A 72089-nucleotide genomic window follows, 5' to 3' on the forward strand; every position below is an offset into this window, starting at 1 on the left:
ATAACTGAACATTTTTGCCCAAATATTTTTACAAATAAATAGGCTATCATACATTAGTAGAATATAGAGAAAGAAGCAAAAAACCTCATCAGATTACCAGTACAAAGCAGGGTTTCAAAATTCCACCAGCGAAAAAATGTATATAGTGTATATCCTAATTCCAAATGAACTTCAGTGATAAGCTTACCGGTACCTCTGCTTGCTAATTGCATTTTTTTACATTGACACTCTGCAGATATATACTGAATCGTGAATCGAAGCTTAACATTCTGCCCAAATTGCAATATAACAAATACAAAAGTTCCAAAATTGATGACACTACATTTAACATTTAAAGAAAAATGTTAATGTATATATTACATACAAAATGCACATAAATTAATAAGCAAAAACCTCATAAGGTTATTAGCAGGCTACCCAGCAAGCTTAGAAATCTCACCTGTGAAGAAATGCAGCCTATGTACATGCTGGTGAATATCGGTACTAATAAGCTTAACTTTGCTTGCCAATTATGTTCTTTTACACTTTACTTTTTGCAGGTGGTGTTGAATCGAAACTTATCATTGTGCCCAAATTGCAATACCACATGCAACAATTTTCAAAATCGATGAAAATGCATTTTACATTGATTGGAAAATATTAATGTATATATCTCATAAATTATAACAATTACGTAAAGTTTCTAAACTGGTAAAATGTCGAAATATCATGATAAGATTGATTTGCCCAAACAAGTGCAGATTTTTGCCCAAATTCGCGGCGTTTTTTTTTTCAGCGGGGGAGCGACCGCCCCCCCTGCCCCCCCATCTCCTACGGCTATGCCCACCAGCCACTATATGATTGATTGATTGTCACCTTGCTGAACCTTTTTTTTCAGTTCACTTCAGTTTGTTTTTATTTCTGGGTGCTGGTTTAGCTTTAGCATCGGCCGCCTTGGTCAGTGACGTCTTGAAAATGTGTGACGTCATGCAAAAAAACGCAACTACGTTTAGGAAGGGTGCAAAAACGCGAAATAGAAGTAAAAGCGGAATGGCTATTGATTTTTAAATATTTGTAGTGAATAGTGCCTCCAGCTTTCTCATTTCTGCTTATAGTGCCTCCAGCTTTCTCATTTCTGCTTAGATAGTTGGAAAGCACGATGCTTCATCTACCCGAATGATTTAATTGCCAAGGCGATTCGATCATTGTTCATCACAAGCCGCCACCCGTTTGCTGTGATCGGTGAATAGTGCCTCCACCAAATATGCTGTAGCTTTCTCATTTCTGCTCGGATTTTAACAATTTTCCTATCGTTGGAAAGCATGATGCCTCATCTACCCAAATAGATTTATTGCCAGTCTAAAGTAGGCATTATATTTATGCAGCACTAACTTAAACTTTACTATTTTGTACCAATTCTCAGCAATTCAATTTTTACAATAAAAATACCAAACCAACACAAATTAAAAGAGTATATATTGCTTTATTTATCTAAAAACTTTCACGTTTATATGTTATCTAGAAAACGAGAAATCGTTGTTCAAACGTAACCGCTCGACGAAGCTTTTTTCCAATGCATTTGCAGGGGTTCTTAGGAAATTCATTCAGGTCCCTACACATTCTTCAAGGCGATTCGATCATTGTTCATTATAAGCCGCCCACAGTTTGCTGTGATCGGTGAATAGTGCCTCCACCAAATATGCTGTAGCTTTCTCATTTCTGCTCGGATTCTAACAATTTTACTATCGTTGGATGGCATTATGCTTCATCTACCCGAATGGATTAATTGCCAATCTAAAGTAGGCACTATCACTATATTTATGTAGCGCTAACTTAAACTTTACTAGTTTGTACCAATTCTCCGCAATTCAATTTTTACAATAAAAATACCAAACCAGCATAAATTAAAAGAGTATGTCTTGGTTTATTCATATGTTAACTTTCACATTTATATCTAATCCACAAAACGAGCAATCGTTGTTCAAACGTAACCGCTCGACGAAGCTTTTTACCAAAACAATGCAAACACAAAGCGATCAATTTCGAGTGTTCATTATAGGCTACGCCGCCCACAGTTTGCTGTGATCGGTGAATACTGCCTCCACCAAATGTGCTGTAGCTTTTTCATTTCTGCGCGGATTTGAGAAATTTTACCATCGTTGGAAAGCACGATACTGCATCTATCCGAATTATTTAATTGCAAGTTTAAAGTATGCATTATATTGATCTAGCGCTAACTTAAACTTTACTATTTTGTACCAATTCTCAGCAATTCAATTTTTACAATAAAAATACCAAACCAAAACAAATTAAAAGAGTATGTCTTGCTTTATTAACCTAACAACTTTCACGTTTATATGTTATCTACAAAACGAGAAATCGTTGTTCAAACGTAACCGCTCGACGAAGCTTTTTTCCAATGCATTTTTCAAGGCGATTCGATCGTGGTTCATTATAAGCCGCCTACAGTTTGATGTGATCAGTGAATAGTGCCTCCACCAAATATGCTGTAGCTTTCTCATTTCTGCTTGGATTCTAACAATTTTACTATCGTTGGAAGGCATGATACTGCATCTACCCGAATGGATTAATTGCCAGTCTAAAGTAGGCATTACATTTATGTAGCGCTAACTTAAACTTTACTATTTTGTACCAATTCTCCGCAATTCAATTTTTACAATAAAAATACCAAACCAACACAAATTAAAAGAGTATGTCTTGCTTCATTAACCTAACAACTTTCACGTTTATATGTTATCTACAAAACGAGAAATCGTTGTTCAAACGTAACCGCTCGACGAAGCTTTTTTCCAATGCATTTTTCAAGGCGATTTGATCGTGGTTCAGTATAAGCCGCCCACAGTTTGCTGTGATCGGTGAATACTGCCTCCACCAAGTATGCTGTAGCTTTCTCATTTCTGCTCGGATTCTAACGATTTTACTATCGTTGGATGGCATTATGCTTCATCTACCCGAATGGATTAATTGCCAATCTAAAGTAGGCACTATATTTATGTAGCGCTAACTTAAACTTTACTATTTTTTACCAACTCTTTTGTAGCAATACTATTTTGTACCAGTTTGAACAACGATTGCTCGTTTTGTGGATTAGATATAAATGTGAAAGTTAACATATGAATAAACCAAGACATACTCCTTTAATTTGTGTTGGTTTGGTATTTTTATTGTAAAAACTGAATTGCGGAGAATTGGTACAAATAGTAATGTTGCGGGTAGCTGGAGTCGAACATGCAGACTCTCGACTGCGAGCCCAACGCGCTAACCACTCGGCCACGGCTGCTTTTCTAGTGTCTAACCCCAACCGAAACCCTCACCTAACCTTGAAAGTTGAGGTTGAAAAATAGTGAAAAAAAGGAAAGTGGTATAATTTTGAATTCTTTTTTTGTGTGATAAAGTGTTAATCGGCCTTGCAAGTGTTAACTGCAGAACTATTTTCACACAAAAAGTTTTATTTATTCTATCTCTTTTCTTGGTTTGGTTGGTGTCTGTACAATTTTAAGATAATGGTAACACTGCTTTATCGATGTATATGTTGAATCTTTGAGTTTGGCTATCTTTTCCTTTTATTGGTGTCAAGTTTCTGTGTTTACCTACCGTTCTGTACAATATACATGTATGCGCCAGCAACTAGCAACTAGTGCTAGAAACGATAATTGTCCTGATGAACACCCAAACTTTTCAGTATTCAACAAAAAATAAGTTGAATTCGAAAAATAAATACAGTAGGTAGTATTTGGCAACTCTGCTAAGATGGTCAGCGAAACTAAGTTTACATTGAAGTAGGACAGTAAGGACACAATTATTGTGACTGTTTGGTACTTTGGTTTTCTCATGGTCTTTTTGTTTGTTTGTTTTTCATATCTTTATCCTGCATTGCGTGAAAGCGGACTTGAGCGCTATGTATCGGTGTACGCCTTCCGACGTACACCTGACCCACGCTGCAGCCGACGGCAATGTCTGTTTTCGGTTGTCTACTCTACTTCTGACTTAAATTTGGTACTACCCATTACTTGAAATTGATCACTGGGTAGAGGCAATTATCGTAAAGTTTCTTGCCCAAAGAAACAACAGCAAGTACAGGTGGTTGGAGTCGAACGCGCTAACCACTCGGCCACTGCTGCTGTCGCGCTTCTAATTTTCGGTCAGTTTGGATGAATTAACCTACTTGTCATTTATTTCAGATACTTAAGTTGGCTTAACTAGCGTATTGTTTAGTAGAAATCATAGCTTCACTGCATATTTGCATTATTAGGTTACTGTAAAATGTCTGATAAGCTACAAGAAGAAGGCATTGGTACAACCCAACCAATGCACCGCTTTCCTCCACATCGTCCGATACCACCTACTGTTGCTACTCCTCCTGTACCACCAGCTCACACATTTATTGAAGGTCAACATGAAACATCTTCTGCATCATTTCCTTCCAGACCAAAGCATCACTTTCCTGGTGCATCTGCTTTTCAGTAAGTATGACATTGACAACCAAAAGTATTTGATCATATTTTTTCGCTTTCTCTTGTTAACTAAATATTATAAATTATTTTTTTGCAGATTTGTGTTTAATTTTACAGTATAAGCTTTCCGGGCATAAGTTTAGAATCAAACATAACTAGGCTTCCATAGCTTGTAAAATATATATTATTTAGCCTATATTATATACATTATTTTTTTCATGATTGGTTTATTTTGAACACATTGTATTAGTATTTTAAAAAGCAATGTCTTACATTTCAGTTATCTAGTTTGATAGCAAAGTTAATAGCAAATATCCATTATTTGAATGCAAATTTTGTGTACACTGTACAGTTTTTCTTTTGTAAAGCATAAATTGTTTTGTTACTTTGCTATAAAACAAAAAAGAAAAATCTTATAATACTAAATATCTTTTTCGGCATTTTTACTGAAAGAAATTTACATGTTTAAAATTACTTGTTAATGCTTAAAAACTTGATGGAGCGTATTAAAAATTTGCCTTGTTTTTATGTGAAAACAATTGAGGTTTTAGTTTTACTTTGAAATGTCAATAAGCCTAATTATGCAGTTCAACTAAATCTATTTTGATGAGAATTTTGAACAATTATAAGGTAGAAAAAAGTGGTTTAAAATGAAATTTATTATGTATTGCTTTCAAAATAACATGTCATTTCATGTCTAATATTATGTATAAAATGTAATCCTGGTTGATAAAGATACATGGTACCTCAGTGATTACATTCTTGCACCACAATTTTTAATGACAATTTTTATAATGCAGTGATGCATCAATTAGTCTTGCTCCATTAAGTGCTGCTGCAGCTCAGCATTCAACTAGCAATGTCCACTCATTTCCAACTACTCTTCCATCTACAACATCTGCGCTTTCTCAGAAACAGACAGCTGGCATTTCGCAGGTAAATACACAACTTGATAATTTCCACTTAATGTTTGATGCTAAATCAACTGCTCTTGAAGACCTTAAAAGTAATTTGTTTAGGAAAGAATACTGTTAATTTATGGCACTGTCACAAAGTGATTGTGACTAATTCTGTCACATAACAAATGGTCATTTGCACATGACTAGATTGACTTGGGAACAATATTCCAAAAGCTCATAAACCACTCTTACCACAATAAACTCACACCGTTAGGCTAAAAAAAACGTTTGATCTACACTTGTGAAATAATTAACAATCATGCTGCTAAAAGCGAAACTCAGTTTATTTATATTCAATATTTGTTTGATAAATAAACCAAAACTTTGCAAGTTAAATTCAGCTTATCATTCCTTGTATTTACGAGGCTATGGTAAACAAGCAGAACATCCAACTCACTTTTTATATGAGGCATGGTGGTGAATGTCGTATTCAACAACATTTTACAAGTGTCGCGATACATTACTTTTGCCTGGTTGCAAATTCCAATATTTTAATAATTCGATAGGCATCTATCATCATATCCAAAAATCACTAAATTTATTTTGTGACTTTGTCTGTAGGTGCTAGCTGCTGGTTTGATCAGCTATGAACAGGGGGCCCATGCACAGTCTGCCAGTCAGTTGCAGACACAACAACAGCACCAGTTTCAGAAGCTCAAGGTAATTATTATGATTTGTTTAATTGGCATGATAATTGATCATATCTAGTAAATATTGGTCACGTATTGATATCATGTGAAATAAGAGAGTAGGCCATCATATTTGTGCTTGTGCACAATTCTTGTTCCGTTGTGCTATCAATTTATTTTACAGATACATGTACAGAAACTTGTTTCCTTGCTGTATTCCCACTTATTTTGATGTTTGGTATTTGCAAAATTGTAGTTTAAAAAGCAGTGTACTGACTTTAGATGTAAAAGCAGGTTCAAAATAAAATATATATTAACATGCATTTGTCTACTTTCAAAATGCAATGCAAAACAATCTAATAGAAATGAAATTAAGGGAACAATCCTGATGGAAATAATTTTTTTTTTTGTATCTGAAAAGCAGTAAATTTCATCAGGATTTTGAATATGGTAAAATTTTGACTCTAAATTCAATGTCTTTGTGTGTTAAAACTTACAGTGATAAATTTGAGTAATGTTGCTTGTGATTTAATCATTTTAATGGGTGTTTTCAAATGCTGTTTTCTTAGAAAGTCATTTTTTGATGTTTTCAACTACTCATTTATTTGTTCTCAGAATGACATGAAATTTTGCAGGCATAATCAATGCGTAGGCCTACGAGAGAAGTGATCTATTAGAGGATTTTTGCTATTTCTGGCTAGTTTCACTTAAAAATAAAAAACGATTGTAAATATATACAGTATATCAAATTTTTCTAGTAGCCTACTTTGCATAAATTCAAAATTCATCTATTTTTTAAATATACACCAGCAGGCCTCGAAATTCACGGCGGACATGTCCGCCGTCACAGCATGTAATGTCCGCGGGAAGTACCCTCTAGATCGGTCATATTTGTCCGCCGAGAAATAACACAGGAACTACCGATACAAATCGTCATTGCATAGCACAAACAATTCTTGCGAGAATATAATTTCCCGCGCATCTAGAAAATGTGAATATTGTATCTCCTAGCTTCCATTCAAGAAGGAAAACTTTCGATTTTTGCGTTGCTTCAACGATTGATGAGATTGAATCAGCGTAACAAAGGCGAATTCTTCGCTAAGAATCGATGGGAATACCAGTACTTCTACACTAATCACGCGCAACTTAGTTCAAGTCTTACGTCACAATGTCTGGCTTTGATCTAGTAATATTGATAACGCAAGGTTGGTTACAAAATTAGATTATATGTACCAGTAGGCTATTACAGCAAGATGCAGCAAAATTTGTTAAGTTTTGGTATTACAGTAAGAAAGAAAACGCCCAGAGAAAATTCACTTTTGCTCACAAGACACGCAAAAATAAACCTAAAGAAAAAGCCCAATGAAACTTTGCACAGCAGAAAATAGTGGTGTTAGTGTAGAAGTTTTCCGACTTGTGCCCAGAGCATTGTGACGCAAGAAGCCACACGACCTCTTTCGGTGGAAGTTAATCAGTTATGCGGCGTATTAAGCATTTACACGGCGATTTGACTCTTCAAGCGCACGTCGTTGGTCTGATGAAAGCCTTTCAGAGTGACTTCGCTGAAATTTTGGAAAGCCTTCTAAACAGTAGCTATAGTTTTCGAATGGCGAAGAATTATCAAGATGAAGTGATTAAACATGACAATCGACGCTAAAACTGGCGTGTCCGCCGTAAGACTTAATTTGTCCGCCGAAATAGCTGCTCAGACTGGACACGTTTGTCCGCCGTCGACAAAAACGAATTTCGAGGCCTGCACCAGGGATATCTATAACTACGGGATTGGAGGGTCTGCTACTATTCGGTGAGTCCGATTCGGTGAGTTCCTAACCTCTAACCCCTAACCCTAAAACGGCAATGATAATTAGGCTACGATACCCAATAATTAAAAAAAAATTTGAAAAAATCCCCCGTTAAGGGATCGGACTCACCGAAACGGGCCATTCCGGGATTGGAAACTCTTTTTAGTGCTATACATCAGTAGGGTCAACATATTACTATGACTACAGAAGAATTATTAAAATGAAACACTGTATCAACTAAAGAATGTATAAAATTCAATTTCGCAATAACAATATAAAATATACACTTACACCAAAACTTATTTGATGTATAAAAGTTTAAAACCACGAATCCAAAAAATGAGTAAATGCAAAGAATCCAAAAATTCCCTGTTGTTCTTCAACATTTTCATCATCATCATCATAATCCATCGTCGGTTTGTTCCCCACTAGTGGGGGTGGCCGATAATTTTGCGTATAGCAAACCGGATCAGAAGTAAACGAAGGAGTGTTCAACAATCAGGGAAATGTGTTGTCGTAGGCTTTTATGATAAACTTATTCACAGACCAACCCAGTACGAAATCAATAAGTTTAAGATGTCATAAGAACTAAAACTAATACTCGGTTTTGAAATTATATGAATTATTTAGCAGCAAACGAAATACAACAGGATTGCACAAATGGAATGCAAACACATTAAACAAACAAGGCAAGTGTATACTGTATATTTTACAGTTTACGGCAGGTGCATTGATTGTTACACTTTTCCTTGTCTGTTTACTACTTGCTATTTTTAAAGTCAACTTATATAAACCTTTATCACAGCGACGCAAAGAACAGTGACCCTACTGGTGTATAAAAGTGTTTTCAGTTCCACAGAGTTTCCAATCCCGTAGTTATAGATATCCCTGTATACACCTGTCGAAGAAAATCTCTCATCATTATATGGGTAAGGGATGGCGACAATGCCAGCAAAAAGTTAGAAATGATATAAGTTCTCTCTTGAGACTTATTGAATTTTTTATCGGTGGTAAAAATGGAAAAACTTTTGCATTTCTTTGACATTTTCTTTACAGAAACGTTTTTTATCTATTTATGTACCATATTTTGATTGCAATTTTCATACTCCTTCCAAAGGTATGATATATATATACTATATAATATGTAGGGTTTTCTACAAGTTGAGCACATTTTTTGACCAATCTATTAAGGGTGCAGTGCTAAAATTGATACTGCATCAGGATTCATGAGTGTTTCCTACTGTCCCCATAACAATTCTTATAGGAGCATAGGTTTTACATGGAAAACTCGTAAGCATTTTGAGTGAAGTTTAATCAATGTGCAATGCTACTCCAGGTAGAAGATGCTTTGTCTTATCTTGATCAAGTCAAATTTCAATTTGGCAATCAACCTCAAGTTTACAATGACTTCCTAGATATAATGAAGGAATTCAAGTCACAAAGGTAGCTTATAAAATATGTTTTAATTTTCTTGTGTTAAATATATGATAACATTACTTTATCAGCACGATGTATGCTTGACTTGCACCTTTTTGCATCAAACTCTAGTATGATCGTTGTATGGATTCAGAATGTCGAATTGTAATGACTTTTTTTAACTGTAGGCCGTTACATCTTTAAAAACCTTCTCCAAATTTCCGAGTTGCGTGGGATTATAAAAATGCAACTGAATTGTAATCAGTCTGTGCTAATATTGCTCATAACTTCCATAGCATATAAAAGTTCTGATATTTATAATGTTCTTTATCTATCAGCATTGATACTCCTGGGGTAATCGCAAGAGTGTCTCATCTCTTCAATGGCCACCCAGATCTCATCGTTGGATTCAACACCTTTCTTCCACCTGGATATAAAATAGAAGTATGTGTAGAAATCTGATATGCTCTTGCTAACAAGTTGCATGCTTTAAATTGACATGAAAGATTTTATTGTACCTTGAATAAAAAAGTACCAACTAGGATATGTGATATAATAGCATACTATTCAATGGTGTTAACAGACAGGACCTTGTTAGGCATAAACATGGATAAAAGTAGTGTGGGTGTGAAGCAAACTGTACGTTTGCAAACTAACACAACTACAAAACTCGAAAAAGAACCAATAACATTGCCAAAATTCAAATATCAGTTAGCTGTTATGGAGAAATAGTCATGTAAATCAACTAAATATACATAAACTTTCCTTAATCTATTGTTATGCTACAGAAGCTTTAGGTGAATAGAATTGATAGTTTTAGGTTAGCTGTGAGTTTCTGAATGACGTTTGCTTCTGCACTTGTACTATATACAGAGCTCTGTTTCAAAAAATACCTTGCTAGTGTCATGCATAAAATATATTTTTTCTTGGTCTACTTTCAAATATGTGCTTTGTCAGGTATCAGCGAATGATCAAGTGAGCGTGACTGGCCCTAACATGGTATCACAGACCATTCATCCGCTTGGAAACTTACGTGAACACAGCCAGCAGGCTACAACCATACAGGTAAACCAATTTAACTTGTAAAATAATAAAGTGTTTGAATACATACTTTTTTACTCATTTTGACATGTGTATAGAATACAGATATAATAATAACGGTTGTTTTTTTATATAGCGCTTTATCCATCGCAGAATGCGTTGCTCTTCAGCGCTTTGCAAAGCAGACAGTGTCATAGATATGGCTGTAAATGTAAAAGTGATGAAAGCATATCAATGTTGTAGCTTCTTGGATGTTTATTTCTTTATTTTACTATAAAGATTGGTGCAGTTTTCTGCAGTCTGTCATGTTTGACAAATATTCTAAAACACATTGCTTACGCCTCCATGCAGTTAGTTTTTTACCGCAACAGAAATTTGCCGAAAACATCCTTAAATTTTTTTGTTCAATTCCCTGTGTCATACCTAACTACATTCCTTTTTATCAGGTTCACACCCCTCACGGAAAGTTTGCAACCACCCTGCCAATTCCCCAACCAACTCATCGCTCATCTCCTGGTCCCAACCCCACATCAGGGGCGAGTCAAGCTCTTCCTGCATTGTTTCCAGCAGCGCAGACGTTGGCCAACATACCAATTACGTCAGGACCAAGTACAGCTCTTATTGTCCTTTTCAGTTTTTATTGACGTCTTTGACTCATCATTTTTAATTAACTCTATAATATAGCAGGTTTCTGATCGAAATGTTGGTTAAAATTTAACCAATTGGCTTCGTATTTAAGAATTTTTGCATATTTGTCTGAAATTTTAAGTTGATATGTTTGAAAGCGGCAAAATCAATGTAAGACGTTATGCATGTATAGAAAAGCAATTTTTATTCATTAAATCTACCCAGCTAATTATAAAGTCATGACCTAGGTTATTAAACTATGAACGATATAGCAGAAAAGTTACATATTTGGAATTGGCCACAGTAGAATCAAGTTGCAGGTTGAAGCAATACACAGCGAGCGTCAGACAATCAGAATGACGTTATTGTATTTTTGAAAATGTAACCTTCAAGAACACAACAGACCATGGAAACTAATTAATTTTATTGAAGTTTTTGATGGAAAATGTAGCTTTGCTCGCCTAATCGTTGTTGAATTTCGAAAGGTTTGAACACGAACACCGCCAGCAATGCACACCCGCCCGCTGGAGGGTTAATCAACCCGCCACAAGCAAATGGTTCTGGGGGCCAGCCTGTGGAGTTCAACCACGCTATCAACTACGTGAACAAGATAAAGGTACTTTTGAGGTTGCTGTGAATTCTAACCTAACTGTCGGAAAGTTTTTCTCGTATTATGACCATAACCACCTAGTGTTTGTATCAAAACAAACTGAGAATAGTTTGGCAGCCCTGACAATTCTTGTTGTCTGCTTTGTATAGAATCGATTTCAAGGGCAGCCGGACATCTACAAAGCGTTCCTCGAGATTTTGCACAAGTACCAGAAGGAACAGAGGAACGTAAAGGATTCTAATGGAGCCTACATCCCTTCTCTTTCCGAGTCTGAAGTCTACTCTCAAGTAAAAATGAAATTTCATCATATTAGAAGTCACCGCATTCTCTTCGATTTTGCAGGGTCTCCTGCCAGCAGTTGTTCTGCCTTAACTCAGTTTTCTTTTTTCTACTCAAACTGAAGTTGCTCAATTTTTGAACGGGATCATGCGAAAGGGAACTTTTCCGGTGTGTTAGTTAGCAAAAAGCCAAACATTTATACAGTAGGCTTCATTCTACTTCATAGCATTATCGTTATAGGAAAGTAAAGTATTCACCATTCACATTCTTACAGCGAGAACTGGAGTTTAGAAACGACCCCACTTGTCTGCAGTGGTTATGTTACTCTTGCATTGTATGATTCTCAGGTCGCCAGGTTATTTCAAAATGACGAAGATTTGCTGAGAGAATTCGGTCAGTTTCTACCAGATGCGGGCGGAGCTGTTAGTGCCAGTATGGCTTCCACCATTGCTCACGTAAGATCAATATAGCGTGTGCAACTGTGCATTTATTAATAACTGTTGATTTCAATTGCACCAAATCAGCATAACAGTCTTCTAAAGTTCTACCTTGTTCGTGCTCTTCGAGTCTTCGTATGTTGCGCAACAGTTTGAAAAGTGTGGGTTTAATTATTAGAAGACGACAACTTTAGTTTAGAGCGTTTTAATTGTTCTAATAAATGAGTAGAAGGTCAAGCAATAGTAGTTCAACGTTTGGCGCGTGCAGTGTGTAAAACTGCTGGAAATCTCTCTCTATCTCTCCATTTTTCTTCAAAGAAGCCTGGTTTTCATCCTAAAACTTCAGGGTTGACCAGTTGTCTGCAGTGACTCCGTCTCTCTCTATCTTGGGCATCTTCTAATTTCTTTTGTCAGGTCTTCCTTCACAGTTTCTTTCCACGTTTTCTCAGGTCTTTTCTCATTTTTTCTGTCACTACCTTATTCCAAACTCACTTTGTCACATGGCTACAATTAAGCTCTAAAAAATCCCAAGTCACTCCAAACTTAAACAAACCTTCAATCAGTCTTATCCTCTGAAGGTCACTGCCCAACCTGCTGCTGCATCATCTCCTTCGTTGAAAGCTGACAGCGTGCAGAACGACCACGGATCCACAGTCAAGAAAGCGCCAACGCACACCAACAACAAGCCCCGCTCCAGTTCGCACCAGAACGTAAAAAGACCAACCCAGCAGTCTTCTCATACCTCAACCGTCAAAGTATGTTGCATGAACAATAAACACAAATTATTATTTTTATGCTTATTTCTCTAATGATTTTACCAAAGGTTATCTGTTTTTGAACAAGTAAAAGAAGCTGTATCTTCAACATTGATCTTTGTTAAAAACGCTACTTGCTTGTGGAAACAATTATGTTGCTCAATGGTTATAATTATAATTGTTACTAAAAACGAGGTCTTTTCAAACTTTAATCGTATGCATGTTGTGGTTTTCAGAGGGCCAAGAGTTGCTCGCTGAAGGATGTCAGCCTGGCTGAGGCTTCCAAGCATGGAACGTTGAGCGAGTTTGCTTTCTTTGACAAGGTTCGTTGGACATTGCAACCCAATGACATCACATTTTGTGGTTACGCTGTTCGTTTTTTATTTCAACTATTTTATTAGCAGTTGAACTGACATCTAATAGCTTACCAACAGTAAGCGAATCTTGCTCGTTTAACGTCATTTTAACGTTGCTTTACGTAAATTACAAAAACGCAAGTTAGTTTCATTATCAAATAGGCTTAGCTATTTGTAATGCAACAGTCATTGCATATCTGCCCACAACCTATGCAACGTTGGCTAGGATTGTAATTGCTCCGTCTAGATTTACGGATGTTCAATGCTATTCCTTCTGTAATCAGGTTCGCAAAGCACTTCGAAGTCAAGATGCGTACGAGAACTTCTTGCGTTGCATTTTACTTTACAACAACGAAGTTGTCGGCAAAGCTGAAGTGGTCCATCTAGTCCAACCTTTCCTGCAGTGAGTTCATCCCCGGACAGCAATTCAGTCGTTTTTTACATTGATTCAACGACTGCAGACGTTGTTTTTACGTTGAGAGACGTTTACCTCACCTCGTGCTTTGTATGTCATCGGATGAGCTTCACGCCTAAACTGACCATTCCTGCTGAAGAACTAAACTCTTATGAGTTGCATCAAACTGTATCTATTTTCATAGAAAATTCGGTGAGTTGTTTGCTGGCTTCAAGCAATTCCTGGGATACAAAGACGGCCACGCCTCAGAGAAGGACAACGAGATTGAACCATTTCCCCAACAACAGGCGTTGAAAGAAAAGCATGAAGGAATGGCGATGGAGATTGGTAATCGAGTCCGTTTTTTTACCATGAAAGAATACGCGAACCAATTAAAATGTTTCGTTCTTGCATAGACTTGTTTTGATGTAGCATTGAGGAGAGATTATAATAACTGATATAGTGTAGTTTTTGCCACAAACCACTTTGTACAACAGTGCATGTACACTGTACAATACATTGCACATAAACTTTAAATGTAGCTTTTGTCAAAAACAGAAATTTTGATACTCCAAAATCCTGATATAACTTCAGAAATGTGTGCTCAGATTATGATTTAGCTCCCTCAAGTTACCGTAAACCAGTTATCACCCCCTATGGAAGAAAAATCAGCCACATCAAATCTGTCATCATGTTTAAATGTAATCGTTTTTACAAACCTTTAGACTACACGACGTTGAAGAGACTTGGGTCCAGCTACAGGGCGTTGCCTTCCAGCTTCCAACAACCGAGCTGCACGGGCAGGGACGGTTTGTGCCAGGAAGTGCTCAACGATACGTGGGTGTCCTTTCCTTCGTGGAGTGAAGATTCCCAATTTGTGACGTCCAAGAAAACCCCTTTTGAAGAGCACATCTATCGGTGTGAGGATGAACGATACGAGGTAAGGTGCAAAAATGTTGCTCCTCGCCAGATTGCGACTCTAGACTTTGTTCTTCAGGAGGAATTTAACTCTTTTTTTTCGTAGCTAGATGTTGTTATTGAAACCAATCTCGGAGCGATCCGGACACTGGAGGCCGTGAACAAGAAGCTTTCCCGTATGACAGATGAAGATAAGACAAAGTTCCGGCTTGATAACTATCTAGGTGGAACTTCAGAGGTACTTCCTTGTTCCAACTCATTAAAAATATGATTTCCTGCTCGGAGATTCACGATACTTTTCATATCCACTTTGCACTTCCATTTGCAATTGTTTCACTTGTTTGCTTCACGCAAGTCTATAAGTTACTATTATACATCACAAAGGTCACACAAAGAAAAGCCGTACACCGTATCTACGGAGATAAAGCAGCAGACATCATCGAAGGACTCAAAAAGAACCCAAGCGTTGCTGTGCCTCTAGTGCTCAAAAGGTAATTCAATTGGCATACGATTTAAAAAAAAATGCAATTTTCCCGTCAGACAGGAAACATACTGTTTTCTTTTTGATGACCAATAACAGGCTCAAAATGAAGGACGACGAGTGGAGAGGCGCCCAACACGAGTTTAACAAGATTTGGCGGACTCAGAACGAGAAGTATTACCTGAAGTCACTTGATCATCAGGGGATTAGCTTCAAAGCGAATGACACTCGGTTCCTGAGATCGAAAAGCCTGCTCAACGAAATAGAGACTCTCTATGACGAGGTGAGAAAGCAAATGTCAAAGGTGAGTGCGTTGTCAAAGGTAAAGAAACTTAATCATTAAAGAAAAGGACAGCTCTTACATCACCTTGCCCTGCCATTATTTACTTTATTCTTACTTCCTGAATAGCTCACAACTTGGGATATTTTGGAAGAAAATTTTTTTAAAGTTTCTTCTGATTGAAACCCCGTTGTCAAACAGACAGCTTTTTGCCGTCAGATAATACTTTATTTTAATAGCTGTTTTGCTTCTGGTTATGGTTAGGGCTCGCCGGAAATTGTCTTCGGCGTTTGAGTTTTCAACTAAAAAGTGTGGTGCAAATTAGCTGGGTCTGCCATTAGAAAAAACTGCAAAGAATTATTTTTGAAAAATGCTATCCATATTTGAACGTCTGGTGGTTGAATATTTAAATTACTGTAACTCTGTAAGTAGATGAAGACGGACAAAGCCCTTTCTCTTGCTCACACCGAAGTTGTAGCTTGTACTCAGTGGAATTTGATAAAAAACAACCGGTGTTGTTCCGACTAACAAAATGTCTCCACAGCGACAAGAAGCGGTTGAAACCGGATCGAACGTGCCGGTGACTGGTCCCCACATGACGGTGACGTATGACGACAAAAGCATCTTGGACGACGCCGCTTCTTTGATCATCCATCACGTGAAGCGACAAAGCGGTGAGTTGCACCTTGAGTCGTTTAGGAATAAGTTGAAACGTTGGTATGTGTCTGTCTTTGTATCTCTTTGTATAGAAACTGACTCGATTTCATTAATGTTTATTGGTATGAATCCAGACAATAACTAAACTGTTTTTTACGTTGATTCAACGTTTTGCAGACGTTGAATCAATGTAAAAAACAGTTGATTTGCTGTTGTAAAACACTGTTGATTTGCTGTCTGGGGTCATTTTAACTAGTTGGGAAGATATTGAAGAAGGTGGTTGCGAAGCATGCATTATGCTTTCAGTTGAAGCCATGTTTATCTACATTTTCAGGAATACACAAGGATGACAAGCAAAAAGTTCGGCAGATTATGCATCAATTTCTTCCAGATCTTTACTTTACTCCTCGTGGTAATCAGCCAAGCGACGACGAAGATGACGAGGAAGAAGGTTGTAGATCAATTTTATCATTTCCTGCCACGTATATGCTCATAGACAATAATTTCAAGGCAAAGAAATTTAGTTTTATGCAGCGTTTTTATGTTTTTCTTATTTTCTTTTGTTCAATTTTTCTCGCAGATGACACTGACGGGGAAGGATCTAAAGAAAAGTCCAGCGGGAAAAAGCTGCCTCACAAAATGCAAGGAGGATATTCATTTGATGACAATGTGGTTAGTGCTTTGTTTCGACCTTGATCGGTACTTTCACGCCAAAAGGTATAATATATTTGTTACGTCGCAACCTCTCTTTCAAGATACTTTTCATTCACAGGAAGGACAGTATCATCTCTTTTGCGGCAATAACAACTACTACCTTTTCTTTCGCTTGCACCACATTTTATGCGAACGGCTTCTTACCATATCAAGGTGACGCAGCCATTGTCTTTGTTTAGATTTTTTTTATAATAATTTAGACAACAGCTTTCTTGTAACATTACAATGAACAATGTATTATTGACTACATTCAACCTCTTTAACTGACTGGCTTACTTGGAGTGTGGATGCGGCACGTTGATTAAAATATTTGAGATGACGCATCAATATACTGAAGCAAGATATCAGTTTCCATAAAAGCGAGGAACCCTCACCGTACTCTACTAGTCTACTACATGTTTTGTGGAACCCCTGTTGAAGAGCACTGCAGTTGATTATACAATCGTTGATGATAAAGTGTGTAGTGACTGTAGTGTTATCTTTAGCATCACACTAGAAATAAGATAGATGCCACTTTCCATATGTGCGTTTTTGCGTGGAAAATCCCGACGCTCCTTTAGGGCTGTCGAGACGCGACCACGTCTTTCTTGCTAGGGAACGGTTAATGGGGCCACTGGCATGAGGAGTAAACGAACGGAATGCGGTTGCCATACACACACACACACACAGTACACAATTGCATGCTGAGATGTCTCATTGGTCAGATTGACCCAGTAAATCGCTGGTGAGTTTGACCGATCTAAAACACTACTATTTTTGTTTTAAACTTGCTTCTACTCCCAGGCGAGCGGAAGTACTGGCTGAAGAAGACGCGAAAGACAAAAAAGAAAGGAAAGGAGAGACTGTTGCTGAGATGCTTCGATTGCGTCAGCTGAGTAAGTTTCATCGTTACTTGGCTTCTAAATTTCATTTGAACTCGTCTCATGTATGACTTTTCTTTGTCATTTAACAGAAACCTTGCCACGGTGATGCGAATTTCATTCTTTTTGATTGATCAACTTCCTTTTTCTCACAGATGAGATAGAGGTCGATGAATTCTACCCTGCTTTCCTCGATATGGTCAGAAACCTGTTGGACGGAAACATGGAGTGCCCACAGTACGAAGACCAGCTCCGTGAAATGTTCACGATCCACGCTTATCCCACCTTCACCATGGACAGGCTCATACAGAATATTGTCAGACAGGTAACCTCTGCATTATAAAGTTTATAGAAAAGCAAGCTAGACTGGTTTTTATTGCATTTTTTCTCCACAGCTTCAACACATCGTGGGAGACGACACCTGCCTGCGCTTGCTCGACTTGTATCAGAGCGAGGAACAGAATCAGTCCACTGGAGGACCGTTCGTCTCCCAGTCAAGGAGGAGCAACTTGGAAGCTGCCTACCAGCGGAAGGCCGAGCACTTGGCCACCGAAGAGAATTGCTTCAAGATCATAGTCAGCCAGGTTTGTTACAGAACTTGTTGCATGAGACGGAAACTACGTCTGCAGACGTTGAATCAATGTAAAACATGACTGATTTGCTGTCTGAGTAGTAGCAGTTTGAAAATCAACAAAATTGCATTCGTATTTTGTCGGTCATTTTGCAACACGAAACTTTTGCAAATAATTAATGCAAATCACGATGGTGGGCATATGCAGGCAGCGAACGGAGTGACGTGCCGTGCCATTCCCAGATAGCAAATCAACCGTTTTTTACATTGATTCAGCGTCTGCAGAGGTTAAATCAATGAATGTAAAACGGTTGGTTTTCTGTCTGGGGTACATTGCTGATTTTAGGTCATTGAAAAGAAAATAGATCGTGAAACGTTCAATTTTTTATTTTAGAAACAAAGCCAGATCCATGTCGCAATGGAATTGCTTGACACTGACGAAGAAGAAGGCATTGACGTCATTGAAGTATCTAAATGGAGCGATTATATCGAGCATTACGTCAGCGCAGACGACATCCAGATAACTCCGCAAATGAAAGAAAGGCTTCACGAAAAACCTGTTTTTCTGCAAAGGTACGCAGTGTCTTTCAACGTCACTTGAAAACAAACTGCTGTTTATTTAACATTGAATGGACGTTTTTTTAATACTACTTTAACAAAAATCTTGTTATTCATGAGCAAAAGTTAGCAATTAAATCAGTAAGTTGGGAATTTTTTGCTGTTGCAGAAACGCCAGTCATTTGCGCAGAGCTGCTAAACACAACGAGGATGAATACCCGAATGTGATCATCAACAATGGGTTGCAAAACAAAGTCCAGACCGCATCCTACAAGATCACTTATGTTCCTGGAACCGAAGATATATGTTTCCGGCCCGGGCGCTTCAATGCTGCAAGAAATGTATGCAATCACTTTGATATTGAACATGTAGCCACAGTTGAAAATTTAAACCTTAACATCATCTCAGTAACTTTTCCTTTTAATGGGGCGTGGTTTAATTTTATCATGGCTCAAGATAGCCGTTTTGAAAGTTGTAAGCGTTCTTTCTGTTCTGTTACGTCTTGACATCACGTTCTAGAAACTTGTTTCATGTTTGGTTTCGAATTTTAGGCTCAAACTCGACTTGCTGCCAAACTGCATGCCACGTTTCATTCTTGGTTGGAAAAGTGGGAGCAGGAGAACGTGTCACGTGACATAGCCCGCCAAACCAACAACTGGTTGATGGGAAAAACACAAGGTATGCTTGCGCTTTAACAACTCTGCCTCAACAAGTATTTAATTTTCAATGCATTCGTGCTCAGTTTAAAGTTGATATCAAAAGTAGGCCTACTGTGACACCGGCAGACATCGTGGACCAAATCCATCTTATCCAATTCGCCAGGCGACTTTGAAAAGCAATTAGCCGATTTCATCTGTGCACTTCTTCATACTAACTGCAAATTAACAGCTTAGTTTTCGCTTGTCCATCAAGTCGATATCGTTGTTGGCACTCGTTGCATGCTTTCAAGCGCATCTTCTGTCCTGTCATCCAACTAAATTGGCTACCTTTACTTTTTTTCAGCTCTGACAGGTCAGACTACAACCATGACTACGGTGAAAGTTGGTTCTGTGTCGAAAAACATTTACAAAGTTTGCGGTCAAGGTTCATCTTCGTGAAATCATAGAGTTTATGGACGAAAGTTTTAAGAAGTGGCACACCACAGCAGTAGCGGATCTATGGGGCAGTTGGCCTCGTGTTTTGTTGAAATTGTCCCCCTAAAACTACTTGCTGAATTCGCCCCTGAACTGACTTGACGTATCGCGGTGGTATAAATGTAACAGATTGAAGATGTCATATTCTAATGCAAGGGTCTGAAATATGCGGCCCGCCTGCGGCATTCATTTGGTCCTCAGAGCTATTTGAATTTGATACCACTGTTCTTTTAAGTATGAAAGTTTTTCTGATTGTCACTACAATAATTTCGGCGTCACAAAAACAATGGTTTTTCATGACGTAAATTGCAAGCACTCTCGATGGAACCTACGCACACGTTGATTCGTTTTCATTCCAGAAGTATAGTACGTATTAGTTAATGAACAGTGGTTTATATTCTAAGAAGCGAATAGTGTTTCAAATAATCTTGGTCTTGTGACATGACAGAAAGGACACAATTCTATATCTGAAACCGTGCGACCGGTAATGTTTCGATTTTCAGACCATTTACGTGTGAACATTCTCACAAACCTTAGGTGAGAACATACAGAAGTAGCCTACATGTAAATACTAGTAGGCAGACAATTGTAGCCTCAGTTACGTTCGGTCACCACGAATGGTAGGCGCAACGGTCATACCAATTGTCACTTTGGGCAAATCGTGCCAAAATGGTTTCTTTGCATGCAGTTCAGTCCTTTTAACCTCACTATTTAGCGTTCATCGTTTGCATCAACTATCATCAATTACAGTGCTTCGACAAAACCATGATGCCCCTTTTCAATATTCTATTCCGAGATCCGCTACTGTATATCTTGCCCATCCGTGTTATGAATTCCTTTTTTGTCATTTGAAAGAATTTCTATTTTGCCATTAAACGTGTCCGTGACGAAAAGAAAGCACCAGCTGCAATATGCGATATTTCAGCACATCAATGAACTGGAAAATTAACCTACAGCTTAAACGTGCACGAGTAGGCGAGTTACCTGATTAGCAAGATGCATGCTTGCAGCTACCACAGCCGTGTGCTATGTTAACTTCACTCATTTGTGCATTCGTGGATGCGCTGCTGACACCCGTCTGGCAATCATGATGTTATAAAAGTTTTGTATGTTTATGTAAATAAACGATTGTTTCATTCTAATATGTGCCTTACTTAACCATTATTTAACCATTTTTGTGCCTATTGAGACAACATGTACAGTACCTTAGTAAACGACAAATCACACATAAAACATACACCGCTGGAAGCAGCGATGGGACATGTAGTCATCGAGTTAGCTATTCCCAATTATTATGGCATGAGAATTGAGCGTCTTGCCCAAACACAGCCGCGTGTTTTGGAGCAATGTCAAACCAGTGTCCTTTCAAGTCAACCTGTAGGCTAAGTAAAAAGATTCACTGTTGACTTTTGATGTTTAATTATTATTTGTGGGAATATTCGCCTTGGCGTACACAAAGCAGTTGAATACCATCACGTAAATTTAAAGTTAAAAAATGTATGAATTCATCTTGAGTGGTTCAACTGTTGGGATGTGCTGAAGAAATGAATTTTAAGATTAATTCTACATTCATCAGCATTGGAGTAAGCTAACTTGAAGCTTCATCAAGCGAAACTTCACTCGATCGATTACTGTAGCTGGGCCTGCGTTAGTGATCTAAACTCTAACTAAAGCATGTAGCCTAAATAGAAAGCTGTTAAGAGAAATAACCTTCTGAAAACAAAGAATACGCAGTTTGAAGATAAAGATTTCTACAAATAGCCTAGTATAAAAAAAAAAAAGCGCAGAAGTTATTGGTATCCAAAAAAGTAGCAACGATGCCAGAGAAAAATAGCACAATATGACCAATACTGCAGTTGACATAAAGTTCCCTTGAGCGGGCATCTCCAAATGGATAGCCTACTCCGGTCGGCACCTAAAAAAACTGCAATAGTCCTTGTGTAGGTAGCTCGCACACCAGAGGAGTCGGGTTTTCTGGACTTCTCCATCACTCTGAATCCACTCCTGCTCCAAATATTTTGGGAATTATGATCATGTGCCTACTTTGTGTTATAGTCGTCATTTTATTTACGTTGAATATATGTAACTCGTGACCAGCGTTACTACATAATCACCGTTCAGCGTTTTCTGGTACAGACGTTGGAATTGATTACCACCGCACTGCGCGTGTAATCAATTGAGCGTTCTGTACCACGTTCCTTAGTTGATTGTTTTGCGTTTCTTTCTTGATATATATTGAGTTGTTTTTGTGCACATAAGTGAGTAAGTAACAAGAGGTAAATGGTTTTCTCACTTGGTTGGCTATCGTTACAATTATTATTGTTTATTTTATATTAAACGTCTGGAAATACAACAGACATTTAACTGGCGTCGCCGGCAGGATCTTTACAGAATTTCTACAGGATTTTAGAAACATGGAGAAACTGATCGAAGTCCTGCAACAACAAATTGCCAACCAAGAACGCCAGACGAAGGAGCAAATTGCCAGACAAGAAGAACGTCACCGAGAACAAGAACAACGTCACCAAGATCAGACGAAACTACTCATGGAGCAACTACGAGAAATGCGAGCCCAAACTTCAAGACCACAACCAACAACAATACAACAGCAGGTATCTTTACCTAAGTTCGTAACGTTCGATGCCACCACTGAACTGTGGGCAGACTATTGGAAGAGGTTTAACACCTTTGTAGCAGCACATTCTTTGTAGCAGCACACAAATCTTTAAAGATCGAAAGCTCTCCAAAACTTTAAAAATTCGTTTGTTAAAATGCTTTGTTTGGTCAATTTTGATGTACGGATGTGAAACTTGGACGCTAACAACAAAAACCCGAAAAAAGCTTGAAGCTGCAGAAATGTGGTTTTACCGAAGAATTCTGAAAATTCCATGGACAGCTTTTCGAACCAACAGAGCAGTTCTCTAACAGATGGGCCAGGAGCAGCAGATAATGAGATCTATAGAAATGCGGCAACTGAAGTTCTTGGGTCACAGCATAAGGAAAGGCGAACTTGAAGATTTATCTTTAAGTGGAAAAATAATAGGAAAACGATCAAGAGGAGCTCAAAGATTCACATTTTTGCACAATTTTCAACCACAAATCAAAAACCCTACTAAAATTTGGCAAGACGCACGAGATCGATCAAACTGGAACATCATTGTACATCGAGGGCTGTATCAGCCATGATACCTACAGAGAGAGAGCAGCACATTCAGTCGCACAAGACAAAATGCCACAGGTTTTTCTCACCAATCAATCACCTACAATCTACAAAATTTTAACAAATTTGGCTGCGCAGGAAACAAACCCAAAGGAAGTCAACGATCTCACCATGACGGAAATTACAAATTACATGGCTCAACAATTCGACCCAAAACGCTTTATCGTGAGGGAGCGATTCCGTTTCTGGAGCGAAATGAAGCGCAAGCAGCTCGCAAGCAGCGAAATGAAGGTGAAACAGCTCAAGAACTAGCCATCCGCATACGCCAGGCAGCTGCCACCTGTGACTTCTCGTCCATTTCAAATCCATTGGACGAAGCTTTACGTACTCGTTTTATTTGTTCGATAGGTAACGAGGCGGTGCTTAAGGCGTTATTCAAAATCAGAGCTGATGAACTTACTTTCAAACGTGCGGTGGAGGTTGCATCAGAAACCGAAGAAGCAGCCAAGGCGGCCAAAGAAACTGTTTACGGCACTCCACCAGCACCAGTTGCGAAAGTAAGGACCATCAGCAAACCTCCAAAACTTAGCAACTTACAGGTACTTTCTTTTCTTCTAAAAATAAAGAATGCTATCGCTGTGGTAATTCCAACCACAACGCCAATGACTGTAGGTTTAAGAAAGCCACCTGCCATTTCTGCAATATTACGGGACACTTACAGAGTGTTTGTCGAAAGAAAGCTAGACAGTTCAAACCTTCTAAGGTAAATTGTATCGAGGAAATTAACATGCTTTCTAGTTCTTGCAGAAAACCTCGAAATTCAAAGTTGGAAGTACAGATCTCCATTAATTCGGCAACCACACACTTAGAACTGGACACTGCTACAAATGGAAATTTCCTTTCCAGCGACGTCTGGACTCGGGTAGGCGCACCTCAATTGCAAGCACCAGTGTCGCAGTTTCAATCTGCTACCAAGCATCTAGTACCAATCACGGGTTCTTTCACGGCCCAGGTAACTTGTCCTTCCACGGGAAGGTCAGATAATATTTCTTTTGTAGTCACGACAGTCAAAGGACTAAACTTGCTAGGTCGTGATGCAATCTCGTCTTTAGGAATTTCTATCGATAAATTCTTTCTGTCTAACTATTCTACTTTACAGAGTATCCAGTCATACGACAAGCCTGATAAGAGTCTGGAGAAAGCATGCTCCCTCTTATGTGACGAGTTCAAAGATGTTTTTAAGCCTGAACTCGGGTGCTTACGAGATTATGAACTAGACATAGATTTTAAGTCTGATGCTAAACCTGTTTTTCTCAAACCTAGGCCTGTACCTTTCGCGCTAAAGGAGGACTTAGCACAAGCCTATGATTCGGGTATTGCACGTGGTGTATGGACAGCAGTTCAGTTTTGCGATTGGGGCACACCGGTTGTTCCAGTCCGTAAGCCTTCAAACTCTTCAGAAGCGAAGGCCAAGTTACGCATATGTGGCGATTATTCAGTCACCGTGAACCCTTCCCTGGAGACCTATCGTTACCCTCACCAGAAGACTTAATGCAAAAGTTGGGTGGTGGTAATGGTTTCAGCAAGATAGACTTGGCTGATGCCTACAATCAGATTCGACTTGGTCCTGACAGTCGAAAACGACTCGGATTAAGCACTCACCGTGGCGTACTTTTACAAAATGTTTTACCTTTTAGCATATCTTCTGCTCCAGGTTATTTTCAGAAGATCATGGACGACCTTACAGCCGACCTTCCAGGGGTCGCAGTCTACCTAGACGACATTCTTGTCAGTGGCACTACTGCTGAAGTGCATCTCCAGAATCTTAGACGGCTCCTCGATCGACTTCACTCAAAAGGCCTGAGGTGTAGGAAAGACAAGTGTAAGTTTGCACAACCTCAGGTAGAGTATCTCGGACACATTTTGTCCAGGCAGGGCATCTCCAAAGGTCCTAAGGTAAACGCCATACTGGAGATGTCTGCCCCCACTGACGTATCTTCTCTTCGTTCATTTTTAGGTTCCTTACAATTTTACTCGAAGTTTCTACCGTTGAACACTTCTACTGTAGCAGAACCACTATACCATCTCACAAAAAAGGACATTCCTTGGAGATGGGGAAAACAAGAGGAAAACTCTTTTGTTCAGCTGAAGCATTATCTTTCTACTGATGAGGTTCTTACACATTTCAATGCGTCACTTCCGGTAGGTATCGCATGTGATGCTTCTAGTGTGGGCATCGGTGCTACTTTGTTTCACCGTTACCCAGATGGCACAGAACGGCCTATAGCAAACGTTTCAAAGATATTAACAGCTTCGCAGAGAAACTATAGCCAAATCCAAAAAGAGGCTTTGTCGATAATTTTTGCGCTAAAGAAATTCTATCAATATCTTTTTGGTAGATCATTCATTTTGGTCACAGATCATAAACCATTGCTTAGTCTTTTTGGCCCGACCAAATCGACACCTTCTTTGGCAGCAAATCGTTTGGCTCGTTGGGCACTCTTTTTGTCGCAATTTATATACACTATTTAGTACAGGAAGACGAAGAATCATCAAAACGTTGATGCTTTGAGTCGCTTACCAGCAGGAAGGGATAAAGTATTCGATGAAGAGGAAAGTGGGGATGACATTGATATCGTCTGCGCTATCGATGCTTTGGATTTGCAGGTCCAGACCCCAAATGCCGCCTCACTGCGTAAAGAATCTTCTAAAGATCCTACCATTTCCACGGTAATGCGTTTCATTCATGAAGGATGGCCGGCCAAGTCTTCTCCACAAGACCCGGTCGAACCGTTTCGTAAGTACGCAGACTCTCTTTCTACTTGTTACGGATGTCTACTTTACGGTTCCAGAGTGGTCATCCCGTCCAAACTTCGTCCTTCCGTCCTTCAATTGCATCATGAGGGACATTTCGGCATTGAGAGAATGAAGCAGTTGGCAAGAACGTCCGTCTACTGGCCAAACATCGATCGAGACATAACGGAACTTTGTTACAAGTGCAGTACCTGTGGCGAATATCAACCGCAATCTAAAACCCAGGTCCAATCATGGACGGTTCCAGAAGCACCGTGTAGTCGCTTACACATAGATCATGCGGTAGAATTCATGGGTTACCATTGGTTACTCAGCATTGATGCTTTTTCTAAATACCCATGTATTCATGCTACTACTTCCTTATCGTCAACAACTAGCCTACTATCAACCTACTAGAAAGAAAGCCATTTGTACGCGCTGCACAAGACCTTCTGGCAGCCTCTGGTGGAAGCCCTAGCAAACAGTGGTGCCACGCGGCGTGGTGTGAACAATGGTTAAGCAGCACGTCCCCACTTCGCCAAGTATTCAGATCCCCGTCCGAAAACCAGCTGGGTCATGGCCTCTCTAGACTTGCCTCATCAAGGCGTAACCGTTTGCTCACTGGTGTTGGACGCTATGGTGCAGACATGTTGCGCTGGGGCTTGGCAGAGAGTGCTGCTTGTGAGTGTGGCAAAATGCAGACGGCAGCCCACATTATCAAGGATTGCCGGCTATATAGACCACCCCATGGTATGGAAGGCCTAATTTCCATCGATGACGACACCAGGCAGTGGCTAACCAACGGATGCCCTGACATATAGCGACAATACGAGAGAAGAAGAAGAACCTACTAGAAGAAGATTTTGCTCATTTCGGCTATCCCCATACTATAGTTACCGATAATGCTACTACTTTTAAATCCACAAAATTTCAAACTTTCTGTAAGGAGAGGGGTATGGTACACATCACGGGTGTCCCTTACCATCCGGAAACCAATGGAGTGGCGGAGCGCCTCGTACGTACGTTCAAGCAAGCACTTCGCAAATCTGCCCTACCCCCGAAGCAGGCCGTCTTGGAATTCCTACAGCAGTATCGACGCACGCCAACTCCGAGTGGCTACTCTCCAAGCCAATTACTCAACAATCGTCAGATTCGAACCAAGATCGACACGCTTCTCCCCACACCGTCTCAAGTGGTACCCCGACGAAACCCTCACATCACGGACGCCTCCGAAGGTACAAAACCACATTTCAAACCGGGAGATCCCTGTTACGCGCTATCTTTCACTCCACGACGGAGCCAGGATCCTCGTTGGGTTCCAGCCGAGGTGATTAAGCGACAGGGTAGCCGAATCTTCCTGGTACGTCTGCTGCCGCATGGTCCGACGTGGAGGCGCCATATGGACCAACTGCAACCTCGCTATGCATCATCGAAGGACCAGGAGCCGGGAGAAACTCCTGCACCAACAGTCGACTCCTCCCCTGTCTCCACCTCAGCTCGAACGGATTCGGACGACACACCGACTGTACCGAAATTCGGGCCACACAACCCACGAAGGTCGAGCCGTCGCCGCAGACCTCCGGCTCGTTTCCGAATTTGAGTTTTATTGTTTAATTCGGTGTCTTGTTCATTTTTTCTTTGTGTATAAAAATTATCGGGGAGGTGTTATAGTCGTCATTTTATTTACGTTGAATATATGTAACTCGTGACCAGCGTCACTATACATAATCACCGTTCAGCGTTTTCTGGTACAGACGTTGGAATTGATTACCAGCACCGCACTGCGCGTGTAATCAATTGAGCGTGCTGTACCACGTTCCTTAGTTGATTGTTTTGCGTTCTTTCTTGATATATATTGAGTTGTTTTTGTGCACATAAGTGAGTAAGTACAAGAGGTAAATGGTTTTCTCACTTGATTGGCTATCGCTACAATTATTATTGTTTATTTTATATTAAACGTCTGGAAATACAACACTTTGATACAGACGTTGGCGATTATGATCTTCCAAACTTCTGTCATTTGACATGAGTGTAAAATGATTAGTTGTGATTATGACCCATTGATCCGTTTTTGCCGATTCCAGAACTGTCTTGACTCCAAACGTAAACCACAATCCAACTTATAGCCTATTACCTTCTGTTAATCCCTGTCATGAAAAGAAAAGTGGCCTATAAGCTTGTTTTATAATAAAAAAATAACTGCTAGAAAAATAAACCGTAGAAATACGGTACGGTAGGCTACAGTACATAAAAGTAGGTAACAACCAGGCGAGGATTTATGGGGGGTGGGGCCGGCCCCCCCCCCCCCCCGAAACTTTGTGAGGAATTGTTAAAATTGTATGTTTCCGCATCAAATGGTTTGATATGCTTCTAAACAGCTGATATTAGTCCCACCATAGCTACCTAAAGATACGGCTTGATTTTTCACATTTTGCAGAAATTTCCAGATTTTGCCAAGTTTGGGTGAATGTTTAAATAAATTTTTCTAAAAATTACATTTTTACGCTTTCTCTACTCTTTTCCCCAGATGACACAGTAGGTTTTAACATCCTCAGATATTGAAAACAAAAACAATTTGATTTCGAAGAGTCCGATTTTCTGGCCGCCTCCAAAAAAACTCCTAAATCCGCGCCTGGTAACAACTGCACCTAAGTAGCCTACGGCGTAGGCCCAGGCCTAAATATTTTTACCGGTACGCTAAAAGTAGCCTTTCAACTGGCAAAAACAATTAGATTCCGGTTCATGTTTTTGCCAAGAATTTCAGACTAGAAGGGCAGTAGCCTATATGGGGCTCCACTCCAGCCGAAAAACGACACTCCTAAATGGTAGCCCCTTTAACATGACATAATTCTGCCACAGCCAATGGTATCTCGAACTATAAATCTATAAACATGAAATCTCGAACAATCATATTAAGCTACGTTTTCCTTGACGTGGAAAAGCAGATGATACAAAGCAAAGTTAGTGATGGACTCGGTAGCCACTTTAACAAGTCGAAATTGGACTCTCCGTCAACTGCTTGCCTGAGAGTTAAGGCTAAAAAGTAGTCATTTTGGTGTTATAGGTTCGATTCACACCATTACCATTAGGTCTTTTTTCAACAAAACTTCAACAATCGGAAACTTCACTCTGTCAATCTCGGTGACCGGGCCTGCGTCAGTGATTCAAAGCCTCTACAAGTGTGCGAAACCGCCAGGATTAAGCTCCGCAAGAAGCTTTCCATGTCCGAGAATAAAGATTCAATCAATCAATCAATAAAGTTGAAAATTAGAATTAACTCTATGGCTGAGTGCTAGTAGCCTAAAAGGGTCACAGTTGCACGGTAGCCTCTTATAACATGTTCTGATCGCCTGATTGGTTGGGGTGTCATTGGGGTCAGGCAGAACTTTTTCATGTTCAATTGGCTTCCCTCCTAAATAGCCTACCGTACTCCGCTCCTAACTCCGGCTCCTATATGTAGGCTACGGTACAACTCTGGCGCACACGCATAGTTTTTGTGTTTCTTTCATCAGGAGTTGCTGTTGATCAACATAAATCCTCTTCCGCTTATTCTTGGGAGGTTTTTGAGCAATCGCGCAAAAATTTAGGATGGTAGAGACGAGCGTACTTTCTATTTCATCAAAATGGAAGGGTGGTGGTAGCCTACTGTCTATTCCTAACAAAAAGGAAAGAAGCAGCAGTTCCTTCCTTCATCTCTCACTTGGTCAGTTGGTTGAAAGCTTGACTTTATTCACAATCAGGCGGCGCTGATTTGGTTTTCGGATTGTACGCTTGAGCAACGAATTTTTAGGACTGCTCTCCATTCAGCGCATCAAGTGGGTGGAATAATTCACAGACAACAAATCAAGCAGATGCTTTACTCCACCAATCTCAGGAACCGTTTCTGCGTCAGAGAAAAGTGGTCCAAAGCCTCTTCAAGTATGCAAAACTGCCAGAAATGATCTTTCAGAGGCTTTCTCAGCCTGAGGATAAAGATTCAAATCAACCAATCCCTCAGGCTGGTTGTATTAGTTTTGGGCTGGTTCTAGAGAAGTCTTTGTCTTTGACAATACTGTAACTTACCTGAAGATGCACATTCCAAACCTGAAGAAGAATTCTGAAGATATACAATGTGTGTTGACCCTGGTATCAGATCACAGGTAAAAACAAGCAATCTACGTAATCACAAATTTAACTGATCTATTTATTCCTCTTTTGCATTCACGCCAATTCTATTCTGTGTCACTTTTCTCATGTGCTACTTTTCTGAAAATCCATACAATCAGTCAAACGACATTTTCCGTTTTTCCGCCAAATTATCAGGCCCTAAATAAAATAAAGCTGATAGAGTCAAGAGATGTCAAAAACAGGTAAATGATAATCATGAAATGAGACATAGTGGACCACTGCCCACTGGACCAGGATTGCAGGCTGGTAAAATTGGCTGGCTACTGGGTTAATGGGGTGTTTTTTTTTAATGTGCTGCCTCTGAGTTTTGACAATAAAATAAACTCCTGGTCAACTTAAAAAGCGATTTTGTATCATACCGGTAGGCCTACCCTGTTTTCAGTCTAGTTTTTTCCAAAAAGTATTTTAGCCTTAGTTCAGCCAGAACAACTACATTCTTAATCGATGTTTTTAATTAAAGTTTTCACTACCATCTACTTAATTTTTTGAGGTGTTAGTAAGGTAGAACTGAGTAGCCATGCCCATGTCTATTGCAGGCCTCAACTCCCAGACTTGCCATCACAACTATGGCCGCCGAGAAGTTGTTAAATGGCCTAGAAAGTACCGGGCCGGTAGGCCATGTTTGGGAGCCGGCTTTCACAAGCCAACATTTTTCCACTTTGTTGGTATTTTAAACTTTTTTCTTCACTTGCGTTTGTTCGTAGAATGTCCTTCTCTTCCCTCGCATTCGCAATTTTTTCATAAACAAGGCAAAGTGACAAGAAATATTGCTGATAAAAGGTTGGCAAAAACACTAAGCATCAATCTAAAAAACCTTTAAGGTTAACTCTACACTTACTTCGGAAGCAGTACACATAAATGCAGATGTGTTTCATGGCCTTCCTTACATTGTTACCTGAATGAACGCAAAAACACAATATTAATTAACAGATTTTTAAAACACAGGTTTTTATTTGGGCTGCCGAGCGCGAGAATTTGGCTGCCGAGAAAGAGCTCTGGTAGGCCATGCTTGGTTACTGGAAAAATAAAAGAGCAAAGGCCTGCTATTGCTTAATTTGCAGAGTAAAAGCCTACACCTAAATGTAGGTATATTTAAATTGGCTATTGCACAGACAAGCTATAAGCTTACCACAACAAGGCAAGATTTTTTGGATCAGATGTAATTGTCTAACTTGTAAATTTTGTAATTTATTAAACATGTTGGTCTACCAGAAAGTTAGTCAAAAAATATAGTATAGGATAAAGCCTTGCACAACGTATAGCTTGTGAAGCTTTAGAAAGTAGTTGAGACATTGCAGCAGCATAAGTTAAAAGTGATAATGCTTCTGCAACTTATTTATCATTTGTCAGTTAAACATTTTGGTATAGGCCTCATTCGCATTTCTACCTTAGGATATAGCATTTTTGTTCTGATATAAAAAGAACTTTGTTTTGAAGTTTGTGAGAAGGCAGTGGCTATTTGACCGGCGCCGGTCTTTGAATCTGAAACACTATTTGACCGTCATTACGTCATTGTCCAGTCACTTTTTTTCTTTTTCTCTTTCAAAGCAAAAGATGAGAAGCGCGCGTATAAGTTCTGAATCCAACCATTTTATTCAACTCGTTATGTGGCGCGTGTGGTACGTCGCCGCTTCCTATTCTAGAGGGACTGAGTTCGATACTACCCAGAAGCGTTCTTTTTTTTTAACTAAATTTTGACCCAAAGTGCATTTTGTTGAGAGCAAAAATGTATTGCTTCGTTCGGCAAACACGGTCACATCAATCAATCATTTTATTTTTCGTCATTAACGCGTCCGGGACGAAAAAGATACTAACTACAAAAATCGATATAGACCTCCCAGCACGTTAATGAACGGGAAGACGTGGCAAAACCTTGAAAAGTTTAAAACGTGCCTGAAGTGAAAAATTATGTAGGCTATATACCGTATCAGTAGTTAGCACGGCCACAATCGGAAAATTACCCAGAGAAAATTCTCAAATTCCAGCAAATTAAAAAAACTCTAACTTTATTACTCACATTTGAAAAGACATAAAAAATAATTAAAAACTGACTACAAAAATGCACTTCGTGTCAAAATTTAGTTAAAAAAAAATAAATAAACAAAAAGAACGCTCCCGGGTAGTATCGAACTCAGTCTCTCTAGAGTCGGAGGCGGCGACGTATCGCATGCGCCACGTTACGAGTTGAGTGAGATGGTTGGATTTAGAACTTATATGCGCTTCTCGTCTTTTGCTTTGAAAAAGAAAAAGAAAAAAGTGACTTGTATAGTGACGTCATGATCGGTCAAATAGTGTTTCAGATTCAAAGACCGGCGCCGGTCAAATAGCCACTGCCTTGTGAGAAACAGAATAATCACAATTTTATTGTTTTAAGTGATTGTCAGTATTAAATTAGGGGGGTGCTTAAAAATTGTTTTTGTGTGAGTACATCTGAAAAGTATGCTACAGGTCATCAGATAACACACTAAAAAAGTATTATGTGAAAATATTAAAGTTACCCCCCCCCCCAAGTGCAAAGTGAAAAATTTGGGGGGCGCGCCTAAAAAATCGAGATTTTTCAAGATATTTCTTGAATTACTTATCACAAACACTTCACATTAGTACCAAATGATGCCCAAATTTGATTGCTTGTACATAATTAAACTTTGGACATAACTAAACTTCTTCATGATATAGTTTTAACAAAAAAGTGTCATTTTAGCATAAAAATTTACATTTTTTCAAAATTTTCTCTGCATTATGCTTGATATGCACTTTAACAACATAGTATAACTACATTTAACCCTTGTTTAGGACTTCAGCAGTAATTGCAAATACAAAAAGCAGTTTTTGAAGCGCCAAAATCTAAGGAGTTATTACAATTACTGTACTGTATAAGAAATAGTAGTACGATTGAACGATTTGTGGGCCCCTCCTTATATGTTGTTAGATTTATCAGGTGTCCGTTTGGGACCCTTTACTTTAGTTATAATATATATTTGAGCTTCATAGTGGCCAAAAATGAGGAGTTGAGTAGCCTATAGCTGCCCAAAATGAGGGTTTTTTCCTCATTTCAAAATGAAATGAGGAAAACTTGTACAAAGTAAAGCTGCTGTGAGTAAAACTTCTACATTTGATCACATCCCACAGCATCTGATGTATCACACTCATCCCTGCTTAATGTTTTACCGGAAGATTGTTGAAGTAGTTCAAAAGATGGATAACTGGATAATGAGCTGGGTTCAGAAAAAAGTTTATTCAAGTTTTTTAATCAATGCAACCATGCAGTATGATACAATTATTGAACAGTATCTTCATTGTATCTCGCGACTGATATCCCCTGATTTTGATCATAAGCCTTGGAACTATTCAAAAATGTTTAGTGTCTTCATTGAACCTAAAAAGAACTTGGCTGTGTGATTAAAAATGGAGCGTTTTAATAGATTTGTGTAGGGTTGTATTGAGCATACAGGACGATGTTCATGCTTTCCTCCACAAATATGACCACATTACCAACACTCTAGTTTGTATTGTTAAATCGTTTGCAAATTTAGATTTTCTGAGTGTTTTTTGTGTTGTTGGAGCAATCATTGGCATTCATATAAGTCAACCTTACCTCAGTATCACTTATTTTGACCCTTTGGTTTACAGTGATTTGATCCAAACTATGCAAACACTGTACCATGGCTTGCAAACATGCAAAGCAGAAGATTTGATTGAATTGTCTTCACTAGCTTTAAATTTTGTCAGTACTGAACGATTTGCACTTTTGTAATGCAATATATAATTGGCGAAAAGTATTGAACTGCAATCTTGCTCAAGAGTGCAAGAAAACCGAATTGTCCCCATTGTGCAAACTGTACTTCGTCGTATGGCGGATGATTTTTTAAAGCAGAGAGGAAACATTTTTGGCTTTGGAAACTTCGATGCAGAAAGGCTTTGGAAACTTCGATGCAGAAAGTTGCTCAACAAAAAGCAAAAGATGGATGACTTGGAGTTTTTGAGAAAGTTTGGTGGTCCTTTTGCCAAGGAAGAAGATGTAGATAGTTTTCTCGCAAATGAACTTTCAGCAGAAACAAAAGCAACTGTGATGTACAGTCAAGTACGGAATGGCCCGTTTTGGTGAGTCCGATTCGGTGAGTCCGATTCGGTGAGTCCAATTCGGTGAGTCCGATTCCCTATTCAGTGATTTTTTGAATTTTTTTTTTTAAATTATTGGGTACCGTAGCCTAATTACCATTGCCCTTTTAGGGTTAGGAGTTAGGGTTAGGGGTTAGGAGTTAGGAGCTCACCGAATCAAACTCACCGAATAGTAGCAGACCCGTCAAGTACATCTGAATAAAATACAATGGTTAACTAAATCTATAAACAGGAAAATACGAAAACTGCACATTACTTCTGACTAGCTCAAACTCAACGATAGGCTCCACGAGAATCAAAGGTAACTGCATCAAAAGGTGTTAAACAGATCACATGATATTGTAGAAAGGCAAGGTGCGAAAAAACTAATTTTAAAATACAGAGAACAAGGAAGACGAGCCGCAAGCATACAATTGTCTGTTCAAAAGTGGATTGTGATGTTTTATGTACAAGGCTTCCAAGATCTTAGTTTGATACTCAGACCTGCCTCTGGACATGATCTCAAATTGCTTGATAGAAACGTTGTTTTGACATTCTGTACATGAGAAAATGTGATCTTTAATTGCGCTTTTCTGTACAGAATTCAAATTGAGGTGTTCCCCAGCTCTAGTCGATAAATGTCTTGTTGACATACCGATGTATATGTCAGGCTTGCATCACGCAAACAACTGAATTTATAAACGACATTAGAACATAGAGCAAAGGGCGTAGGCGACTTCAGCTGGAAATATCTGCCTACTTTGAACGTTCTCTATATATACAGGGTAAATGTCACAATCAAATTTCTTTTTGACAATTTTAGCTAGATTTTTTGAAAATCTTACCGAATCTTTTCCCAAGAATGGTACATCAAAAAAGTTGCTAAAATCGTCTTCTTCGGGTTTATCTTTCGGTTTCGTATCCAAAAAAGCTTTTAATATTTTATCAAAAAAGTATGACGGGTATCCATTTAAATGTAGCATATTTTTCAACTTGTTAGTTTCATTGTGGAACAATAAGTCCGTCGAGCAAACCAAACTGAAAATACAAAAATAATTGCATGAAACGGTTATATATATGCACAGCACCATAAATATAACCACTTTTTAACTGTTAGCCTATAAAATTTTAAACAAATCTTTTAGTTTTAAAAGCTTGTTGATTATAACAACAGTTTAAACTGCAATTGCAGTAGCCTATTGTGGAATAGGCCTAATAATTTGAAAAAAGAAGAACTTAAATTATTTAAGTAGGATGCAATGATTTTGTGGTGGCATGTAGCCTACTGTATATTATATCACCTGCAATAAAAAGTATAAATGAAATGTACCAGTACAAACCATTTTATTTCAATGTTTTGATAGTTACATAAAATTAGCTTAGTTTTGTGTAGTTCTCACACAATATGAATTTTTTATTGCCATGAAATACATTTGTATCATCATATTTCTAGCTTATGACTTTGTGAACAGTAAGATGTACGGTATTTGATAAGCAATGACTACATTACATTCTGATGACTTGGGTCGGGTTTTGCAAGCTGAATATGATTATAAGTATAAAACTAATGATGGACGTCTTATTACAATTGAAATTGGAGAAGAATTTATTTTGATAAAGAAAGCCAACACAGATTGGTGGCAAGTTATTAAGCAAGGTTAGTGCTGCAAAAAATCATCCTTTAAAACCATGGTCTACTTAACTATTGTAAAATTTTATTAAAAAATTAAATCATGTGCAAAATTTTGTTATCCACCTCAATTGAGAATGTTATGTTGGAGAAGTATGTAGCGTTGGGCTATGTACAACAATAGAGTAGGCCTAGCGGTTTTCACACTATTGTTCTCTTTGTTTTGACATTACAAAAATTTTGTTTGATTTTTCATTTTGTTTTTTGATGCATTTTCACACAAATAAATAAGATTAAGCTAAGCAAAGACACGAAATATAATTTTCAATCTAACGGCTTATATAATTCTTCGGTTTTGTGCCATATTTTTGCATCATATCTGTACGAATTATGCAAGATAACAGAATTTTAAACTTGTTTTTTTTAGATCAGAAGAAACCATTTTATATACCTGCAGCATATATTAAAGAATGCCCTCGATTTGTGTATCCAGAACACACTTATTTCAAGTGAGTTCAGCCAATCGCTTCACAATTATGATTTGTGTGTGCAATGTTATAACTATATTGTATAATGTCTACTTAAAAGATTATGGAAATGCGTGAGCATAAGTATTAATCCTTACCACATGCAGAATTAATTATCTCAAGCCAGGCTTACCAGGTCATGTTTACAATATTGTTCTACTTTCCACTATAAAACAGCGACCTGATACTTCAGTGACCTGTCTCACATCATCATTTTAACAGCGCAATAACATCAACTTTCAACATCTTGTTAATCAACGTATTGCATATTTTGTAGAAAAGCGTACATGACACTTCAAAAGTTAAAGAAAAAGCAGCGATCGTCTGGTAAAAGCCATTCTGATGTCGGTACGGAACCACTTAGCAGTTCAATGCTTCATGGAAAGGAGAAGAGACACACAGATCATGGTTCCAAAGAAGACTTGACTAGTTTATCAAATCAAATGAAATCGTTAGTATCATACCATTTGTTACACTACACGTGATTGTTGAAAGTTTTCTTTTACAATGGTGCATTGCAAAAGTTGGTTTATCGCAATGAATTTGTCAACCAATGCTATTGTTAAATACTTTTACTGTGTTTATTTCTATTGTGTATGTATACGTCTCTATAAATATTTATGTGATTTTTAACAATTTCAATGAAGAAAGAATTTTTTATCAAAATTCAAGTTATTCGAGTGTGTAGTATCCTGTCATGCTCTATATCTTTTCTACCAAAACCTCATTTACAGTGTAGCCTGCACTGTACATGATTCTTCAAATTGATTTCAATCTTAGCCCTTTTGATACTTTAATTAGATTTCTTTATATGATTACATAGTAATCCATCTATCCTGCTTTCTCAATTGTTATCTTATATCATTTCAAACAACAGATCTCCACTGCGAGCAAGCTGCGATTCTCTTGATCGATTTATTGAAAATGAAAATCCTTATGATGAGGTCCCACTTGAATCAAAACTTGCGCGGCCTTCTAAAGTAAGTTTTTAAACCCAAGTTTTAATCCAACTATGTTCCAAATGTCTACAACTTTATGACATAGCACTAGCGGTTATCATACAGATTATGATGATCACAGTGATCCAGTTACTTCAAGATTGTCATTTGTATCAAATTCATAACGTTCTTCTTTGTCGTGTGTGCCTCTGGGGCCGAGGGTCTATCCTTTTACCACCCCAGATTCACGGTGTTCCCGGATTACATTGGGAGGCTACTGGAAAGCATCCAGTCTTTGTCTTTGATTATAACGTTTTTAAGTAACCAATAGTAAAAAAAAATACTGAAAATAGTAAATAGATTGAAACTTGAGTTACGGTAAGGCTTAAATGTGAGGGAATTGAAATATGACAAAATGTGTCACCGCCTTATTAATGAAATTTTTTGTTTCACCCCCAGGGGAGACAATCAGTTGAAAATTCTGCAGATCCTGAATATGCAAATCTCGAAGTAAGTATTTAACTGCACACGTCATACCGTGGAAGGAAATTGGTTTAATGTTGAGTGACTGTTGACTTGGTTTATGCGCCGTTCAGCAATGTGTTTTAATTGGTGCTCTTATTTACACTTACAGTATTAGAATCAGTTGCCATCTTGCCAACACATTGCCACATTTCTAACCCAATGACTATTTGCTTAAGGTTGTAATTAGAGCACACAAGTAAATGCTTTCACTACTGTTAATGTCACCTATTGTCAGTGTAATTACATTACAAGCTGATAAATTTTCTGAGCAATGTGCAATATTTTAGGTGAGTTTATATGCACGTATTACATCTCATACGAAAATATTGACAGTTTTAAAAAGTTAAAACTCTTACCCTCTGGAGTTAGACAGTGGTTGCCCTTAGAAAGTAAAGCAGATATTTATAGATTTCATCAGACGATGGAATGGCATCTTACATGACAGATATTACGTTTGCCAAGACATACTGCTGTGTAGCGAAATTTCCTTTGAAACCGCCAACTGTTGCTAGTCGAGTGGGATTTTCAAGCTCATTCTTAATGGTTGCATTAGCTTCATAACCAAAGATTTCTTTTTTAAGTTTAATAAGATTCACTGAGCTGCCGTTGCTGCTTTGGCCGTGCACGCTTCTAAAACTTGATGCCCGTCTACTTGGTGAACGTTTACCTTGAAGTTAGATTGTTTGATTTTCAACCTCATTTGGGTAGTTTCCGTAAAATTTTAAGAACAGTTATTACATGAACCTATTTACCGATCAACAAAAAAGGATTTATCTTTTAACTGAAAAGACTTAATTGTGGTGCATTCACACAGACAATCCAAACACGTATGGGGACATCTCAAGCCTCCAAACCTCCTCTTTATCCCAGAGGTACGTGTCTGTGTTGTGTCATCTTCATACCAACGCTGTGAAAGCCAAGGCTTATCAAAGTGGTTTTCTATCTTGATGTCTGATGGACTTTCTTGTGTGCGCTGAAAACCAGATCAGTGTTCATAGATAAGTGTACGATAAGTGCTCACCCATGAAACTGAATTTGTGTCGTAACTGTTGGTGTTTATTTTTCCACGGCATGTTGCATGCAGCACTGCAGGCTACACAAAACTTTGTTTGTTTGATCGCGGTTGCAATTCTTTGTATCACTGCGCAGAAAGAGAAAGTCCTTCAACAAAGCCAAAGACCGAGCACCAACGACAAAACTCGCCAGCCACAGAAGCAACAGACCACCTCGGCGGAAAAGTTATTTACGCTAATTTTGGAGAAGATAGCATTCAGCCTCGTTTACCAAGCGACCAAAGCTATCATTCTGTTACCACAGTCGAGGTAACTAACATGGTATCTCTCCTTATGATTACTGTGTAGGTAGCCTCATGCGGCAATTAACGTTACCAAGTCAAGAAGTTGCGAATTGTCACGTACTTCTCGTCGTCGCGTGAGGTTTTGGGACTTAGTTCTATTCCTTTACAATTTACAACCCTAACCGATCTTTTCCCGACGTGCATTGCGTGGCTGCCAGAAAGCAGCTAGTCTTTGGTCTTGTCACTCTATTGTCAATACTTAATGTATTTGTATTTTGAAGACTTTACTCGCCAGGCATGAAATAGGTCAATTATACTTTACTTACATGCGCTTCTGACATAAATATGTGCAGTGACTCGTATAAATTGGGCAAATATTGCTGTGTGTATTGTGAACCGTCAGGTAAACAAAAAGTTAATCTGTTTGAAACAACTGTTTGGAAAAGACTGAAGGGCTTTCACATTCATCCATTTTTGGCTGTCGAGATTAAATTTCACTTTCAGTTTGTAAGTTTGTCTTTCACTAGATTTTAGAAGATGGCTGGGAGCTTCAGCTGGATGATCAGACCAACAGTAAATATTATCTCAATTCAATAACTGGGGAAATGCGAGTAAAGCCTCCGCGAAGAAGCGCCAAAAGCCCGAATTCTACAAAACACATGCAGGTTTGTATCTTAGTTGCCCATTCGTTGTCACCCAGCTAGCAAACCAGCGCTATTTTCCATCTTCTGATGTTGAGTCAATGCAAAAAGAACTGATTTGCTCGCTGAGATTCTTTTTCAGTGAAAAGTCGATTCTTTCAATTTTCTTCCATTAGAGTTAACTGTGAAAAGCCACTCTGTAGAAAATCGCCGTCATTTTGAAAAATGTTACCTTTCCAACAACGCGATTTGTGAGCGCTTTTGTTTGTTTGTTGTCTTGGTATTTAATATGAATGCTTCACCTCACTTGCTTGAAGTAGCGAAAAAATAATCGTAAGTCAGAAAAAAAAAATTCAAATTTTACAGACTACCTAATCATTTTGTTCTTGTGTTACGTGTCGTATATTTTCACTGTGCTTATGTGATCCATAGCCACTCTGGTCATGTGCTCTCTCCATGGTGCAGCTCATGTAAATTTTAACTGCTTACAGAAAAAAGACTCTCTGAATCAAGTTGTTCCACCCGCTGTGCCCGATGCATCCAAAAAGCCGACTTTAGAATCGTCTAACTTTAACGTTTCACCTCGATTTGATGAGGAAATGTACGTATTGTTTATCTCCATGTTCGTTTGCGTTTATAGAAATGCATTTTCCTTTCGAAACAATCCCGAATAGTTGAATTACAAAAAGTGTTTTAGTCTAACTTGTAATAATGCCGAGATTTTTCTTGTCACCTAATGATAACGAACATTATGTGCTATATGGGATGAATTACAGTCATAATTCGCTCAATTGAGGCTCTCTACGACTTTCTCAAAACTGTCTGGGTTGTAAGGCTAAGGGAGCCATTGGTATTCGTGGTAACTGTAGCAGTATAGCACTGTATTAAAAGAAACATACAAGTATTACAAACCGATGCTATTTTGCAGACCTGGTCATTTGGAACGCAGTAAAACTTCACCAGCAAGAATCCTAAGCCGCTCTTCTTCCAGTCCATCAAATAATGAAAACCGGCAACCGTCTCAGCAGATGGAAGGCGACGAATCAAACTCCGAGTTGTCTTTCAAAAGCGCATTGAAGAATAAAAATAATAACAACATTGAAAACTTTTCTCCTGAAACGGAGAAAAAGAAACGCAAAGACAGAAACAAAAAAATGAACAGCAAGTCACTTTCGGAAGACTCGCACAGGTCGCCAGACTCTTCCTCGGACTTTACTTCCCACTCAACTTTACCTTTGGAATCGACCGACGTGTCCAACTTGAGAGTTACACCAGCTGGCTGGTACAAAGAGCCTGGACACGATGGGGAGGATACTGTGTTTGTCCGCGAGTCCACCGGAGACCGAGTAAGAAGACTACTTATTAGACCCTGTACCAGTGTACCTGTTTTATAGAAAGCATGCTGTAATGTAGCAATAGCGTTCGGCTGTCTCTTCTAAAAGTACTTTCAACTGGTTTTTGTGCAACTAATTTACATGGAAGTAAAGTGTAACAAAGGCCGAGTTGTCTCGTAAATGATTATACCGGACAATATCCATTCCGTAGCCATTTGACCTAACAGCAGCTTCATGCGCATTGGTGTACGGCACGTGGGACTAGCTTTCTGACAAACACTGTGTGTCTACTTTTTCTGAACGAATGTTTAAGTTTTTAGTTATTGACTCAACCTAGTTGTACTGCTGCCTGTAGATGTATTGCTGAGGTGAACGGTCTTTCCACTAGACCTTTGCAATTCTGCATGTGCGCAGACATCTTAAAATACCTAATAACCGTACTGGTGTCATGTTGTCATATATGTAATGTCATATTGTTGTGGTGGGGATGTAGCTTACAATAAACCGGTATGTTGGTTACAGTGGCACGAAATGCTGGACAACCAATCCGGTGAATATTATTACTTCAACGAACTTACGCACGAGACGTCATGGCAACTACCTCAGGTACTGTGCACTCGATTGACGTTTTATATTATAACTTGTAAGTAAAAAATCAATCATGTTATAAAGTTACTGTGTTTTTACTCGTGGATTAGATCACCTCGCAGCTCGCAAGAGAAACTCAATCGTTTTTATCGTTTTTAGCTCGACTCACATGAAGAAGTCCAACAAACCAGAGAGCCTTGCAAGAGTGATGGGAATGTAGACGACGACAACTTCCTGCTTGCCAAGTGCAGTTCACACGACACTTACACCCCACACAAGGCGAGTTCTCTTGACAGAGACGCTGTTTCGAGAACGACAGAAGATTTATCATCACATGCATCCTCCCTTCCTCGCAACATCTCACCTCCTCTTGTCAGCGTGAAGCCAAGGAAAGGAAAAGGATTTGCTCGACAAGTCGACAGAGTCATGCAAGCTCGATCCATGATTGTGCTGTCCGATACCCGCTCAAGTACCCCCCCAGTAGATGAACCATACCAGGTAATGTGGTGAGGTTTGCATGGTAGCTTTTGGTAGGTGATTTACGCAGCACATGCTACTGTTGTTGCCTGTTTTGAGCTTGCCACCTGGAAAGGAAAACCTGTGTTCCTATTCCATGTTATTGCTTTCCGCGTTATTGCTGCGCTTTCTAATAGTATTATTTGGCTACAAAGCCTATTGAGAAGTAAGCCGTAAAACATGACAAGAGTTCCTACGAACTTTCATGCACGGTGCAGAAAATGAAACCCATTGTTTGTATTTGATGAAAATATGCTTCATGGTTGATATTATTGTAATGCTTAATAGTACAACTAGTTTTTACGTTTCGTTAAAAGTATCAATGCAAATTTATGATGATCAATTTGGCATTACTTCTTGCTTCCATAATTTGAACAGTGCGTTGTGTCGCGTGTGTTTACACAAGTTTTATAAAGTATCTACCATTGTTAATTTCCCGTACCAACTGTGCATGAAAAGGCTTAACGCAAATGCATGATGATGATTCGACAACTGCATGTTTTCATCAGTCACTCAGCGCCAGTTGTGGTCAAAAATTTCTCGGTAGTATGTTACGGAATGTCGCTAGAGACTTATTTCTAGACATTGTGGCGTTAAAATTGTCTTCCTATCCCTTTTAACTGAAATAGTTTTGTATCAAATGAAGCATCACTGCTGTTCAGTGTTCATACATCATGTTTGTCATAATTAAAAAACTTTTTATTGCAGTTTTGTGCAGAAAAATATGTTATATCAATAACTTTCCCAACTTCCAACACAGTAGAATGACTTGTGATGTTTTATAGGACATTTTCTATGTAAGGTGCCTTTTAACAACGTCGTACTATTTAGTATAATGGCTTTCACCTATCGTGCGCTTTGTAATTGCTGCATGGTATCTATTAATTTGTTTTTATTGACTTTCTCAAAACAGGGACAATCCCATTTGTCACGTGAAGGGGAGCATACTTCCGCACCATTACCTCACCCTGTGCGTTTTATATCTTTCTATTGTTTTCTGGTTAATCCTACCATAGTGAAGTCGACAATAATTTGTTCTGCGTAAATGCTTTTGACTGGTGTGTCCCACACAGCAAAATCTGTCCTTTTTTTTTACATTGATTCAACGTATGCAGACGTTGAATTAATGTAAAAAAATAACGGATTTTGCTGTCTGGGGTGGTTGAAAAGCGGTGTCTTAATTCCTGCTTGGCAAAAAGTAGCTCACTAACTTTAAAATTGGTTATAAATTGTTCATATTTGACAGCTTCCAAATAATTGATTATGACACACGTAGATATTAGAATTTACACTGCATCCTGTATAACGGAACCCATCTAGACTTGGTCTGCATTTATCACATGGTGATAAAAAAATAATTTGTAGATTGGTGAGTTTGTTCTTGTACTATCACACTAAAATAGCATATCTTTGCTTCAATTGTTCCAATCGTGAAACTGTTTTTTTTTAAGATTTAATTTCATGTTGCAGATGATCGAAAGACAAGGTCGCTTGCATTGGACCAAGCTGATGGAAGCGGGAAAGAAGCAAAAGAAAAACTGGATACAACAATGGGTCATCTTACTCGCTAATAATTTGTTGTTTTACAAAGATCAGAAACAGGCCGCTATGGTAAGTTGTACGTTATTTTTCATTGTCATTCAAAGAACAGGTTTACGAAAAGGTCTTTGGTGGTTTGGTCTACCTGCAAGCAAATCACTCATTTTTTTTACATCAATTCAATGTCTGCAGACGTTGAATCAATGTAAAAAAGAACGGGGGGGGGGTTTGTTGTCTGATTTATTTTTGCGTCTCGTTGGCACGTTGAGTCTTGTCGGTATGGCGAACCGCTCGTTTCACAGTTCAATAATTCGAACGTGTATCATTAGCTGGCGCTATTTTCAACCGATTTCTATTTCAGTCGAAATCGTTACCCCATGGCAAGCCAGAGAGCAGCTGTCACCTTCGCGGCGCGAACATCGAATGGGCTAAAGACAAGAGCAGCAAAAAGAACGTTGTCGAAGTACGCTTTAAAATTAAAGAGCATTTTGTAGTGAAAGTTACGCTGTATAGCACCATGGTTAATTTGATTTATAAAATTATCAATTTCCTGTGCTGGCATAGTTGATCAGAGTAATTAGGATGCCGAGTCCTTGAAGCATTTGTATCATCTGGTAATGCGAGTTTAGTGCTTTTGAAAAAAAAAACGTTTTTTTTTGTGTATTTGCTGAATCACTAAAACATAGATGCACTCAAGTTGATTCTATGGATTTAAAGCGAAGATGTCCCGAAGAATGCCAACTCAATAACAATCACGAGTGTTTACTATCTCATAGCTTAATTGATTCCATCGAAATTCTGTTACAACTGATATAATAGAAAACGTGTGTAATTGCATTTTCTTGCTCAGCCAAGTATTCTGCGCACTGCCAAAACTCATCATAACGCCTCTGCCCAGCCAGCAATTCAGCGCTTTTTTACATTGATTCAACGTCTGCACATGTTGAATCAATGTAAAAAAAGCACTGATTTACTGGTGTAATCTTTCAGTTGCAGACCGTGCGGGGGTTGTCCTTATTGCTACAACATGATGATATCTCAACAATCAACAAATGGCTCACAGCAATAAAAGAGACCATACAACGTGCCGTGAGTTTCATTTCTTTTTCCATTATTGCTTTTATTATTTTACAAGCAAATGTTTGCTTTTTCCAGTATTTTGATGCAATTGTGGTTGTGCTATCTTTACGATGATAGCTTAAGATTGCATTAAATGTATCATTCCCTTCTAGATGGATCTACTTTTTCATATTCCAGGTACGATTGTACTAGAAGTTTAGGTTCATATTTTGCTTTTGCATTTTGTCTCATGTCATTTTACTGTGATCAGAAAAGAACAAGGTTCTTCTCAATAAAAACAGAGAGAGACTGTTCACCAGGCATTTGATAATAAAAAGTTTTATTATGTTCTTCTCAATGTTGTGATTCGGTTTTGTTTTCAGTTTTCTTGTCTGCACGAGCTCAACTGTTTGAGGTGTATGATGCTTCAGTTGCCCACTACCTCTAAAGGTGTCCCATTACATCCTTATTAAATGTCCTGGCATCGACTTAGCAGTGTCCAACACACGAAGTTTGACCGCTATTGTCAATACTAATAAACGTGACATGCAAAAGGAAAAGATGTCACTTGCCCGACTTTCTGTTTTGCGTCTGTTATTGAACTCGCTACAGCAAATTGACCGAAATCGCGAATCACTGAGAAATATTTGTTTCAAAATTGACGCATTACATGATCTTGCGTCGTCTTATAAATCCCCAGCTAGGAAAACTCGCCCTTTTTGCATTGAATCAACGCCTGCAGACGTTGAAAAGCGAGCAGGTTTTGCTAGCTTAGTAACCTTTGCCACTGGATCCTGAAACATCACATGTTTTTAAAAGTCGTTTCAACAAGCAAGCGTTCAATCATGTACGAATGACGCGTGGTAGTAAGGTGCAATAGGTGAGTTGTGAAATGAACCCTATTTTTACTTCAATAATGACATGTTGCTGTTCTATTTTCAAGAAAATAAGTACCCGATAAAAAATCAAAAAAATCTAGGCTCTTTGTCCGCGCATGCAAAAAAGGCTGTGACTACTTGAAGTCGCACTTTTCACTGTCGGCAGCAACGAAAAGGCTCACTGTACACAAAACCTAAGAATATCATGATATGAATCCTTGAATGCCGTTCTCAAGCAAATGGTTCCACGACTAACCGACCACTTTGTGACACGACTCACTTTCCTTTCAATCCAGGTTGGCACTTCATTGAAAACTGTTAGCCTATACGTCACCGCTTTGTCTTTAATATCATGTGGAACCATTTCATTTCTCGCAACCTACTACTGTTTGGTCCGATGTACCCAAACAACAAAATCCGTCATTTTCACATGATTGATTTAAAATGACGGATTTTGCTGTCTGGGATAGTGTTTCGTTTCGGGCGTAAGGAAACTTTTGATAGTTTGCTTGTATAGAAGATCAGTGAATAGTTTTTGGCTGTGCGTTGGTGACGCACGCATGCCCACCCCACTCATGCCATTTCCCTACAAGCACACGCAATGCGTCTAATATTAATAGAAGGCAGGAAATAGGTTTGTGTTGTGCATGTGCGATGCCAAACTGTTTATTCATATCCCACGTAAGTTTTCTTGAGCCAGTGGGCAGCGAAGTATGTAGTTTACAGTTGATCTGTTGGAAAAAAGAAACCTTTGAAGATGATCGCGTATGATAATGGAAGTAAAAAATTGGTTGCTTTTGTGCTCCACTGCACTGGTGCAATAGTTGGATGGTGTATCAAGCCTTCAGAAAAGTGTCATGTGATTTCTTTTTCAAGCAATCATAAACTAGTGAGAGTAACTTACAGGAAGCAGAGTACTGGAAACTTTGGAGTTTTCTGAACACTGTCTAGCAATAGTTGCAATGTTTATTCGATGAATAAGAAATCAAAAGCAGAAAAGTCATAGCACAAAACTCACTCAACTTGACGTTTATTGATTACGATGTGACTAAACTGTAGCGCGATGTGACTAAACTGTAGCGCTATGTTATGGCTGTTATGCTTGGTGCGTTAGTTAATATTTGAGGTTTTGTTTGAAACAGGTATGCACTTAAATTTGTTCAAGGCAATACTGACTTTGAAATGTATGTCGTATAGTAATTGAAGTTTAACTGATACAAAGTCCCCAGCCGTGGAATCCCGTTATGTTTCACAGAAGAGCGTCTTCAAATGGATCTAAGAAAACAACCTTAAAAGCGGTAAATAGTATGCTAACTTAAACGCAGGTTGAAACAGTTTTATTGCTTACTTAGCGTAAATAATGCGTATACGACCAATGCCTTATAATCGTAGTCTATTAACCGGCCTAGACAACAAAATCGGTCGTTTTTACATTAATTCAACGTCTGCAGACGGAATTTGCTGTCTGGGGGTACACGCATGCGCCTCATACAATCCTCACGTTTAAGCTTTTTTCTAATTTCAAGGCTATTGCCTTACAAAATGTTGCTATTTTATTTCTGTATGGTGTCCTTGATTTCAACTTACTTTTGCATTTTTATTTTGCCTCATTTCAATGTCGTAACAGTTTCATTGCAAACTTTTTTCATTCCATCTCAAAATTTTTGCCTTCAATGTTTGCCCTCATAAAGAAACTTAGCAATGCAATGCTCATTGTTACCTTGCTAAATTAGTCGGAAAAGGTTCATTTTGTGGTGAAGACGTGGTATTTTTAGGATTAGAAGGTATTTAATCTACATTTTAAGTTTTGAATGCCATCGTTTTGGTGCTACTTATAAAAAGCGGACGTCAGTAATTTGACATGAGCCAAGTGGAAACTTACAGTAAAGTTACACTATTTCGAGTCATTTTTTAGTTTCATATTGTTATTTTCACTATGGTTTAGACTTCTATGTAGTCCACTCTGCTCCATTTAACAGCGAGGTTCACGTGAGACCACCCTTACCCTTCAGGTAGTAGAGAACAAATGTGCGGTCTATTCCTAGGAGTTGTAGAAGTAAGAATGCACTTAAAATTAGCAAATAGTGAAAAGCGTTCAAGTGATTTTATTTTTCAAAAACTGAAACTAGACAAAGGTAAATGTTATGCAACTTTGCTGAAATCGTATTTCTCTGCACGTTTTTACCTTCATGTTGTTTTTACGCAATTGGATGGGAAAAATCACATGACTTTCGATTGGCGACTTGCAAAGGCTACCAATGTCCACTACACTTATGCAGTAGTTTCCAAACCTATTTTCGTTGACCGTTTCGATATGAATCACAAAAATCTGACTAGTTGGTTTTATCTATACTATCTTTCACTGTTAAATTCAAATCCATGATCGACCAAATCAGAATTTCTCGAGACAAATACAATACAGTGGCAGTTTTTGAGTCTTAGTTCGACAGACTCCGAGCTTAGCACAAAATGTCGTTTCCAAAATTAATTCAACGTCTGCAGACTGGAAAGGAATTGCCTAGAATTCAACGTCTGCAGACTGGAAAGGAATTGCCTAGAATTCAACGTCTACAGACAGGAAAGGAATTGCCTAGAATTCAACGTCTACAGACGTTGAATCAACGTGAAAAACAGTTGATTTGCTGTCTAGGTTGTTTCGTTAGCAATGTTTATACCTCTTCTGACCATTTAGAGTTGCAACTTTTTCGGAATTTTTACTCTTTGAAAAATCACTGGAAAGCTCGATTCTAGTCTGTCTAGAAAACGATATTACCTTTGCACCATGCTGCAGTTTATTTTATTTATTTGTGTCAATTCAGACGTGGCTTGTTACCAGATTTATTGACGCAGCAACCAGATACTTGCTGATTACAACATTTTTCGTGGCATCATGCCAAGCAGTTTCCATCAGTTGCTATTTTAAACCCTACCAAGTAACCTGTAAGCTTCTGCAGCTGCCATCGCGGCATACCTTATAAGTTCATCTGACGACGTCAACAAATCGATTAGTTTTTTGCTGGAAAAACTGATACAATCACATGTTTAATTTTTATATGAAAATCAAAAATACCTAGAAAGTTTTGTGAACTGACTACACGAAAGGTAGTGTCAGTGTGGTACGAATGCACATCAGTTAGTTGTGGCAGTACCAGTTGATGTTTCTCGGTGATTCTGGAAGTATTTCTCTTGAGTCTCTTAAAGCTTATTTGTAGAACTTTAAGTCTCTTTAAGCTTATTTGAAGAATTTTCTGTTACAACGCTAGAAGAGGTCTTCGATCAAGCCTAGTCCCTCAAGTTGGTAGTTTAAGAGCTATGTTAGTAGTCGAGGTGTTGTTACCTGCAGAGTAGAACAGGTGGTAGCCGATAATAATTCTAGCCACTAGGTATCATTAAACAAAAGGCTGAAATACGTTGTCAACCGCACACCCCTAGACTTAAACCGTTGTTCTTAGACTTTTCTCTCAACTGGCTATCATACTGTTGTTTTTGGATCGGCCTATCGGTACCGACATTTTTTTCGTCGGTTTTACTGACAACCGATTTAACCACAGACATCTCGAAATAGATTCCGAGCATCCATACACGTTTGCGCAATGCAATATGACAGCTTGACATCGTAATGCTCCTCATTACGCATCGATTGATTGAGTTGATATTTTCAACTGTTGATAATTAGCTGGTATTACATTACGTGCCAGACTTTGCGTGCATGTAAATCGCATAAATGGAGCCAACTTTCACTGTACGATATCCCGTGGTGTGATTATCACTTCAAAGAAGGTTTTTGCAGCTTATTCATTTGTGCCAACTGCACTTCATTCTGTGTCACGCGGTTATGGAAACAGTTATGCGCAACAGGCGTTAGTGGGACTGCAGTAAAAAGACGTTGAAAGGATTTTGAGGCTTGTTGATTTGTACATGTAGTCAAAGATTAGTTTTTAAGGAATTTAGCGCAAGTTTTGCTTAACTTTATCCTCGTTTTACTTATGCTATGTAGCTAAACTTTTAATCGAAACTAAATTTGTTTCCGCCTTTCAAAAGCAACATTTTCATGACGTTGGCTACAACTCATTCTCTTGCATGCTTAACAACTTTCAGTGAAATTTTGTGTGGAACAAAGCGAATTGTTATCCAATAGCACAGTTGCTAACCCTTTTCTATGTGAAAATCTAATGAAATACAGTTTAATTGCTTATCATCTACCGAATAGTGTGGAATGTAATGATATAAAATAACGCATTTAAAAAGACAGGATTTTTTACAACTTTTCAAAATTTTGAGAAAGCTAGTGATTTTTTTTTTGTCTAGCTTGAGGTTTTCTGAGTTCAGTTTCATTTAACCAGTTCCTCTTTTGTAAAGGTCTTCGATCGCATTAGGTTCAGTGCTGTCTGCGCTCAGTAATACGGTATGCATCAGCTGAGAATGCCTGGGAATAGCTTTAAGGCCAACACGATTGCCGTCCGTTCTGATTATGTCCAATATCCTATGATAAGCCACAGTGATCTTCTGAAGTCAAAAATTTCTCTTTCACCGACGCACCATAATTATTTCGACGTTCAAAGTACGTCTTTTACGTCGTCGGATGATTGTTGCTTCACTGAAAACAAAAACGACAATCACGAATTCAAGACTCACCGTTCCTTTAACTTGCCGCTTCCTCAAGACATCAACAAGATTCCTCGAAGTCATGGCAGTCCGAAATCCCCCAAGCTACTGGACATCTTCACTATCCACGAAGCCGATAAAGAAATACGCTCACCTTCGAAGATCTGTAGTCGGAAAAACTCTGAAAGTGACAGTTCCGAACTCAACGTACCAGCTTACTCATTTACGTCAAATCTGCGTCCAATGCCATTGTATATACGTTCGTGCTCTGATGAGGGTGAACAAAACGGCGTTCCAAAAGTTATTTCGAAAAACTCTTCCCTTTCACCGATGGTTTCTTTTGACCCTGTGAAGACGGGCAATAAATCCCCCAAGCGATCGTTCTATAGGAGTCTCTATAACAAATTTGGGAAAAAGCCGGTCGGCGACTCTTTATGGGTACTGTACTTAGTCTTTGATTTTGTATGCATCTGCTGTCATGAACAAGACATGTATTGTTTCACTGTTGTTCAGTTTCTTTGAAGTGGTCTCCTCATTTTGAGTGCATCATGTTTTGTGTGTGAAGTTCTGCTTTGTTGCCAGAAGTTCATCACTAGTGGCAGCAATGAATTATGCTTCATTTTAATTGTTTTAATCAACTTTGTCATGCATGATTGGATAAGGTTTACATGAATTGATGTTTTGTTCGATTGGGAACAGAATGCAGCAAAAAGTGTTTCATTTATATCCACCTTTTCATGTGAATTTTGTTTAATATTTATGCAATAATGGCATTAAAGTTAGTTTGAAATTTCTACAGTAGCACTGTTTGCGTCTTTGTTTTTTTGTTTGTTTGTTTTTTTCATTTCATTGTGGGAGTCCGTATTCTATGACTGAGAACATCTCTCGGTACTCTGGATCCTGACAGTTTCGCACACTGTACTTCAGATTGTATGCTTCGGACAATGACGTAGTTTTTCAACCAGAATTGACTGAGCGAACTGTCCGCTTGTCGTTGAAGTGTAATTGCCTATGAACTATTCCATAAAAAAAAACTTTCGTCATTCAGTAGGTCCCTTATTGGAAAGCTGTCTTTTAAGTGCGTTGCTCTACCCCACTCTCTGAAAGTTGAACCATTGTTGGCTTCTGTGTGTGCAAAGGCAGTATTTCCACTATAGGGGTAGAAAACACAAAACAAATATATTTGAGCAGGAACAATATCTTAAACAAAAAGGTAAAAACTTTCCCGCCTTTTTCAGAACCAGGTTGATCCCGTGGATGCCGACATCTTTGCTCAGAAGCTACAGTTAGTGGATAATGAAGAAGATGATGTTGATTCAAAAAAGAAAAAAGATAAAACTAAGAAGAAAAAACCAGGTACATTCCCATCAGCATTTCCTATATAAAAAAGTTTTTCATTTCAACTTTCACGTCATTCTGCAGCAGCTTAAGAACACCAACATGTGTTTTTGCTGATGATAACGACTCTACATATCTTTCTGAATATCGTAGATTTCTAGCTCATCATCATCCTAATTCGGTTTGGTCCCCACTAGTGGGGTTGGCCGATTCTTTCCTTGCAGCGATTGCCTTCACTCCTTTTCTCCATCTCATTCTGTCTATCGCAATGACCTAATATAATTTTATTTGCGTCACTTACAGTTGGGTAAATGTTTGCGTAAACTCATTGTTCATTGCTATCAACTTTGTGGCTAGCTATGTGCAATCTCAAGAAGTTGTTCTTCTTTCTCTAGCCCGCCATGGTTCGGATGCAAAGAATTCAGACAAAGTTCGTAGCAAACTGAAAAAGTTCATCAACAGAAGACCTACTTTTGAAAGCTTACAAGAGAGAGGGATAATTAAAGGTTAGTTTCTAAGCAACTAATTTAATGTCACAAAATACAACAGCTAGATTGACACCCGGCTATTGGTTTCTATTCTAAACTGATGATACAAATTAATGAATCTTTAATTTGTCACTTTCTCCACATTATAGAGCATCCGAATTCCGAAGTGATAACGTTAATTTATTTGATCTCTTTCCAACTACAACTGAAAATCACCCTTGTAGCGGTAGCAAGACATTACGAGAGTTGCCAAACGCTGGCAAACGTCCACTGTGTGTCAGTTAGTCTGATTAATTGCGGCGAAGAATAAGACCGTTAAGTAACAATAAACTCCCGCGATGTTGAAATCATCTGAAAGGAAATTTTTGCTAGCACTTTTTGCAAATACAGTAATTACCAAGCTGATGCAAGCATAACTTTAATGCATGCAGTTGTACTTTTAAGTCGTTTGTGTCACAACGCGGTGTGCAAAATGTCATTATAATAATACAACTGATAATATCAATGTAGTCCAATGCCACTCATACCCCTATTTTCGAACCAAAATATTGACTTTCATCTTCGTTTTTTTCATATTTATTCTAGTTGGTTGGCCACCTACGCGCAAGCAAACGCCCGGGTATGATGGTCCTTGTTTTGAAATAGTTTATTTTGACTGCAGAAACCGTGTTCGGTTGCCCTCTGGATCATTTAAGTGAGAAAGAGCACACCACTGTCCCGAACTTTGTCAAGATGTGCGTGGAAGAAGTGGAAAGGCGGGGTTCGTTCAATACTAAGTATTTCGCTGGCAACATCGGTCGGTTTTTGCATTAATTCAACGTCTGTAGACATTGAATCAATGTAAAGCGGGCCATTTTTTTTTCAATTTGTTAGGACTGAATAAGCTATCATCAGCCCTTTCATTTGTTGTTGTCAGCAAAACTCACAGATTTCGATTGAATAACAATTTAACGTTGCTTCTAAACTAAGTGGTACTGTAAGTAGGGGTGGTAAAAGGATAGACTCTCGGCCTCAGAGGCTCACACGACGAAGAAGAAGTAGGCTAATATAATTAAATCGAACTCATGCCAACCCAAGGGCACTACGACGTTTTATTGTCACGTTTGTCTTCTTTTTTCAACTGCAATATTTAACTTGTGATTTGTCATGTATTAAAGTTTATTAGCAACTTGGGCCAAAAGACTCTTGTTGACATTAAAGTTTGTTCAGGTTTAGACGTTGATGGCATATACAGAGTAAGCGGAAACTTATCACACGTACAAAAGTTAAGATACCTCATCGACAGAGGTAAGTTGCTTGCTTGCATATAGCATGACTGTTTTGCTCACTTTCAGCGAAGCAGCTGCACTTTTGTCTTTCTGGAAATCGGATTTGTTAATAAAAAGTAGATTCATTCTTGGCAAGTTATTTTGACATTACCAAACTCAAAGCAACGTTTGGCAACTACTGCGACTTTACACAAACACTTCAAAAACGAGTAAAGCTTAATTGAAAAAGAGAAACTTATTTAAAGTTTTTAATATTAACAAAACTTTTGATGGCTTTAAAACTTTTAACAACACACTAGGCTTTTGACAAGTCACAACCAGTGCTACCGTGACACTGTTTCCAATACGAAGACAAAGAAATAACAAAGTAGTGGTTTTACCAAATGGAACTCTCAGTGTATTGCATATCATTCATCAAGCACTGTGCCGGAAACGATTAGTTTCAGCAGTTCTTTGTTCTCAGAAAGCACCTAACAGTAGTAGCACTGTCAAGCTTCTACGTTGCAGCGTCTGCCTTAGCTGCTATCAGTACTTAGCTGCGTTAATGTATTCTATACCTCTTCAAAGTATGGGTCACTCAACCAAAGCGATGAGAAACACGTTTGATTTTGTGTCGCTGAAAATAAGACGTAACAAAACACAAGTCATTAATATATTATTTGAATGAATGACTTGAAAATAGGGCCTCAAATTCAAAATGAACCACAGAACTATTGTGTTGGCCTGTAAAAACCGATGTCGTGAAAACTACTACGTAGTCGTAGACGAATCAATCATTTCATAAGCTATTGACTTTCTCTATGTCGGAAGCTTTAATTTGAAAAAATTTGCCGAGAATAAGCCAGAGTTTTTTAATTTTTATGTTCATTTTCTGAAGGGTTCCCGGACGCGAAATTTTTTTTCCCACGAGATTTCTGTCTCATTGATTTTAGTCACTTTAAAAGTAAGATTTTCCGAAAGTGTTTGAGAGATTGGTTGATTCAGATTGCGAAATAACTATTTGCCAATAAAATTCTGCAATGATAATAAAATATAAGCTTTCCCTAACCCTACTTTTTTGAAAAGCTCTTGTGCACCGCAAAAATTAATTTAAAAAAAAAAAGTTTGACTTGGACGGGCGTCGAACCCTCGTTCTCACGATTACTAGGCGGACGACGATACCACTGAACCAACCGTGCCAACGAGAGAATGTTGCATTCACACGGTTTTAATACAAACTTTTACCAAAATATCTAAATGAGACAGAAATCTCGTGGGAAAAAATATTTCGCTTCCCGGACGGCAAAATTTGTAATTTTTACATTGATTCAACGTCTGCATTTAATGCAAAAATGACCGATATTGCTGCCTGGGTTGTCACAAGGCTGGTGCGCTTGTAAGACGGGGGTGGTCCAATATTTATAAAACACGATGTTGCAACCTTGATTACAACAACACTTATTGCGTACAGTTTTGTACTTCCGCTCATAACGACGTGGTACGATGACGACATCCTAGTCACAACAATTATATTATGATCACATGATGAAAAGTAGGGAAATTACACTGTGAGCGACTGAAAGTTGCAGAACTTCCAACCGATCTGCTTTGAAGCATGATGTTGTGATATACAACAATTACAAGCACTCGTTTTGAAAGACCAATACAGAGCAAAAAATGGGTAACTTCTTGAAGCTTTACAGCACCATGGCCGAAGAGCACCAATCTTCATAAATACCGATCGCTTTTTTTACACTGGAGAAGAAGTAGTGTTGCGTTTCTTTTATTTTAGCATCATATTTTCGATTAGCTCAAAAGTCGTTGCTATTAATCATTTTTTATTCGTCTGCAGATGAACCGGTGAACTTAAGCGACCCCCAGTGGGAGGACATCCACCTCATCACCGGTGCCCTTAAAATGTTCTTGCGCGAACTTCCTGAACCTGTTTTTCCCTTCGATTTTTTTGATAAATTTATTTATGCTTGCAGTAAGTGCGATTCGTATTACATAACCAATAATCATGTTTAACTGACTTCAAAGCTCAATCTCACATCGATACCAACGTTTTTTCACGATACTTGACGGACTGAATTATCAATTTTGTTTGTGCTAGTTAAGTTGCAAGAAAGTTCGCGTTCTTTGAACTTAGGTCAGTGCAATCGTGATGGCTACTCCTTAGTCCTTAGGTCATAAGAACAGACTAATTAAGCACGTGTGTCATGACTACGAGCCAATTGAAGATGTGACTGACGAGGCTACACCATTCACGGCTGCCACGGTCGTGACTTAAATTTGAAATGGTCATTTTTATTACCTTTTTATTTGACAACTAATTTGAATTTTACAGAAATGCACGATGAAAGACAAAGAATAAATGCGATGAAGCATTTGGTGCAGACAATGCCTCCCGCCAACCAGGACACCCTTAGGTATCTCATGAAACATTTTTGCAGGTAAGTCAGGCCGGTTGCTTGATAGCCGTTGATGAATAATAATGTACCTGGTGTGATGAGTACTACTACAGAAATGCGTAGATTCCTGTTCTTGTAAGCTGGAGTGAATCATTTGCCAAGTCACTATTTGGCAATTGCCTAGGTTATGATTAAGATTCAACGCAAGCTTGTTTCACTGGCTTTGCTACAGCTTCTCTGAGCGTGATGCATCAATTTTTAAGACCAACGGCTCACACAGTAGATTCTATGGCTCGTGTTGAGAGTTGGATCAGTGGTGCAAACTTGAAAGAATTTTTCGCGATAAATCTCGACTCTGGTTCGTTTTCTTGAATTAGTTTTTGTTTTTTAGCGTTGTAGAGCACAGCTCGAAGAATCGCATGCAAGTGCAGAACATCGCCATCGTGTTTGGACCAACGTTGCTTTTGAAGCCACCGGATGAAACCAGATCAGACCAGAGTGGGAGCGGGCAGATGGCGATCTTCATGGTCTACCAGAACCAAATCATAGACACGATGTTAACGGAATACGACATTATCTTTGGGCAATAACCCGCCTTCACCAAGCAGAGCACCTCAAAGTATATCACCGTTTGCGCGCCTTCAGCCAATGCGGACGTAGTATCGGCGGAGCGTGAATCCAATCATTCCTTGGCCTTTCCTTCTCGAGTGCTGGATTGCATCGTGCCTTAAACTTCTCACGCCGTTTAAACGTACATGCTTTATCACATATGACGTCAGAAGTGCTTTATTATGGGTTTATGATGACGTATACTTTCATTAGTTTGCTTTTCTTTGAAACCCGTTGATGGCGTACGCAAGACCAAACTATGTCAACAACTCCTTGTTGGCAAGGCAGCAATTGAAGAGATACCCACCAATTGTGGCCATTGCATTCTCTCAGTATTGAAGTTTTGTAAGGTTCACATATTTTTGCAAGTCTGGAAACAGCGTACCCAGGCAGCAAATTAACCGTTTTTTACATTGATTCAATGTCTGCAGACGTTGAATCAATGTAAAAATGCTTGATTTGTTGTCTGGGTAGTGATGTGCTCTGTGCTCACTTACGTTCATCGTAAGTTTACGAATGAACTTAAGGTGACGACATATGCAATGTCTGAACTATTTTGATGGAAAAGACCTTGAAAGTTTGTTACTGAGCTTAATTACAAAACGAGACGTCATTCAACAGAAGTTACTTGAGCCTGCATTGATCTCAAGCACACTCTGGCACAACTCTAGTTTTCAGTATCGCATGATGCTGGATATTAAATGAGATTGCTTCGTCGAAATGAACACTAATTTTTCCGGTTTTGTTGAATATATACTCTGAACTAGCGCAGACTTGTTATAAATATTTCCAGCGTTTTGTCAGTAACGACGACTGTCTTCGAGATCAACAGTAAAACAAGCGATTGCGAAATTCCTGAACATGCTTCAGAACCAGATACATGCAGAAGATTTTTTTTTTTATTTATATTGTCTTCCAGTTGATTCACAGCAAAGCACTTTGTCTACCACATAACGAAAGTATTTTGCCTTGTCCACCATGAATTTTAGCCGATTTGCTTAAATTTTCACATTGATTTGAATTGGGTTGCTTTTGTGGCAAGGGCATGCTGCTATTTGCAGTCAGTAAACTTTTGGTGCACTTACAGTATAGTGAATATTCACAATACTTGTGATTACGCTGCGCAGAACTCCACTGCGCGTTGCTCACGCCGCCCTGTGAGATTCGGTGCATTTGTGTTTTTGCACCGGACAGCTCCCTAGACAGCAAAAACCTTCATTTTTACGTTTATTCAACGTCTTCTCAGTTTTGAATAGAGAGAGATGCATAATTTTTATCCTATTTTTACGAAAATTGCTGCAGTCTTAAACATGATTTGCTACTTCATTGTTAGGTTCAGCGTGTTCTCATGCATGTTGAAATATCGTCAAATTGACACTTTGAAGCTGTATTGCAGGCTATGCATTTTTTTTGCAGCATATACCAACCGTAAATGAGTCTGAAAGAACGTCTGGATATTATTAACATTTCTATTATGACGTAATTACGCTCATTACCAGCCCGACAGCGTCGTCTGAATCCGTTGCATTAATTAATTGCATAGTTTTGTGCTATTTTTATCAGCAAATAACCTGCAGTTCTGCGAACAATTTGCACGGCGACAAACCCCGAGTAAGTCGTTTTACATTTGGGATTCCATCTGCATAAAAATCATAGGACTTTTGTTTCTGTTTTTTTTATATGCATTCTTCCCATACAGCAGTTTTGATTCCAAATTTTTGAATATAAATTTACAGCATTACAAACACGAGAAGGTCTTTCAGAATCAACTATGTTTATATTTTGTTGATACTGTAATAGAAAGCGGTATCTGAGAACATCCGTAACAAACATTAGTCTTTTTTACGTTGATTTTCAACGTCTACAGACATTACAACAATGCAACAGAGATCACTTCTGCTTGTGAGGATCGTATGTGCATTTAAGGTTTGGCATTTTTTTAAAACTAGTTCACCATCGAATTTGTGGTTGCTGCAGCATTATATCCCAAGCAACATAGTCCAGTTTCGCTGTGTGCTTTTGCGTGCTAACTTGTCCTTTTCTATACACCAAATCAACCGTTTTTTTACATTGATTCAACGTCTGCAGATAATGAATTAATGTAAAAACGATTGATTTGCTGTCTGGGTTGATACGATGGATTAACTTGATTTCAGTCAGAAAAATCTGTTCTTTATACATTGATTCAGCGTCTGCAGGCGTATTTTTCTTGCAGGGATTGGCTTTGCGTTATGGAGATTCGACGTATTGTGATCGTCGCACCACGCGTTAAAATGTTCTTGTTTTGCATCGAATTCTCGTAAATTAACAATCTTTGTCGTGCATGGAAATGATTTCTTTTATTTACGTTTCTCTGTCGTTTTGTTGAAAACCATAGTTTCTGCAAGACGGAATTCCTGAAGAGATTTTGTTTTATGTTGTCTTTCATTGACTTTATTAATCGTAAGCATTCAAACAGCAATGCAACTGATGCTGACTAAAAGCCGAATAGCGCTCCTCATCAACAAAACCTTGCTTTATTTCTATCACATTTTCTATATGTTTTAATAAATAATTTTTAATTAACTAGAACTTGAGTTGTCTTTTTGTTATTGATCTTGTCGATTTTTGCAGCTACTTTTCATTTTAATTTGTTCCACACAAATTAACCAAAAACAACGCTTTATTGTATATGAGTGTCGTTTGATGTGCATATTCTTACCACGATGTGACTTCTAATCACCTTCTACTCACACACGCCCCCCCCCCCCCCCCCAGACAGCAAAATCTGTCATTGTTTAGATTGATTCAACGTCTGTAAAAATGACCGATTTTGCTGGCTGTAACACTCGAAAAGACTTTTGCCCTGGAAAGCAACATTTTCTTTACGTAATTCTATGAAAAAACAGTAAAACATAGAGAAAAAAGCTGTGCGCTATGGAACAATTAAAAGATTCTTTTCTTCTAATAAATCATTGCTATAACCCGACATTTTGTTACCAGGAGGTTCCTCTGTATTTTCGGTGCCTTTTTTGCATTCAAGAGGAACCAGCAGCTATCCAGCCTGAAAACCAGTCCTTTTGTCTATAGAATCAACGCCAAAAGACTGATTTGCTGACTGGGTCATGGACTTCTAAATAGTAGCTATTTAGAAGTCCATGACTGGGTGGTGATACGATGTCTTCGACTTTAGCACTTCTTTTGTTTTATATCATTCATGCAAACCATTGAAGGACACCAGTGATTTGACGCACAGGGCGTGTTGATGAAATTTAACCACGTTTTGCGTTGTATTTGTACAAATCTGGCAATATTAAATTTTTATTTCATATTGGAATAACTGCTTCATTTCAGTCAGCGCCATGCAAAGGAAAAGATGCAGTTGAAGGCTTCAAACAGTTACTAGACTCGTAAGATAAACAACACCAGTTCAGATTTCAATTGTATTTCCGGTCGTTGAAGCGAAAATAATACTTGCTATAACACAATGGGGTTCTAGAAACAAGGTGGCATCGACTAAACGTGAACTTTAAAGCCTGCTCTGGACCGAAATAGCACCATGCAAGTCGTCAGTGACTTATTGGTCAGCTGCAATGGTCACATAAAAGAATGCAACGAAACTTTCTTAGTCAAACGCTGATAGTTTCACCACTTGTGCATTTTAATATAAATGGTTTGGGCCGATAGGCAATTGCCCGGCAACGAAAATTGCTCTTTTTACGTCGTTTTAATCTACGGTAAAAAGGTCCATTTTTCTGGTTAGGTGAACTGCAAACATCGTGGTGTGGTAAAGCGAGTCCAGTGCGGTAATGTATAGTTTAGGGTGTAGCCTACTGAAAAATCTTAAATTGATCCAAAATAGGATTGAGCATTCGTTTTACTCAACCAAAAAATCAAAACAATAAGCGAACGTTTACGGCTAGTCATACAGCCCTTTTCAAGCCTACAAGAAAAAAATTTTTTTTTAAAGAATTACTAAAGAATCATGCATTATCACAGCAAAAATATGGTCAAATCTAAACATTTGAGAAACTTGCTTAACTAGCTCACACAAAATAATAACTGAAAAAATTACGCAGTAGCCTACAACTGGTCAAGTATTTGAGAGGTAAAATTAATTAATTGTTCAGAAAAGGACTCAAGCAGATTATGCCAGATGGACGGAAGCACAACACGAGATAGTGGCACAAACAAAGCAAAAATACGAGAAGCACAAGACGTGAAAATTCAATCAAAAACTGTTAAAAGATAGGCTCCACTAGCAAATAATTTCCTGTTGAGCCCTGGGTTGCAAGATTTGATGATCAATGCCTCGTGAATCTAGGTGTCGAACTCGGACAAACACTTACGAACAATTTCGAAGGACTCCAATAAAGGTTTATTATTTGAACACGATTGACAGTTTCTAATATGACCTTTAATTGCACTGTTTTTATTAAAATTAGCTAAACTTACATGCTCTCCCACTCTCGCATTTGAATTTAGCTAATTTTAATAAAAACAACTAAAAATTACTTCTTTGATAAAATTAAAAGTGTAAACGATACTTGTAAAACTGAAAAGCACAACTTAACATCAGACAAAAAGAGTGGCAAATTAATGTAGCGTGCGCAGGACCTTTGAGAGGATAATTTGGGCCTGGTACGGAACCAATGAGATCTTAGCGCCCAGATCAAGATATTTATAAGGAAAACGCATCGTATTCAAAGAATACGCTGTGGTTTCTTCATGTTTTCAGGATCCAAAAATACCCTCTGGATCCCTCTGTCAACGCTACTGGCCGTGCATCAGACGTGGACCTGAATCTTATTGTTTTTCAACAGATATCTTCTTGTTTTTTAATAGATTCTAAATTGGCACGACTTTTTTTTCGTAAAAACATAAATTTTACGTAAGCTTCTGGCAACATATTCATCAATAATTTTCAAAAGTAAATTTAAGTTGGGTCTGAAAGATCCGGAGATTGTCGAATCAGGATCTTGGATTCGTACACCTCCGCCGTGCACCGCTTGGAGAGTCACGAATCACATAAGGTCTAAAAGTACAAACAAAAATAGGCGAAACAAATTACAAAATACACAGCAAATAAAGCGAGCCTCGAGCGTGTAATTGCTTGTTCAACAAGGATTTCTCGCACAAAATTCTCAAGATCAAGTGCCGTTGGATCTACCCTCGACGTGTGCGCTTGAGCAACGCATTGCAAGAACTGTTCTCCATTCAGCGGCATCTAATGAATAGAATAATTCACAGACAACAACAATCAGAAACTTTATTCTGCCAATCTCGGTGACCTGGTTTGAGTCAATGGGTTAAAGCCTCAACCCTACAAGTATGCGAAACTGGCAGGAATAACCTATCAGAGGCATTCAAACCATGCAAACAACCATTTAAAATCGCATCCTTTATCCGGAGTCCGGGGTGAGTTTCAAAACAAAATGCTTTTAGCTCTGCATATCAAGCGTCACAATCTCTTGTGAACAATAGCAATATTTTGAAAAAAAGGAATATAACATGCAAATTAACACAAAAAAGAAAACCATGATTATTGTAAGAAAAGAAAATGCACCAAGTTTAAATATTACTACTGACGGAATGCTGGTCGAACAAGTCAAAAGCTTTACTTATCTGGGAGACTGGAACACACAACAACTGAAAATGGCAGATGCGATAAGGAAATATTAAAACGAATAGACATAGCGAGAAACAACTTCGTAAAAATGAAAAAAGACATTAACAGCACGCAAACTTAACATCCACACTCGAAAACGAGCTATGAAATGCTATATCTGGACGACATTTCTTTACAATGCAGAAACATGGACATTGTCATCACAAATGATAAAACTACTTCAGACATTTGAAATGTGGTTATATAGAAGAATGCTTAAAATTTCATGGAAGAATAAGATCACAAACGAAGATGTAGGCTACTGTTAGAATGCAAACCAACATGGAAATTCTTTAAACAATTAAAAAAAAAATTGAAATATTTTAGACATGTGATTCGCAACAATTCTATTCAAAGGCAACTACTAGAAGGAAAAATGAATGGAAAACGAAACAGGGGCAGACCACTTAGAATTTGGACAAATGATTTTAAAGACATGTCAGTACTTGATCAAAAAACTGCAATAGAAAAACCTCACAACAGAGAAACTTGGCGCTTCACTGCCTCCAACCCTTGACGAGAGCAAGAAACTTGAAAATGATGATGAACAACTTCTGTAATACGCTTGCAGCTTAGTGTTTATGCTTTTTATTTCTAATCACCTCTTGTGGTCTGCTTTTCACCAACTGATGTAACAGCCTCTTGTCATTGCGGTCGTGAGATGGTCAGTTGTGGTGTTTAATTTTTGAAGTATCATTTGCAGTCCTATTGTAATAGCAGCTTATTTTGTAACTGTTACTTTTATTGCATAGACTATTGCTATTTTTAATGAGGGTTCCACTGAAGCCGAAAACTTATATTATTTTTTGTACCTGTGTTGTTGCTTAATTTTATATTGTTTTTGTGAGTGCTTTGGTAAATGAGACAAAATATCGAAACATGTCAAGCCAAATGCACTGTAATCTGTTTGTACCAAAAACTGAAAAAGGCAACAATTAGAAAGGTTCTGAAGAAACGGTTCTGAAGAAAGGCAACGATCAGAATCAGCTCTGAGATCTGATCTTTGCGTATACGACAATTCTTTTACAAAAATCAAAACTACACTTTCATCTCCCGAAGTGTTTAGTCGTTTGGAGCAGTAGTTAGCCGATGTAACCGTAACAAGGTTTGTGCAAGGAAAAGATGAAGTCATTGATCACTTTCCTGGTCTACATCTATTAAATAAAGCCCGGAGGTTTGTATATCTTGGACTATAAGACCAAAGTTTGACTGATCCCTATCACCCTGTCGGTACAGTATGGGAAAACACCAACAGCCGAGGGTGGTCAAAATATGTTTTCGAGGGTTGTAAAAATATATTTCCTCGCCTCAAAGGATCAAACGACGACAAATTCTCAGCAAATACACTTCAACGTTCATCTATCACCTTCTTTCGAAACGTCAAGATTAGAAATACCAGCTTGCCTGAGGACCAGGGCCGTTGAGAGGATATATTGGGCCCGGCACCAATGAGATCCTTGGGCTTCAAATAAAGATATTTATTAAAATAATTCACGGCATCCAAAGAATACGCTGTGGTTTTGCCATGTTTCCGAACCCTTTGAAAAGGTTTCAGGCTCTTAAAATTACCCCGGATCCAAAAAAAAACTACTGGATCCCTCTGCCAACGGTACTGCTGAGAACAATCAGTGAGATTATGTTGATTGAGTGTCAGATTGATAGCTTTGATTTGTAGAGGGTTCAGACGACTCACATACACTTATCGATTCCAAGCTACCGGCCAGCCGTTTTTTGTTCAAAGACGTAAAATAAGATTGGTTTTCTATAATCAAGCACCCTAACGTGTTAGTGGAAGGTTGTGATTCGCTCTTGGCAAGTCTACTTTGTTGTGGATCGACATTCTTTCTTTCAAACACGTGACGCAGATAGCCCGTTTCAGACACTTTATTGTGTTCCATCCCAGTTGGGAAGTCGTTTACTGTATCAAATTCTGTCGCGTTTTGGGTGATCAGCGGAAGACTAGGCGACTCACTTCCTTGATTATGAAGCATATGTGAAGAGCTTCGCCTTGCAGTAGCGATTGTTTCTGCTGCCGTCGCTACTGCAATATCAGTTTTAAAAGAGGAGCTTTCTGTGGATGACAAAGATTGATGGATAGTTGGTTGAAGTTGACTGTACTTGATATCTTCACTAGAGTTGCAGCTCGTATTGCAATCCCCGTTAAAAGTATTGTTGCAGGAATTCGTCGTATTAAATGAGCTGCTGGCAAACGACGGCATCCGAGATGTCTTTGGAAATGTCTACAGGAAAAAAACACCAAGTTGACCGCCCATTGCATATTATCAAATTCAAAAACTTTTCAAAGATGTCACTAGCCCAATAATATAAATTCCATGAACAAACCTCCGCTTCATCAAGAAGACGACGAAACTCTATTGCCAGATTTGTAAATGATGCTCGGTACTCTGGATTCCATCTCCAACACGACAGCATTGTTGCATACCTGAAGTAACGTAAAATGGTTTTCTTAGATTGCTGATCGATTGAGGGAGATCGTTGCCTCTTTTGAAGCTTGTTGCCTATTTGTCTACACTTTGTTGCCTACAGCTAGATCGACTAAATTACTTGGTGTACTTTATTTACTTACAAATCTTCTGTTGCTAGTTCTGGCCTTGACAAACGCATGCCACTGCGCAAATAATGATATATATCTTTAGGAGAAACCTTTGGATACGGTTCAGCGCCAAGTGAAAATATTTCCCAAACCAAAACACCGAATGACCACCTGAAATAACAAATGGAAACATTATAAGCATTTTAATAAAACATTTGCAACCACCTATTTTTTTTTATTCAAGGCGAACCATATCACAACAGATGTAAAATAAGACTCCCTTCTAGCCTATATCTGATTTACATCAAAAAGGTAGGCTACAAATCAACAGCCTATGCTACAAGTAGGGCCGGGCCAAAGTTATTCTGCACTCTAGACAAACTTTAATTTCTGCGCTCCATAGCTCAATTTTTACTGTAATAAGCAAACCACAAAAGTTATGACTTTTTCATTTTCTTGAACTCAAGTTGTTGTTGGTTAAATCACTTTTCAGTTAGTAGTTAGTATAGCAGTTCAAATTTAAATAGTATTATCTCACTTTTTATGCTAACTTTTTTAATTGTAAATTTTATTACCAATTCTGTCATGTTGAGCGCATAGTCAGACTCAATATATATCGTAGCCACTAGCATTGACATGGGTAGTCCTGTGTGTAGGCTACTTATAGACCAAGGACCGGGATCACTTTAGGTACCTAGAAACTTGTTGAAAAGCCCGGAATTTTTTTTTGTAAATGTCTTCCTTTTTGCACTGTGATAGCTGAGGTGTCCTTATATAACAAACATCCAGCTTTTCCTCAGAAAAACTTTTTATAGATTTTTATTTTATTTTTTACTGGTTTCAACATAAATGGATACGTTTTATAGTAAAATTTTCATGACTTACACGTCAGACCACACGGTGTATTTGTCAGACCTGAGAGATTCTGGAGAAGTCCATTTTGCTGGTTTTTCCTACAAAAAGCATTAAAATCATCGGTGAAACATCGTCTGAAAGTGGTTTACACAAATCCGCAAAACCCATTGAATATTTGACTAAGTATACCCAAAAATAGGCTAGCCTATTCACTTTAGCCACAGTGATTTTCAAATATGTACGAAACTCTTGTGAGGAAGAAGTGTAGCCTAAGATGAATATTGAAGTCGCTACAAAAACTTCGCTTGACTCAAAAATGTACAAAAAAAAAACAAGGTCAGCTATTTGCTTGCTATCATTAGATATTGCAAGCATGTGCTTATCCATAAAGCATTACTTTAATTACGCAGTTTTTCACACAAAAAGACAATGAATTCCTGCGTAGAATTTATTGAACACGCAATAGGCTATTTGAAAACCTGTATCCATGAACATGGCCAGAAGCTGTGAAGTAGAGTTTTAGTAATGGATCTATAATAATCAATATTGCATGCTTAATGTTTGGTAAACTTTTGAAACTAGAATGTAGCTGTAGCCGAATTATCATTTAAAGGTTTTATTTGTTTACTTCTATTTCTTGAGAAGATTTGCACAAAAGCAGGCTAACTTTAATTTCTTACCCATCTACTGCGTATGCGATAGTAGTCTTTAGCAATCAAATGCTTTGACAGGCCAAAATCACCAATCTTTACAACTTTATCTTTCGTAAGAAGTACATTTCTTGCAGCTAGATCTCGGTGCAATATCTATTGGTGAAATATAAACTTCATAACCACAAGCTTCTAAAAATCATCGTCTGGGTTTAAATAACGGCCATACATTGCCCTGATTAAAAATATGGGAATTAAGTGTTGGAGAGCTCCTCAATGTCGCACCGTTAAAATCATGCTGTGAAGAGTCTCCTACAAGTCACCAGTTGTGGACTGAGCAAGTGACAACTGAGCTGGCAACATTTTAGCAAGTGGCTGAAGTTGATAAATAATGAAACTGATAAAGTAATAACTGAGCAAGCCGGAACTTGATATGTCACAAATATGCAAAAATGAGTTTGACAAGCGATGACCAAGCACGTCCGACGTGAGCACGTAAATTTCATTTGCTGACTTGGTAGTAGCTGAAATGTAATTGCTGAGTTGAAACACTTGCTGAAGTGCCGTATGCCGAGTGGTTCGACGACCATATAACACAGGCCGAGTTGAAGTTGCAAATACTTCTTAAGTAGTAGGCCAAAGTAAGTCGTGGCAATTCGCAGGAAATTAAAATCAGCAGTTTGAAGATAATTAGGTTCAATTCAGTTGTTTTTATTTCTGACAGTCCCAGCGAAACACATGTCAACATAGCAAAAGTCTAGAAAATCATTTCTGTTGTGTTTTGTGTTTTCAGATCTGCCACCTGTGTTTACCTTTTTGCTTGTTAAGTGCTCCATTCCAAGCGCAACCTGGTACGAAATATCAAGCAGTTCTTTATAGGTTATGACTGCACTTGCAGTGAATATTGCTGAACTGGTTGAAGCCACATCACTTTCACGACAATGCAGGAGAAATGATCGTAGATTTCCACCGTCAGCTAATTCCATCAGAAGAATCGGAGTTTTCGTAGGATTTGGATTTTCCTAAAATCAAATTGTACCTTCGACAACTTCAAGAATAAGCTTTTAAATTTTTAAGTAACGTGTAACCCATGTTTCTCTTTTTACGTTTACCGTTTTTGATGTTCATATCATCTTCATTCGTGCGAGAATATCATTATATTTCGGGACTTGGACTGTGGCATCAAGAGTAAATTTAAACATATTAGGTTACTGTGGAATTAACGTAGTTTCTACGTCGCGGAATGCTTTGCTACTGCTTGGTTTATGTTTACGCAAGCACGCATGACGAATTACCATTTCAAACTTATCATCTCAAATGGTACAAATTACAACTGATAAAAAATTCAAGGCATTGCATTTATCGAAGGACTATAGTTTCCTACTTAATGGTTAAGCCATGGACTTCTAAATAGTAGCATCTGGACTGGACTCTCAGTGGGCAACCTGAGGCCAAACAGTTGGTACAACGGTTGGCCAACAGTGGGCCAACAGCCAAGTAACTAACCCTGTTGGCCCACTGTTGGCCAACTGTTGTACCAACTGTTTGGCCTCATGTTGACCACTGAGTGTCCAGTGGTTAAGCTTACTCTACCAAGTATTTCTTACCCTTTCTTCTTGGCACAGTAGAGTATCAACGATGCATGTTCCAACTATAGATATGACGTTGACATGGCCCGATGCTTTGATTAAAATTGCGGCTTCCTCAAAGAAATATTCCAAGTCACACAAATGGGAGTTATCTAATATTTTGGGAAAATCTTTAGTTTGTGTCGCTTTTACTAATAGGCCTATACCACATAATTTTTAGCAGCGCATCGCACATCGGATGTGAACAGACCCAAGGAAAGGCTACATTGGGCGCTGTACCAATGATATTTCCAATCTCCTAAAACAAGACACCGCTAAACAAATGGATGTAACAAAAGCACACGCAACGTCTTTCTCTTACTTTGTGGACTCCTGGAAAGGTTTCGGGCCCTTAAATTAATTCTAAGCACCACCCTGTTAACGCTAGCCTACTGTATGTAAACGTTACTTCTGCTTTCGAAATGCGCTTGCACAGAATTAATTAACATTTTGCCAGCCGATATCAATGGTAGATTTCGGGGGAGGCAAATGAGGCATTTATCTGGACTTCTCTCTTGGAGTCTCCCTAGTCAGTCTAGATCAATTTGCGCAAACCGGTGTAATCTGGCTGAATCCCACCATTATAGGCACGAATGGTTAGTTGCGCAATTGAAGAAAAACCAGGGGTTCGTTTAGCAAAATTGTTGACAAAGTAGCCTATTTGCTTTACTACTACAATGTCAAACGTTGTGTCAATCGTATTATATTTACCTTTCAACACTTTTATTGCAACCGGTACGTTAGCGCCACTTTCCACTTTTAAGCAGCCTTTGTATACTTGTCCGTAAAATCCACTTCCAAGAACCACAGGATTGCCTTCTCTTTGCGTCCATATCAACCTAAATGGATAGGCTTGAAGCAAACACATTTTCCTTTTCAAATCTCAACGAAGGTGAAAATTAAAAGCTTAGATTGATAAATTTTAATGTTTGATTAAATATAATTTTGATACGTGAAATGAAAACATTATTACGTGAAGCGGTTGTGAAGGTAAGATGCTCAGTTGTAACGGAGGTTTTTCAACTAAACTACAGCTCTGTACGTAATACCTTTCACGAGGAACTTCTTTTGACTTTACTAGGTTCATGTCGTGAGGGGAAACCGCGGGAAACTTCTTTTGCTGTAAAACACATGGTCGATCACATAAACAGGGATCAGAATGAAAGATGAAGAAATTGGAAACCAAATAAAAAAGCACTTAAACCCTGCTTCAAAGGGCAGCGTTTGCATAGAAGATTACCATACGTTGTTTTTAAGGCATTTCCATCAGGGTTGCATTTGATCAACAATGGGGTTCTTAGTCATAGAAGTGGATAAAGTAGCAGCCTGCGAGATGGCTGCGAGTAGCCTAACTGTTTATTGTTTTCTCATTTCGGACGTCTAACCGCGTTAATTCAGTATCAGAAAGATTAATGGAATGCAGCAAACTTTGCAGGATTTACTCGCTTGTCTGCTTGAAGTGTTGCAGTTCGAAACACTTCCTTCAACATTTCCTCCCCTTCCTTTGCTGTTGGTTGTCGTTCGTCAGTCAACGTGGCAAGTCTTATTTCGTGATTAACGACGTAAATTATAAATGACTGGCAACTCTTTTTTTATGATGTTTTAAACTTTTAATTACCCATTTTACGACAAAAATTACTCTAATTGTGGACTACAACTGACCAATGAAAATGTTTGTAAAAAAAAACATAACAAAGTGGGTACTTTTTACAACCATAAACCAACAAAAACGTTTTGCCTCAACGTGGTAATATAGGCTAACATACATTGTATCAAAGTAAACAGAGAAGGGTTGCTGTCCTAACTTAAAAGCAACGGTTAGGCCTACTGCTAAAAACCCAGATTAAACTTTTGTTTACGAAGTCTTATTCTAAAGTACAATCAAGATTATTTTTCAGCGAGCCTTGAGATCTTTGATCGTTTGATGCAGTTGTGTCCAGTCAATCCCACCAACATCGCTAACACGGAATCGGACACGAGCATGGCACAAACTCTATTTCAAGGATCATTTTCACTTTTTTCGAACATTCCAAAATGTAATTTTGTATGATATAAAAGTTTAAGTTTTGGTCAAAGTAATTTATTTTGTCCAAAGTCGGCTTTTCATTGCATTTTACCTTCGTGATGAAAACTCAATATAGTTTTAGATACTCATCTATATCTCATTTCGAATAGTCATTACTTTAACATATATATTTTTTGCAGTCAATGTGGGTTATTGATTACTATTATGTAAAATATTTTGCAACAATGTTCATGAGTTCATCCTTAACACAAGTGCGAAATTTCGTCATCATCTGAAACACTAAATCAATTCTGAGAGAATTAAGGCCGCCAATTACTCACTCCATGAGGAAAAGATCCCACCCTTCGGCAATAATCTCGATATTCGGAAGGAGCTGAAGAATTTCCACTCTGCACTGCGACTGGGTCCTCTGTCTCCAAAAGTTGGTTGTAAATATCATCGGTACTTTCGATGTGCATTCCATACCGGACATAATTTTCAAGTATCTAACAAGCATAATGTATTTTATACAATTATTTGTGTATTTATTTTACCATCATAATTATAGCCTACTTGTGTAATTTATTGATAAAGCTTTCACCACCATATATATCTATTTGAGTAAGATAGCCTACTGAAGAAGTCGCCTTTACGATAGCGAAAGCTTTACCAATAAATTATACCAGCTTTCGAACCTGACTGATTTTGATTACTTAGCCTATATTAAACCAAAAAAGCACTTAAAAAAGAAAACCTGATGATGATGAGGTTTCTATACTTATGAGACATTTTCTACATTTGGTCACAAATTTTTATTTCATTTTTTCGACAGATTGTTGTAGATGATATTTTAGGATACAAAGAACTTCTTCTTTTCACTCATTTTGCAGTTATGGCTAAATGAATACAAACATATCTTAATCGCCTTTCTGATGTTTTCTACCAATATTATGGCAACGACCAATTGATGAATATTCGAGTTTAACTAAGTTTAGGGCACTGATGCAAACTGCTGCAGAAAAGCGTTTCAGTAGCAAATGCAGTTTATCTAGTCTACTAACCATTTTCCTGAGCTTTGACCGCGAAGAATGTTTCCGTGTGCATCGATGCGTCCAATTCACGGGGAGCATAAGCAAGAAGAGGAAGACTGTAGTTGGTACGAGTAGAATCAGCAAGATTGGTCTGCAATAGACATCTACATTCTTTTTGTCACATTAACTTGGAAAAATGCATTGAAGCTGATGGCCTAATTACAAAAATTATGGTCAAGCATAGAGATTCTCTTTCATAATGATTTGCAAACTTAAGCTATGAAGCTCTACAAGGTTATTAAAAAAATTAAGCAGAATGGGTTATTTTTCGGTTAAATTTGATTATATGAGTTATTTTTCTTCAACAATCCAGCTTGATTAGGCAACTATACTGTGCTTGAACTTAATATGCACGTTTAAAGTGTAGGCTACCAAAACTTTCAAGTTATGTTAACTGAGACAAGTGACTGTGATATCAACTGACCTTGACCCACAACAAAAGAGTGTGTGAATTCACCCAGGATATTTTTGACTTTGCACTTGTATATCCCAGGAGTGCAAACTTCAATCTAAACAAAATACTTATAAACATAATTATAGAAAAAGAACAAGCTACGGAATCGTTTTCGTCACTATCGACGTTCGTTAAAAATATAAATGTCCGGATACGCCCGAATGGGTGATGATGATGATGAAAAATATAAAATAACTATTCGTTTTGAAATTGTTCATAAACTCAAAGTGTAAAGGTTGCTCCGAATCAATGATGAACAAACCACTTTTACCTCAAATGTAATTTCGGATGTAGCCTATAAGCCACGATGGTGATACAAGTTTTTTAAACTTTTTATGATGAAGCCGAAGTCATATTTTTTTCAGAAAATAGTTTCGATATAATGAATTGATTTCATTCTAAAATAAATTTTAAGAACATTGATAAAAACCGCCAAAGTGTCAGAACTGTTCAGATCTGTAGGCTACCAGTCGACTTCCAATTTTTGATTTTGCCAATAGATTTCATTCTACAAACAAACACAAGCAATACCTCAGTTGTATTAACTCCCAATCTATTTCCATTATGGAACCAAGATCGTTTGGCCGTATCTTTTCCCGCAAGTTTGTAAGCACAATTCAATGATTTTGTGCGATGCTTTCTGACTCTAGGAATAGTTCTGGAAGATTTGGTATTTTTGGACCATATTTCATTTTTTCCGATGTAAATTGGAGGGGATAAGTTATCTGCAAAAGTTGCCGTGTTAAATAACAGAGAAGCACAAAATATTTGCAGTTAAAATATATTTTACTTATTTGAAACTCTCATACTCAGTCTCTGAATCTCGAGAAATGAAAACATATGGTTCTCATTATTCTGAGGCTTCGGCACAAAGGAGACTAGAGTG

At 38.3% G+C, this 72089-nt stretch overlaps 2 protein-coding genes across 2 annotated transcripts; both read left to right on the forward strand.

The window, feature by feature from the left end:
• The first annotated feature begins 4185 nt into the window (after positions 1-4185).
• LOC145786337 (paired amphipathic helix protein Sin3a-like) lies at positions 4186-21092 on the forward strand. Its single transcript, XM_082597976.1, has 29 exons — positions 4186-4463; positions 5255-5390; positions 5975-6073; positions 9181-9287; positions 9599-9704; positions 10218-10325; positions 10748-10910; positions 11414-11544; positions 11688-11825; positions 12165-12272; positions 12833-13009; positions 13246-13332; positions 13650-13768; positions 13965-14107; positions 14485-14699; positions 14784-14915; positions 15062-15168; positions 15258-15441; positions 15983-16112; positions 16430-16546; positions 16676-16767; positions 16868-16962; positions 17593-17684; positions 17825-17994; positions 18065-18253; positions 18635-18813; positions 18968-19139; positions 19350-19476; positions 19801-21092. The coding sequence occupies exons 1-29, from the start codon at positions 4264-4266 to the stop codon at positions 19893-19895; spliced, it is 3918 nt and encodes a 1305-aa protein (XP_082454102.1). The 5' UTR covers positions 4186-4263; the 3' UTR covers positions 19896-21092.
• Positions 21093-35643: 14551 nt separating this feature from the next.
• LOC145786185 (rho GTPase-activating protein 12-like) lies at positions 35644-59629 on the forward strand. The gene is made up of 24 exons (XM_082597830.1): positions 35644-35806; positions 36207-36288; positions 36584-36757; positions 37184-37286; positions 37704-37754; positions 38584-38641; positions 38919-39091; positions 39594-39731; positions 40199-40308; positions 40636-41053; positions 41564-41647; positions 41789-42127; positions 43059-43115; positions 43616-43756; positions 44046-44147; positions 44675-44773; positions 50038-50664; positions 51465-51582; positions 51960-52070; positions 52714-52812; positions 53262-53339; positions 55152-55286; positions 55647-55752; positions 56102-59629. The coding sequence occupies exons 1-24, from the start codon at positions 35647-35649 to the stop codon at positions 56298-56300; spliced, it is 3762 nt and encodes a 1253-aa protein (XP_082453956.1). The 5' UTR covers positions 35644-35646; the 3' UTR covers positions 56301-59629.
• The last annotated feature ends 12460 nt before the right edge of the window (positions 59630-72089 follow it).

This window comes from Aplidium turbinatum, chromosome 17, assembly GCF_918807975.1.
Source record: "Aplidium turbinatum chromosome 17, kaAplTurb1.1, whole genome shotgun sequence".
Classification (NCBI taxonomy): Eukaryota; Metazoa; Chordata; class Ascidiacea; order Aplousobranchia; family Polyclinidae; genus Aplidium; species Aplidium turbinatum.

Bases quoted from the DNA above. Each gene is read 5' to 3' on its own strand.
- LOC145786185 (XM_082597830.1), top strand. From the start codon at position 35,647: ATGACTACATTACATTCTGATGACTTGGGTCGGGTTTTGCAAGCTGAA. The intron at 36,289-36,583 runs GTGAGTTCAGCC...CATATTTTGTAG, and splicing joins CCAGAACACACTTATTTCAA to AAAAGCGTACATGACACTTC. The intron at 37,755-38,583 runs GTAAGTATTTAA...GCATTCACACAG, and splicing joins CTGAATATGCAAATCTCGAA to ACAATCCAAACACGTATGGG.
- LOC145786337 (XM_082597976.1), top strand. From the start codon at position 4,264: ATGTCTGATAAGCTACAAGAAGAAGGCATTGGTACAACCCAACCAATG. The intron at 9,705-10,217 runs GTATGTGTAGAA...GTGCTTTGTCAG, and splicing joins CACCTGGATATAAAATAGAA to GTATCAGCGAATGATCAAGT. The intron at 13,010-13,245 runs GTATGTTGCATG...TGTGGTTTTCAG, and splicing joins CTCATACCTCAACCGTCAAA to AGGGCCAAGAGTTGCTCGCT.